The sequence below is a fragment of the Sminthopsis crassicaudata genome, chromosome 1 (genome assembly GCF_048593235.1).
Source record: "Sminthopsis crassicaudata isolate SCR6 chromosome 1, ASM4859323v1, whole genome shotgun sequence".
NCBI classification, from domain to species: Eukaryota; Metazoa; Chordata; class Mammalia; order Dasyuromorphia; family Dasyuridae; genus Sminthopsis; species Sminthopsis crassicaudata.
This window is the reverse complement of record NC_133617.1, coordinates 635,018,256-635,079,203: the sequence shown is the minus strand read 5'-3', so window position 1 is coordinate 635,079,203 and position 60,948 is coordinate 635,018,256. Positions and strand designations below refer to the sequence as shown.

Sequence of the window (60,948 nt, the reverse complement as noted above, 5' to 3'; positions counted from 1 at the left end):
ATTTAAAACTGCCTGTTAAATACTCCAAATGAGTTCAAATGAGTGTAGATATTTCAAACTCAAAATGACTACAATAGAATTCACCCAAACCCATTCTGATGGCAAATTACACATATCTGCCACACATATTTTCAGTTAATATTCAGCATTGGGTGGAAATGAGAATTATCCTTGAAGAAATTACAATCATAAATACATGATTTCAACACTAAGTAATGATAGACCCAAGTTGCTATATGTTTTAAAATTTAACTCAATTTTATTATACAGTTTAGAGAATTATTGCATATTTATATATGTTTTCTTTAGTAAAATACCCATAGAAGGTTCCCAGGTCTGTAATCTCTAAATATACACAATGTCTTTGTATTTATTGGCTTTCTGCCCTAGAGCTCATAATCTGAATTAGATGATTCAAAATTGTTAGATTATGGGGAAGAGACCAAATATCATTTTTTTCTCCAGCAGAGGGAGTCTCTTTGATATTCTGTCCATTTCCATATAAAAGCAAATGCTGTTCTTCTTTGTTCTTGAAATTTCTTCTTTCCAGTTAAAATTAGGGAAAATAGTTCTTTTATTTTAATCCAGTAGTGATGTAAAAGAATGTGAAATACTAAACTAGGACCAGCAGCCACCAGGTCCTACCCTTTTTCAGAAGAGAAGTCAGAAGTGCTTCCAATGGGATTTTCACTAAAAGTACAGAAACCTCAAAAAACATTAACTGCATAAAAAGGGCAATACAGGGAATACCATTGATATTGACTGTCCAACAGTATTTAGCACCTTGCTTTGTTGATAGTTGGTATTGATAAACTTAAGAAACATTGTGACTAGGTTACATTGCAAGAATTTGGAGAGGTTTAGTGGTATGCTTTTTGTGAGTTTAAATTTAAAGTGCTGTGCTATTCAAAATATTTTTTAAAAGTGCAAGCTGCAGGTGTAGAAAACTGAGTCCTTGATCCTTAATTCACTTCTCTTGAATCTGTCAGATGACAAAATTTCCAGCTCTTGAGGTCACAAGTTCACACCTGAAAAATAAAAAATAAAGATAAAAATTTTTGAAAGATCATATGAGATTTATTTACTCATTTATTTGAATAAAACCATAAACTTTGGCAAATAAAAATAAATTCCATTCATTTTAGTATTTGGGGGCAGCATGGTGTAGTGAAAGTACACTAGTATTAGGGAGGCTTTGATTTATGACTTCAAAAGTCCTGTGATCTGTGACAAAGACACTCCTGAGTGAACAGATGAGGTCACAGAAATTGCCAGTCTGAAACAGACATCATTGCACAATTGGATAGTTTTCTGTTTTGATGAAAAACAGCTCATGATATGGCTTAAGAAGTTCACCTTTTCCAGAATGATATACAACAAAGTGTCCAGAGAAAGCCATCCAGGCAGCTATATGAATTAGACTCCTTTAAAGCTAAACTGTTCTGCCACAATCAACTATCATCTGATTCTTTTGCTTTCCATCCTATCAACACAATCAGGTCCAGAGTCACTTTAGGAAGGATATCCAAGAGTTTGAACTTTCACTGCTTTTATTCGCTACCTTCAGGTAGCCTCAGAATGTAAGAGCCATTACTGCTCCCTTTCTACATCCATCTGCAGCTCATGTGTCCTTCACCCCTTTTCTGTTAACAATTAGTTCAGCATTTCGAATATCTGGTGGTTAATTTAATTTCTAATTTGCTTAGTGACCTTGATCAAGTCACTTCATATCTCTAAACCTCAGTTTCCTCACTGGGAAAATTATCTCTAAGTTGCCCTTCATCTCTGACATTCTGTGATTCTAGAAAATAGCTACTCTCAAAAGTTTTGTTTTCCTTTTAATGGAAATAATAAAATAAAAATGATTCCAAAATTTAGACTTTCCTAAGTTGTCAGTGATTTAATAAATGTCAAATCTTCATTCTCATACTTCCTGAAGTTTCTGCAGCATTTTACACTTCCTCCTGGATTCTCTTTACCCTTTCTAGGTTTTCATGACACTGCTCTTTTCTGATTCTCCTCCTACACGTCTGATCTCTCTTCAATCTCCCTTCTGAGGTAAGTTAGTGGAAAAAGAAAAGAAGATGCAGAATAATGCTTTGGTGGAACACTCATTGTTCATATGTGTGACTTCTCTATCCATGTCATATGTATTAATGGTGGGTAATCTCCCCCCCCCAACTTTAATCTGGGTCCTTTTTTTTTTTCCTTTTTCCATTCTCAGTTGGTGATTTTGATAGCTCCCATGGGTCCAGACGATTCCCAGATCTGTCTATCCAGCTTCACCTATGGTCCCACATCACCAACTTTTAATTATTGTAAACTAGATGTCCTGTAGGCATCTCAAACTCTAATGTCTAAAACAGAATTTATTTTCCTTTCCTCTTATAAACTTCTTCATTACTGTTGAAAGTACCAACATCCTTTCAGTCATCCAAGATGGTAGCTTCAAAATCATCTTTGATTTTTCACTCCCACTCAACTAAATCTTGTCATTTCTATGTTCACAATGTCTCTTGTACACATACATTTTTCTATACTCTCACAGCCCCAGGCTCTCAGTGCAATAGATATATTTCCCTACTTCAAATCTCTCCTCACTCTAACCAGTTTTCCACTTACATGTCAAAATGATTTTTTCTAAAGAGAAAGTCTGATCATATAAAACATCCCCCTCAACTTAATAAATTCCAGTGGTTTCTTATTACCTTCAGAATAAAATATAAAGTTCTCTGTCATTTCAAGATCTTCATAGTCTGTTGCCTTATACTTTATTACACTTGCACTTTGTGCAAAATATTCTTCCACTCTCCCTGCCTTTTCACTGATTGTCCTCCATGCCTAAAATGCTTTGCTACTTTTTTTCTATGTCTGTTAGTTTTTCCTGGTTTCCTTTTAGATTCAGCTCAAATTCTATCTTTATCAAGAGGATTTCTTTGAATTTCCCAGTTACTAGTGCAATTCTCTCATCTACTCTCAGCTACTCCATTACATCTTCCTAGTTATGAAATATGTTATTTCATCCTCTTGAATATAAGCTACTTGAGGGCTGAGATAGATTTTACCTTTATTTTGTATCCCCAGTGCTTAGCACTTAGTAAGCACTTAATAGATATTCCTTAACTGGCAATGCTCAAAGGAATGAGGTTAGACACAAGAACAACCTTTTCAAATGAAAATGCTCTTCAGAACCTGGGATGTGCCCTGAAAAAAGATTGTCTTTCCTAGTACGTGTTAGATACAGAATGAATAATTCAGCTTTCTGACTATTAGATACATCACTTTTTCCATACCCTGTTCTTATTTCCCACCTCCCTTATGAAAATCATCCCATTCTATTAGCTTGGTGGTTGTCTTTGCTAACAAAATGATCACTCCCAGGAATATTTGTTCTTTAAAGAAGGACTTCTACAGAGAGAAAGGGCCCCAAAGTCTTCCGACTTATGTCATAGCTATCATTATATCTCCAGTGGCACAACAAAGGGCTTAATAATTATTGCATGTTTGTTAAACATAGACTGTTTGGAAGAAAGTTCATAAAATAAAGCTGGAAAGATATGTTTGAGCTGATGGTGAAGGGCTTTAAAATGATAGTTAAAGGAATTTGTATTTTATTCTAGAGGCAATATAGAGCTGTAGTAATTTTTTCAGCAGAGGAGGAGTATTGGGTGGGGGGGAGGCACCTTACAGGAGGAGATAAAATATGCACAGAGAAGCATCCAAAGAATGGTGTCTAGCTGACCTATGTATGCTGTGAGAGCCTTGCTTAAGAAGAGTGAGCTCCACGTATTATTCATTAACCTTGAGGCAATTCATAAGAGCCATAGAACTGGAAAGGATCAGAGAATTTTAGAGATTTTAAAGATTACTCCAAAGATATAAGCTTAGAAGATTTGTCAGGGGAGGGCTGGGGATGGCAATGATAAGTCAGTACTGTTTTCATGTTTATTCATTACATACAAGTTCCATATATTCTGTCAAACACATCAGGGCCTCATTTAATGACTGTATACAGATAATTAAATCTGCAACCAGGATTAGGTAAATGTATTAATTCAATCATTTATTTCCAGTGAGCTGCAGAGTTTATGACATATAATATTTTGGGGCATTTCCACATCTATTTAAATTTGAAGGTCAAGATCACTGATTAAAATATTTCAATTCCTCATTAGTCAGTGGTGGCCAAGAAAACAGTGTATTATATCAGGGCTTACCAGCCTGGGAACTAATCTTATGATTCTTATAACACTCTTGAGAAGTCATTTCCAGTTCAGTATTTGGATAAAAAGTTTTGATCATTTCAAGTTTCTAGTCATTCTGTTTGTTGGTTCTTTCCTGCTTCACTTAAAAGTTCATGATTTCAGTCTATGTCTAGCAAAATGTTTATCAGGTTATACATGATCTTTGGTTTCAAGCACCTACATTTTTTTCAGGGGAGCAGATACTTTACATACAGCTTGAAATGGGAGGAGGCAGTGAGGTAAGAAAGAACTCTGCAGAAATAAGCAAAAAGCCCCAAATCAGCCTTGCGTGCAAATCTGGAGTCAAGTTCAGAGCCAAGTTGTTTAGGAGAAAGGGTTCTGAATCCCCCAACTGCACCTCACTCCACTCTGCTTGGTGTTCTTTCCCACCTCAATTATATTTCTCTATATATTTAATAATAATAATAGCTAGCATTTAGATAGAACTTTAATGTTTACAAAGAAATTTACATTACAACATGTCATTTGATCCTCACAACAACTTGGTGAAGTAGGTGCTATTATCATCCCCATTTTACAGATAAAGAAACTCCCCATTTTACAGATAAGGAAACTGAGGCACGTTACAGAGCTTGTCCATGATCACAGGATTGAAATTCAGATCTCCTAGATTCCAAATCCACAGCTCTGAGCACTGAACCACATAAAATGCCATTTTTTTTGCTTCTTGGATCCTTCTAATTTCTTGAAGGGACAGAATATTAGTTTTCATTTTGCCTTTGTGTTCCTAGCAGTTAACATAGTCATTACACAAAAGAAGGTGCTTAATAAAAGCCTTGTTGACTTAGAGCAGTGGTCCTCAGACTTTTTAAATAGGGGCCAGTTCACTGTCCCTCAGACTGTGGGAGGGCCAGACTATAGTAAAAACAAAAGCTCACACTCTGTCTCCGCCCTCAGCCCATTTGCCAGCCACATAAACGTCCTCAGCGGCCGCATCTGGCCTACGGGCTGTAGTTTGAGAACCCCTGACTTAGAGCACATGGGATTTTGAGTCAGGGAACATAGACTGAAATCCTGGCCCTGTGAAACTTGCCAAATTGCTGAATTAGTTTCTTCGTCTATACAATAGAGGCATACATGGGGATTCTGGAGATAGTTAGACTAGGTCCTTTCCAGTCCTAATTCTAATGTGATCTCAAGTTATATGGAAATTATGAATGACTTTTAAAATGAATTTTGATTAAATTCTAAACTCATGTATAACACCCAATGACTAGTTCAGAAATGACTGGTAAAGGACATACCACTTTCTCAGAAAGACTAGAGCTACTAGTTTTGTAAGGGGGAAGAGCATCTGAAGAGTCACATTCACATCCTCTCTGATGAATCTGGCCTTTGGCCAGGTTCTCCAGTACCAAAAGACAGTGGAAAGAACACTGGCTCAAGATTCAAAGAACCTGGGTTCAAATTCTGCCTTTCTTACTATCTGTGTGCCTTTGGGCAAGCTTAACTTCCACACTGTCAACCATCAAGCATCTATTAAGCATTTACTATGTAGCAGGTACCATGCTAAGTCCTGCAAATACAAAGGAAGGTAAAACTATACCCTGTACTCAAGGAGCTCACAGACTAAAGGGAAAGATAATATATATATATATATATGTATATATATATATATATATATATATGAATAACTAAGTAAACACAATCTAAATGGGAGTTGATCCCAAAGGGAAAAGTGCTAGCACTCCAGGGAGACCAGAAAGTCTCCTGAAGAAGATGGAACTTGAGCTAAATCTTAAAGTCAAGAAAGCCAGGAGTGGGAGGCTAGGAGGGAGAAAATTCCAAGCATAGTATACTGCCAGAAAATGGAGTGGGGATAGAGTGTCTTGCAAAGGAACAACTAGGAGATCAGTGTCATTACATTGTAAATTTCTTGGAGGACAGTAAAGATAACTGGAAAGCTAAAGATGGGCCAGATTATAAAAGTCAAATGGAGGATTTGTAGTTGGATAGTAGGTTATAGCGAAAAGAATATTGGATTTAAAGTTTCAGGGTCCAATGCCAACTTTGTTACTGATTATCTATAGAACCTGGAGCAAGAACTTTTTGTGCTTCAGTTTCCTTGTCTAAAATATTATGGAGCTAGAGTAAATATTTTTAAAGTCCCTCCAGTTCTATTTCTTGTGATATTACAAAAAAAAAGGGGATACTTAAAATAAAGTAAAAACTATCCACATTGATTTGGGATCACAGATTGAGCCCAACTCTCAAAGTTGTTGTTTGGGGGAGACAATTGGGGTTAAGTGACTTGCCCAGGGTCATACAACTAGTAAATGTCTCAGGCCAGATTTGAACGCAAGTTCTCCTGAAGACTGTGCTACCTGGCTGTACCCAATAATTTGCATTTGTAAAAAGAATTATTTCTAACTCTAAGGAGAGATTTACTAAATCTGAATTTTACAAAAATACAGAAAAAAAACACAATTATAATAATGATTATGATGGAATAATATTAGAATTGGAAAGTATTTTGGAGATTTTCTAGTCCAATACTTCTCCAGATTCTGGTATGCAATATGACAGATAATGTAAAAGGAGATATTTCTAGCCTTTCTGAAATCACACTTGAAAAATAGTCCAATCTATTCTGACTCTTTTGAAGAGTTTAAGGCCCACCCTGTCAATTGAATCCAATAAGCATTTATTACTTGATCACTTTCCTCCAACCACTGTTCAAAGATAAATCAGCAGAACCATGCAAGGGATCTCAGAAGATGTCTAATCCAACCCATGCCTGAAGAAGAATCCCCTCTACAAGTTATTCAACAAGTGGTCATAATGAAACCTTTGCTTGAAGACCTTTAGACAGGGGGGACTTGCCTCTGAAGGCAGCCTTTTCCATTGTAGATAGCTCCATCTGTGAGAAATGAGTTTGGGATCTCTCTCATGGTTGAACTGAGAATGAGCAGAAGACCTCATTCATTTGTATATTTTCAGGCATATTATAATCTGTAGAATTTCTCCAATTTTTTCTTGCTGTTTTTTTAATAAATGAATTTACTTGCTATTTATTATTTCTAAAAGTCTTTGTGTAACCAGATTTTGGTGGGAAGGAACTAAGCTGGTAAATATAAACTTAGATCTATTCTTTCTGCATAAGAAACGAGATTTTTTTTCTGAACCTCTAAACATTGTACCTCTAGAGATATTTGGGTGGTCAGGGAGAGGTATAATTCTAACTTGATTCTACCCTAGAAGATAAGTAAGGGAAGGAACATGCATGCAGTCTTGTTCTTTCTCTTGATTCTCTCAAGGCAGAAATCACAGTTTCCCTTGAAGAAGGATGAGCCAGATTCTAGATATCCATCCACACCTCACATGAACTGCATCTCTATATTTAGACAATTTATGAAGACATAGATACCTCACAAGGATACATATATCATACATATTATGGATAAATAGAGGATAGGTAAGAGGAAAGAGAAGAGAAATACTGCATGGCCATTCTGTGTACATAGAAAGCACTTTGCAAAACTTACAATGCTATATACATGTTAGCTGCTATAGTAATTATTATGAGTTATCATCATTATTATTATATTTCTCAAAGACTGCTGTGCTTGGCTCCTTCCCAAGTTGAAGAGGATGAAATGGTGAGGAGATATCCCTAGAAGGACTTTTTTTGTTGGTGGGAAGTAGAATTTGGGGGATGAGGAGAACTAGTAATAATGGCAATAACTATGACAATAGGAAACAGGTTCTGTATGGTTTCTGCAGGACTGTCCTATAATTCTTGACAAAGGCAAAGATTCTCTTGCCGCTCTCCTTTTTTTGGGCTTCCTCCCCAAACCTGCCACTTCTTTGTACTTCATAAAGTAGTGGAGACTCAAAAATCCCTTCCAGCTCTCAATTCTGGATCTGTAGTGTATTGCCCCAAAGCCTCACGATATAGTCATTAGGAAACTATGGACAAAGTGAGGGTTTTATCTTATGATGAACAAGAAAACATTAAAACAAAAAGAAACCAAAACAAAGACAATTCCCCAAATGGAGCATCATATGGTAGAACATAATGTTTTTCCTCATTAGATTGGAATGGGGAACCAGGATTGTGGCCCTTTTGAGGGACCAGCTTGATTCTGATAAACAGATTGTTTGGGAAAGTACCAGACATACCCTACCAATTCTCCTATTGGTTTGCAAATAGGGACCTCCCATGAAAGTCAGTAGTAAATATGCAGGACTCAAATCTACTAGCCAGGAAATAAAAGATTCCAAGATCTAGAGTTAGAAGGAAATTTTAGACTAACCACTTAGTCTTAGAGATAAGGGTAATGAATTCTAGGGAGGGGAAATGACTTGCCCAGCATCACAAAGGTGATATCAATCAGAGCTGGAATTGGAAATTAGGTTCTCTTGCTCTGCTTCCAACATTGAACACTATTGACATCATGACTGGTTTTCCATTTTGCCAGATTTTTGTCAAAAGAACTTGCATTTTCTTCCTGATCCAACATTTCAAGACAGGGTTAAGTGAGGAGAAAGACCATACAGAATGCCCCTTCATTTTTATTTTTGTCCATGTCCAAACACCTGATCCAAATTATGGTGGGGAGATATCCCTATAAGGATTTTCTAGGAAATCAAACAGTGGTAAGAGTCAGAGATGAATTCTGCAGAAATTCAAATCAAAACTACTGAGTCACTCTGAAGGTTCCATAGGCTGCTTGATTTTTTCTCTGTTGTAAGAACTGGGATTTAGACAAACTAAGTTCTGGCACTTGGAAAAGGGATTTGACTCTTTTTGTTTGGCCTCAGAGCAGCAGAAGTGGAAATAATGTGTGGTCTTTGCACATTAGTAGATTTTGACTCAGAATAAGAAAACATTTCCCAAGAATCAGAGTTGTACATAAATATAAATGGATTGTTACAGGAAATAATGAATTCTTTCTTTGTTACTGGAAAGAGGCTAGTAAGGGTTACAAGAAATGATTCCTTCCTAGCTGAGACTATGTATCTATGCACTCTGAAAGGCTAACTTGACCAATATGGTCCTCAGAATCAGCAGAATTATTCTATTAACATCTGGATCTCATAAACATTAACATATTCTTGGATCAGAAATTGAACAAAATAAGGCAGTTCCTTGAGGAACAAAGCATTACTCCCCTTCCTCTCCTCACCCCTAATTTTTTTTAATTTAAAAAGGGGAAAAACAAAACAGTACCTGCTTACCAAAAATCAGCACCAGCTAGGTTGGGGGAAATACTATGACAATATCAAATCAAACCCAGCAAGTCAGAGTGGAGATTATATTATCATGAAAACATAGAACAGAGAACTAAAAAGGTCCCTACTATATAGTTCAAATTCATTTAATGAGCTTGATGAAGATGCTGAGCCCAAGGAAATAAAATCACTTGCTCAGTTATTAAGGATCAGACCTAAGATTTGAACCCTTGATTTCCTGACTTCTGCACAGTCCAGCCCCTTTCCCACTATGAGTTTTTAAGCTAGCCATAGTAGCAATGGAGCTTACCAGTTCTGTGAGAAACCTTTGAGTTCTGTCGTAGTCCAAGGAAAACCAGGAATACCGCCACAAAAATGATGATGCAGGTAGGAATGAAAACATAAACCAAGGGTAATTCTCTATATGGAATTTTCTCTTGATCTGCAGAAATAAGTTACCCAGATGTTAAAAGACGGCCAGTTTCAACAGGGATGCTGATACACACCATCAATAACTACTTTGGACTGCTTACTCTGTGCCATTTAACCAATCTGCTAAACTATCAGATACTTGGGAATTTCCAATTGAATTAAATTGGGTTAAATAAAGTTGGTTCTTGCCCTCTAGGAACTTAACATCTGTAGAGATTTTTGAGATGCTCAAGTGAAATATACTTTTTAAAGAGGATTCTGGGAAGTTGACAGATTAGGTCAGAAAACTTTGGGTTCTCCATATTTCCTCTACAAGGAAAAAAAAAAAAAAAGATAGAATATTGCCTCAGGGAGAATACTGAGCAGCCTGGGAAAGCTCTGACTTTCAGAGCCTGAGGCTGGCCTGAGGGAAGTGGGAACACCTCCATGCCTTGGGGAATAGTTGGGGTTAGGAAACAGCTTCAGCCTTAGAAACTTTCATCTTATAGAAAGTCTATGGGATCTGACTGCTGAGTAGAAGACTGAAGGAAGGACCAGGTCCTTGACTAGGCTGCCATGCTATAAGGGAGAATGAGCTAGCACACACCTATTGAGTGCAGTAGCAGAATGGCAGACACTGGCTGGCTCTGGGAAATTGTAGGAGAGCAAATTGGTATCAGTTCCAGGACAGAGAGGACAGCTGTAGTTTGCAGCTACCAGAAGCACCACAAGGAGCAAGATTATTTGCAGGTAACATGCCTGGGGGCCATACCAGTGGTTTAGAAATGGAGAGGAGTGCCCAAGGTGAGAGCACAGATCTCACAAACTAACAGTAAGAAAAATGCGCTCCCCTTATCTCAGGAATTGAGTTTGATTACACTAATAGCTGCTAAAAAACAAAATAAAACTAAAATGAAGAAGCAAAGGAGAAAGAACTGAACCATAGATATTATGGGGATAAAAATTTGGGTTCATATTTAGAAGAAGATAAAATAGAACTTAAAAAAAAAGCCACTCTTTTCAATGAGAAACATCAAATCGTCCCAAACCCCAAAAGATTTTTTGGAAGAACTTAAAAAGGATTTAAAAAACCAAATAAGAGAGAGCCAGAAAAGTTAGAGGAAAAATTAAGAGCAATCTAAGAAAATTATGAAAAGAAAATCAATTAGAAATAGAGAATCAAAAACTTAAGGAAGAAAATAATTCCTTGAAAACTAGAATTGGGCAAAGGGAAGTTTATGATATTCTAAGAAGAGATATTAAAAAAAAATCAAAAGAATGAAAAAATAGATAATGTGAAACAACTCATCAGAAAAACCAATCTGGAGAACAGATTAAGGAGAAACAATATAATAGACTATATTAAGATTACAATTAAAAAAGAATCTTGATGTAATATTACAAGAAATTATCAAGGAAAATTTCCCTGAAGTTCTAGAACAAAAAGGCAAATCCCCCTGTCACCACCTGAAAGAGATCCGAGGAGAAAACTCCTAGGAATATCATAGTCAAATGGCATAGCTCCATCAGGGAGAGCATATCATGAAGCTACAATGAGGATTACATGAGACCTAACAGCTACTACATTGAAGGATTGTAGGATTTGGAATGCTATATTTCATAGAGCAAAGAGTGGGTTTAAATCAAGGGTAACTTACCCAACAAAGTTAAATATAATTTTAACTAATAAAAAAGATATTTAATGAACTGAAAGACTTTTATGATAAAAACAGAATTTAAGGAGCAGAACCAGGAGATCATTATATATGGCAAAAAGACTATATAATGATCAATTCTGACTGAAGTGACCCTCTTCAACAATGAATTGATTCAAACCAGTTCCAATTTTTCAGTGATGAAGAGAGCCATCTACACCCAGAAACTGAGTGTGGACCACAACATAGCATTTTCACACTTTCTGTTATTGTTTGCTTGCATTTTTGTTTTCCTTATCCGGTTTCTTGTTTGTTTGTTTTTTTTTCTTTTTCTTTCTAGATCTGATTTTTCTTATGCAGCAAGATAACTGCATGAATATGTATACATATTTTGGATTTAACATATATTTTAACATATTTAACATGTATTGGACTACTTGCCATCTAAGGAAGGAGGAGAAAATTTGGAACAGAAAGTTTTGCAAGGGTCAATGTTGAAAAAATTACCCATGCATATATTTTGTAAATAAAAAGCTATAATAATAATAATAAAGCACAGGAAAAAAATCAACATATAACATCTAGGAAAAATATAAAGTAAACTTTAAAAACCAAATACGAGGGACTCAAAAGGTCAAATTGTTCTTATTTGTGAAAATATTATGAGTACTCTTATGGCTATTATTACTATTTGGGTAGTGTGAAAGAAATACTTGGGCTGAGTTGAGTATTATGGGATGATTCCACAAAAAAAAAAAAAAAAAAAAAACTGTAGGGGAGAGATAAAAAAAGAGTAATTATTTCATACTAATGAGGTGTAAAAGGAAAAATTGAAACAGAAGAGGTTAGTAGTGGGGAGGATGAGTAGTGCTACATATACTGCTAGAATAATATAAAAGTCTTCTAAATTCAGAAAGAAATAAGTCAAGGAAATAGGATTGGGGGAGAGGATAAAGGAAGGAATCTTGCATAAGTTAAGATATGGAAGAGAAAGGTAATGAGTAGAAGTAAAGCAGAGGATTGAGGAAGGGTAGGAATAGGGTGAAAAGGATAGTGAGGAAAAATAGGTAGGAGAAAAATATACATGTAATTCAAGATTAAAATGGGGTGGGATAAATTGACCCATAAAATGAAAATTAATAGATTAAAAATTTGAATTCAGCAATATCTTTTTTTTTCCAGGAAATGCTATAAAAATGAGATATAAAGAAAGATAAAATAAAGATCTGGAGTAGAATTTATTAAGCTAAAAAAAAAAAAAAAAAAAACACCAAGGGTAGCAGCAATCATAATCTCTAAATTAAAGCTAAAATAGATTTAATCAAAAGAGAAAAAAATGGGGAAACTATACTATGTGCCAGCAATATTTTTCAATATTGTTTTTTGGAAATTGTTTAAAATAATTAGACAGGACAAAATATATTTTTATATACTGTACACCAAACCAGACACAGGAGCTATATGACCATAAATATAAAATGCTTTTTATACAAATAATGTCAGATCTAAATAATTGAAGCAATTTTTACTATTCATGAGTAGGTAAAGCCAATATAATTTTTTTTAAAAAGGACAATTTTACCTAACTAATCTGTTTATTCAATGTCATCTCAATTAAATTACTAAAAAATTATCTTACTGATTAGAAAAAAAAGTTACAAAGTTCATTTGGAAGAACAAAAGGTCAGGGCCTTCAAAGAAACCTAGGGGAAAAAGATGTAAAGGAAATAGATTCAACAGTATCAAATTTTAAACTATATTATGAGAGCATTGTTAAAATGTAAGATGAATAATTTCGTTTATTTTAAATAAACTTATGTAGCCAAGAATAGAAGCAATATTGAAAATTGGGTGAAATTTTTCATAGACAATCTTTCAGATAAATTATGATGGTGTTGAAATACTGCTGTGATGTAGGAAATGATGACCTTGATGTAGAGAAAGATTTGAAGGAAGATGCTATCTACCTTCAGAGAAACAGATGATAACAGGAAATAAGCATAGTTCAGTCTTATAAATATATGTATGAATATATATGTGTGTGTGTTTATATATATCTATATATGTGTGTATTTTGTGCTTAATTATAGTCTGGGAGGGGAATAAAATAAAAAGTGAATAACAGAGAACCAAAAAAAATTACAAGGAAGCAAAGAAAAGCTAGGCAGCATTGAAAACAATGTGTAGCATTTATTATAGAATGAAATAGAGGGTTTTTTTGACAAAGAAATGTATTATTTCATATTGAATCCTCTCATGTTTTGCTATGTACATGGGACTTGTTTTCTTGTTTTATATTTGTTTAAAATAAATTTTTAGAATTTCCAAAAAATAAAAAAGAAATAGTTTTAAAAAATGAACTTGCAAGGAAAAATTCTGTTTTAAACAAACAAAAAAATGAACGAACAAAATATAAATAAATAAAGTTTTGAAGGTATATAAATAAATAATAATTTGAAAGACAAGTACATTTGTTCATAATTTTCTCGTCTGTTTGCCTTGATGATGCATTGTGAAGGACCATCCAATTTTAAGAAGAGTGTGGGCCACCCAATGAAGCCAAGAGCAGATGTCTGATGAGGATTTGAATGGTAGAGAAGAGGCAAACAAGCCCAAATGCAGTAGAGTGGAAACATATGAGGCATTTTTGGAAACAGAAATAAAGAGGCTTGTAGATGATGTGATAACAGGAAAGTCATTGATGTTATCAACACCAGGAAACCATAGAACCACAGGAGCACTATCAGCTACCATAGAGTTTTCCGACCCTTACACAGATGTCAACACAAGTCATTAGGGGAGGATGTTGGGGTTGGAATGTTCCAGCACTAGTGGTATTCAACTAATAAATATTAATTGAGCATCTATGATATTCACAGAAGGTAAACTCCTTGAGGGGAAGAATATTTAATTTTTGTCTTTGTATACCATCATATAGTACAATGCCAGGTGTGGGGTAGGTATATAATAATTGCTTTCTGGGTTTAATTGAATTGTTGAAACTTTTGCCTAATTCACAAGAAAAAAGATCAGATAGAAGAGGTAGAATATTAGCATTATATTAGAAAAGATATGAAAATCCATGAACCTGAGAATGAATACACAAAATGGCCTCTGTGTGGGCATAAATGGAGGGGAAAAATACTCTCTTGCCAAAAAGAACATAAACATAAATTTCTCTAAACAAATCAAGAATATAAATGCAAACATATCATTGGGTGTAAGAAATAATGAAAGAAATGAAATAAAAGAAGCCCAAGAAAATTTATATGAATTGATGCTAAGCAGAATGAATAGATTTAGGGGATCAGTTTACATACTGGCCTCTATGTTATAAAGAAAAACAACTTTGAAAGATTTAAGAATTCTGATCTGTGCAACGACCAGCCAAATTTTCAGAAGATCAATGTTGAAACATGTTTCCTATCTCCAAAGAGAGGGGTGATAGTCTAGAGATACAGAATGAGGCACATATTTTTGTCCATAGCCAATGTTTGTGCATTTGTTTTTATTGATTATGCTTATTTGTTACAAAGTAAGGTTTAAAAAAAATATTAAAAATAAACCATTAGCAAAGTCACTGATGTAACCTTGAGGGTATAAAGAAAGAGAAAAATAATCAGAGGCACTCTGAGAAAGAGCCATACCCATTCCTATTGTCATATATGAGAATGGTTGAAGGAATTGGAAAGGTTTATCCTGGAGAAGAGAAGACTTAAAAAGAGACAAAGCTACAGTCTTCACATCTTTGAGGGATGATATCGATTTAGCTTTTTTTTTTTTTTTCCATGTCTTTAGGTATCTGGAGTAAACCCAATGGGTAGAAATAAGGAAAATGATAATAATTGTTATTACTCTCATTTCTATAGGATTCTATGTACATTACTATCCCCATTTTTGTTGCTGTTAAATTGATTTTTAGTCGGGGCAGCTAGGTGTGCAGTGGATAGAGCACCAGCTTTGAATTCAGGAGGACCCAAGTTCAAATCTGGTCTCAGACACTTAACACTTCCTAGCTGTGTGACCCTGGGCAAGTCACTTAACCCCAGCCTCAGGGAAAAAAAAATTGATTTTTAGTCAGGTCCAATTCTTTATGACCCCAGTGAGGTATTCTTGGCAAATATACTGGAGTGTTTTGCCATTTCCTTCTCCATGGTACCCATTTTGCAGTTGAGGCAAATTGGCCTAGGGTCATACAGGTAGTAAGTGTGTGAGACTGGATTTGGGTTCTAGTTACGACTCCAGACCCAGTATTCTATACACTGCACCATTTAACAACCTCCATTTATAGATAAGAAAACAGAGGCTTAGAAAGACTGATTCCTGTAGTCACCCTACTGAAACTGTACAAGGAAGAAAAAAGCATTTAAAGCTGGAAAGGACTTCAGAAATTATCTGACCTACATTCTGAATTTGCAGATCAGGAAACTGAGCCCAGAAGGTTGTCATTTTTCCAAAACCATAGAGCTGAGATTATTGCGGGAAGATACCAGCAGCAAGAGGAAGAGACAAAAGGCAGCATGTGCCAGCTTTGTCAGTAAAAGAGGGAAGACTGAGTCGTCTAGAAAACTTATGAAGGAGTCTCATCAGCTGGTTTTTGAAGGGTGTGTAAGACTTAGGCTAATAGAAAGGAGAGGATGAGGAAAAGTAAAGTTTGTGAACAATAAGCCATTTTGCCTGGAGCCAAAGCTCTTGTAAGGAAAACCAGCCAACTCCACCATGAGGCCCTTTTTTAAGAGCTTGAGAGATGTTATGGAAAGAGCTCTGGCCTCAGGTTCAGGAGACTTGAATTTGAATATGTCAACTTTGATATTTATTTGCTGTGCAATTATGAGTTAGTCTGTTCCCTCATCCATAAAAAAAGGAATAAAAATACTCATAGGGTTAGTGTGAGAATTGGAACTCCTAAGAGACATCAAAATATGGGTTATGACCATTAAATGTCTAGATTTCCCAAGGAAAGGCAAGAAATTAATGATAAAACTTTAGTCTTTGGAAATAAGTTACTGAACTTGCCTGAATTACATGTGATTGTCAAAAAGCATTGATAAACTCCATCTCCCCTGGCAGCCACTGATGTTTGAGAAGGGCGTCAATGGTTACCTGAAATGTTCACGATAGCAGATGTGCTTTCTTGGGTAGCTGCATTCCTGAACTCACAGCTGACGTTGCTATGAGTGTTTGCTTTTAGCCTTAGGACACTGGTGATGTTATAGAGACCTTCAGGGGTCTTCGAGTAGGTAGTATTCACAGATTCACTGATATTTAGCCATGTTACCACTGCCAGAGGGTAGCCCTGAGATTGACAGGTAAGCTCCATTTCATTGTTTCCCGGGACTCTGATGACTTGAGTATTTATTGTCTTGTAGGAAGCTAGGCAATGAAAAAAATGAAAGTGGAGTAAGTTTTCCTTTTCTACTTCATTTATTCCTTGCTTCCTTTCCTTCATAGAGCTTACAATTTCTTGCTAGTTGCCCCTAGGAAAAACTTTAGTTGAAATAGTTGAAAAGGTATTCTGAGGGTTTTAATTAATTTTTATATTCAATTCATTATTAGTCACCTACTGTGCAGGGCTCTGCTAGGTAGAAATATATATATATATATATATATATATATATATATACATATGCATATATGTGTGTGTGTGTGTGTGTATGAAATAAAAATATGAAAAGTCAATTTCTGCCTTCATGTAACTTATGGTCTAGTAGAAGGCAAGATGTTTCCTCTCCTTGCTATTAAAAATAAAGGAAACTGTGGTCATCATAATAGATCTAAATGACATCATTAAGGTTCCTAGAACATTTTAGCTGCATCTTTGCTATCATATAATATCCATATGATATTATATTAATACTGAATCAGGGGGGCAGCTAGGTGGCACAGTGGATAGAGCACCAGCCCTGAAGTCAGGAGGACCTGAGTTCAAATCTAATCTCAGACCTTAACACTTCCTAGCTGTGTTACCCTGGGCAAGTCACTTAACCCCAATTGTCTCAGAAAAAAAAAAAAGAAAGAAAAGAAACAGAAAGAAATGATTCTAACATTCTCTCTCCTTCTGTTTTTCAGACCAGTTATATATATATATATATACATATACACATAATATTTATGCCCAATATTATCCTATATAAAGTAGGTGATTAATAAATATTTATTGAATTGAATTGAAATATTAATTAAAACTCTTAGAATAGGGGCAGCTAGGTGGTACAGTGAATAGAGCACCAGCCCTGAATTTGGGAGGATCTGAGTTTAAATCTGGTCTCAGACACTTAACTCTTCCTAGTTATGTGACTCTGGGCAAGTCATTTAATCCCAATTACCTCAGGTAAAAAAGCAAAAAACAAAAACAAACAAACAACTCCCCCCCCCCCAAAAAAAAAAACCTGGCAGAATACTTTTTTAGCTGTTTCAATTAAGCTTTTTCTGGGGGCTACTAGCAAGAAAATGTGAGCTCTATGAGAACAAGGATTCTTTTATTTCTTCTCCTAGAGGAAAAGCAAGAAACAGGGACTAGACATTTTCAAATAATCATAAACTGATGGTATTTACTTAGCATTCGCATGCTTAATTTTTCTCTGTATTATTACAAAAAAGTTAGACATTGAAGACCTAAAAGAGTCATTGGTAATGTTGTTTGCTCAGTGGATAGAGTCAGGAAAATTTGTGTATAAATCTTGCCTCAGATACTTCTTATGATCCTGGGCAAGCCACTTTGGGTTCCTAATGTGTAAATGGAAATAATAATAGCACTTACCTTCCAGGGTTATCGTGAAGATAAAATTGGAGAATATTTATTTATATGGTGCTATGCAAATCTTACTAAAATACCACAAATGTTAACGATTTTATGTAAAGATAAATAGTATAACATGAGAAAATGATATAGCAAGGGACTAATAATTTAGTAATAGCAAATTTGTGAACATCAATAAGCTGTAGAAAATGTGAGCTGCTTGTTGACATTGGGAGAGAAGTAGAGAAAATCATTACGGGATTTCTAAGTAGGCAGAGAAGATTTTTTTGAAAGAAGTAGAATTTTATGAGATTTGTAACCTGCTAATAGACTTAAATCATGTAATACTGTATATTATGCTTGTCAGCATTGATGTCTTTTCTCCTTATTATTACTGTTATGTAAATTACTATTGTAACTTTACTACTAGGTAAACTTCACAAAGCTGGGGGCCTATCTTGTCTAAACATGATTGCTTCTAGCTCCTACAACAGTGCTCTGTACATCATAGATATGCCTTATTTGTTGAATGCATTAGTGAATTATTAAATGCATAATTTTTGTAGAAGTCTATTCAGATATCAGAATGAATAGAGAAAGTAGAAAGCTGAGAATGGAAGCAATAAACAGTAATGATGATGGGTTTTACGTAGCTGGGTCAGACTGAAAGGCAGCTTGGTTTATTTAATTCTTAGACTACTCACTAGTTAAAGGTGAAATCATTGGGAGATACTACATACTAATAAGAAACACAAATGCAGCATTAAGCAAACATTGCCACCACCATCATCATCACCTTCATTGAAACTTTGGTATCCATTTTAGAGCCAGTGGTCCTCAAACTTTTTAAATAGGGGGCCAGTTTGGTATCCATATGAAACTTTGGTATCCATTTTCAAGGAAGTTGCAATAGAAAGCAGCTATAATGGTCTTTTTGAATTAAAAATAATAACTTAGTCAGAAGGACAATTAGGTAGAGGAGTAGATAAAAACCTAGGCCTGGACTCAATAAGACCTGAATTTAATTCTGGCCTCAGACAATTGGTAAGTTTGTGACTCTTGCCCAGAGTCACTTAATCCCTATTTGCCTCAGTTTCCTCATCTGTAAAAATGAGCTGGAAAAGAAAATAGCAAATTACAGTAATATTTTTGCCTAAAAAATTCCATTTGAGATCATGAAGTGTTGGACATGACAGAAATAACTAAACAACAAACTTAGAAAATAACTAGTGGGTGGATTAGAATTAGAGGCTGAGAGAGGGAAAAAATCATCAGGATTTGGAAAACAACTAACTAGCATTTATTAAAGACCTACCATGAGCCAAGTGTTATACTACTAGATGTAGGAGTTACAAAAACAAAAATGAAGTAATTTCTATCTTCAAGAAGCTTGCATTCTATCCAGGGAAAATCAGCACATACACATCTAAGTATATATGGCATGTTAAAAATCACATCAATTCTTTGAAGAGTGAGATGGAAGTGTTACTCACCCACCTTCCAGAAAATGTGGAAGTTGGGCTGAGGGCAATTTTCTTAAGAAAAGTTGAGCAATTTTCATAGAATCTTAGAAATGGGATGTTAGGAATCATTGGATCTAGCTTTGTGCTCAGGGAGAAATCCCTTCTATATCAATTGTCACAGATGATCACGTAGTCTTTACTAACATGGGGTTCTGAAAGAATGAGAGACTACTATCTTTGGGGGTAGGACAGTTTAAGTAAATCTTGAATATTTTCCTTAGTAGGTGCCAGTCATTATTTTAGGCCCTGAAGACATAAAGACAACAGTTCCTTTCATTAAGAACTTTAAGATCTCTTAGGGGAAGCAAAATATACACAGATAAAAAAATGCAAAACATATATAAGGTAAATTCAATATCATTTGGGGATGAGAGCACTAATAATTGGGAGAATCAGGAAAAGACTTATAATGGATTGGGGAGAGTATATTTTCTCCTCTCTCCTTTGCTCCCTTCCTCCCACAGTAGTTATAGCAGTACATCCATAAGTTGTGAAACTAGGTGCTTCTCCAGCTAAGATGGGACCTCAAATTCTTGGCTGCTTCTTTTGCTTTGTGTTTCTTTTCTTGGATGTGATCAAACAATAATCCCAAGAGATTATTGCTTTCAAGTTTGGTGGCTACTTCATGAGCTCAATCACTGATTTGGACATTACTTGCCCCACAGGAGGATATGTTCCTTATAACTATGTTGCCATCGACAAGAAAAAGATTACCTCTTATAAGAAGATGAAATATTCAAAAAATGACAGTCTAAAACAGAGGTTCTCAAAGTACGGCTGGCAGGCCAGATGCTGCGGGCTGAGGACATTTATGTGACCTGCCGGGTTATGGCAAATGGGCTGAGGGGCGGAGAAAGAGTGTGAGCTTTTATTTTTACTATAGTCCGGCCCTCCAACAGTCTGAGGGACAGTGAACTGGCCCCCTATTTAAAAAGTTTGAGGACCACTGGCTCTAAAAGATATGGACTTTGAGTCACTTTTTAAACAATACATATCAAGATGAATGTAAAATATATGTTCAGTAATCCCATAAATATCTCATATGTCTTTGTCTCCTTGGATGTATTTGAGATTATAGTTTATTTCTTAAGTGTGTATTAATGAGCTTTTTTGCATTTTAAGCATTTCTTTTGTTGTAAAGTAACTGTCCTAAACCTGATATATTTTCTAAAAGGAACTCTACTAATTCCTTTCAAGGGAGATCCATGTGAATTATATGAACTATATCTAAGCTTTCTTACAGAGATTATAGGACCATAGATTTAGGGCTGAAAGGAATCTGGTCCAATCCCTCATTTTATGGATGAGGAACTGAGATCCAAAGAAGCTGGGTGGCTTACCCAAAACCACACAGCTTAAACTGGTCATCCAGTTCTAAATCCATCATTCTTTCCATCATACCATGCCAACTCCTGGACTTCAGGTAAGGGGCAAATGAACCAAAAAAATACAAGAAAATGTCTGCTTCCCTCTATTTGGGGTCTGGCCTCCTCAGGAATGGAACCAAGTCTGTTCAAGTCCAGAGCTGGAGTCCGTTATGTCCAAGATTCAAGGGATCTCATATGTTTTCGAATATACCTTACAATCCCCATATACCCTTACCCACATTCACATATGATCATGTGCTTCTGTACATCCTTACAATATAACCAACCTTTTACTTGTAGAGTGACGTACTTGTAGTCAGCAGCATCCCTATAGAAAAGAAGGCAATGGTACTGGCCAGCATCCGTTATTTGGACATCCCTAATATGAAGCAAGGCCTTCCTGAGGGACAGCTGGTCCTCTAACAACGTCATTCTTCTTCCAGTGGACTCACTGTGAATTTCCAGGTCTTCCTGCTTACTAGGAAAATTCACAATTTTTCTTTCATCCTTTGCCCAAGTGACTCTTAATGCTTCAATGTCCACTTCTCCACCAGTGTCAAAGTTACACTCCATTGTGATATTACTACCATAGTCTGCCATATAAAACTCCTTGGGAACAGTCACTATAAATAAACCTATGGGGAAAACAAAAATACCATGGTATTATTTGACCACAGACCCCAATTTTGGCTAAGTTGAAAGAAAAAAAGGTCAGCTTCATATGGATTGATTGCCTGGTATTGATTACTTGAATAGAAATCAAGAGACTGCCTCTATTGGTGTAAGTTTAATGTGAGTTACTTTCCCTAATCTAGATCTCAGGTTTTTCTGTAAAATGAAAGGTTTGGACTTGATAGTCTCTGAAGACCATTCTAAATATGACAATTTTTGAACTATAATCTCTGGTCCCATAACTTCATCTGAGACCCCTTTCTTTTGCCTCCTCTTATTCAGTGCAGCAGCAATTCTTTGTTTTGCATTATTTCTTGAATACACTGCCACTGTACTTTCTTATGTTCCTAAACATCCTAACCTGGACCATAAATTTAGATTTAGAACTAGAAGGAATCTGGTCCAATTTCCTCATTTTATGGGTGAAGAACTGAGATTCAGAGAAGTTGGTTGGATGACTTGCCCAATACCACAGCTTAAACCCGGTTATAGAGACTAACCTAATCATCCTTATCTCTACTTCCTTTTCAAAACAATCAAAAATCCTCTTCCTCAAACACTGTTTATCAAGCTACCTCTTTTTAAAGATCCTTCAGTGGGGTTCCTTCCTAATTAGGTCTCTTGGCAAATTAAACCTCCTATAGTATGGGGGGGGGAAGAAATGCTGACTCTGAAATGAGAACTGGCTTTCAAATCTTATCTCTGATACTTTCTACCTGTGAGATCTTGGGCAAACTATTTAACCTCCTTTTCTCATCTAAAATGAAGAGTTTGGACTCCATGACTTCTAATATCCCTTACAATTTTAGATGTGTATACTCATGATCTTTATTCAGAACCTTTCCATCTTGATTTCATAACTGAACCCTAATCACTCCAGCAATCCTTAGTCTTCCTCCATTTCTGCAATTATTTATTCATTCAATTAAAAAACACTCTGTGAACACCTGCTAAGGACAAGTACCACCATCCTCTCAGTCATCCAGGTTAGTAAAGTTGTGTCTTTCTAAACTTCCTACTCTCTCATCTGGCTACTCCCCTCACTACTCTCCCCATTTCATATCCAATCAGTTGCTGGGTCCTCTCATTTCTATGTTCATACTTCATATATATACTGCCTTCTCTCCTCTCTGACACTGGCACCAGGACAATGCTAATCTCAGTGCAGGTTCTCATTTCCTAAATTATTGCAATAGCTTGTTGGTTGATTTCCCTGCCTCAAGTTTCCCCTCATTCTAATCCATCTTCCACGCAGCTGTCAAATAGTTCAAGTTTGACTGTCACAATTCCCACCTCTCCCCAATCCATCCAATTAAATCAATACTGGTGGCTTATGTGCATTATCAAATAGTTTATAAAGTTCCCTTCCTTTTCAATCTTACATCTTACATCCCAGCAGGTAAGCTGCAATCCAGTGTCATCGGTTTCTTGGCTGCTCCTCAAACGTGTCACTTTGTCTCCCATGCTTGGGACTCTCCCGCTTCATCTCCAGTTCCTAGCTTTTCTGGCTTCTTTTGAGTCTTAGATAAATTCTCACATTCTTCAATTAGCCCTTCTTGACCACCCCTTAATTCTATTTTTTGCATAGTCCCCCATTAGATGATAAGACTTTCTTTTGCCTTTCTTTGTATCCCCATCATTTAGCACAGCCCCTGACAAATAGTAAGTACTTAATAAATGATAACTGATTAATTGACTTTACCAGATATTGAGCTCCAAGTCTAAAAAAAAAAAAAAAAAAAAAAAAAAAGATGTTTTTTAAACTAAAGCCCTTCCCTTTTTAAGTATGTGTATTTCCCAAAACTTTGTCCTAGGCTCTCTTCTCTTCCTATCTATACTTGTTCCTTCTATTACTGATCTCATCCTGGTCCTGGATTCAATTATTTATTTCAGTGCAGATGACTCCCAAATCCTAATATACTCAGTTCTGATCTCTCCAGTCTTGCATCATCAACTGGTTGGTGAATATCTATATGTCTCATTATCATCTAAAACTCAATATATCCAAAATCTTTATCATTATCCTCTCTTATAAATCTGAACTTTCTCTAAACTTCCCTATTTCTATTTAAGGTACTACAATTCTCCCAGTTACCCCATTTCATAACCTCAGTCTTATCCTTGATTTTCCCTTTTTTTTTATTTTCCCATATCCAGTGCAGTACAAAACATTTCCCACTATTGTCTCCTTTTCTCCATTCACAGAACCAACAATTTTTCAAATTTTCATCTCTTTCTTGGACAATAGCAATAACCCCTCAACCAATCTCTCTGCTTCCAAATTCATCCCTTTCCCAACCATCTTCCATATAACTATCAAAATAATTTTTCTAAGATACCTCTCCACTTCCCAAAATGAATGCTTGAGAGAGAGTGAGGAGTCGGAATGACACCTACCTTGCTAACCTGGGAGGATGTCCTTAGTAATTATTCATTAAGTACTTTTGATTGAATGCAAAGTGATTGGATAAATGGATGAAGGTTAAAGATTTCTGGACTGATTAGGGTTCCATTATTAATTCCCTTTCTCCAAAACCTTCATTGGCTAACTATTACCTTTAAGATAAAATGCAAGCTACTCACCTTGGCATAAAAAATTCACTAAAATCTGGCTATCTTCCCTTTCCAGCCTTATTTCATATTATGTCCCTTCACTGTTCTCTTTCTCTCTTCCCCACTAAGTAATAATCAGACCAGACTACCAGTCTCAGACTTGATCTTTCATCTCTGTTGGGACTGCATTTTCACAAAATATCCTTTCTATGTGGAATATACTTCTTCCTAAGACCTGGTTCTCAGAATCCTCTTCCTTAGGCTCAGCTCAGGTGCTATCTCTTTAATGAAACCTTGCCTAATTTTTCCCATTTTGTTAATGCTCTCTTCCTTCCCAAATTTCCCTGTATTTATTTAAATGAATGCCCTTATATTTCAGCAAAATTTGACCTCATCGAGGGTAATGACTACCAATATTTGTATCTTTTTAACAAAGGAATATATACAGCATCTGTTGACAATACTGGTTCTTTATATATATGTATATATATATATATATATATATATATATGTTTGTTGTTATATATAGCAGCAAAAGTTGTTAGCAAATGAAAGTGATTTGTGAACTTAGCTTTCTAATGTAAACTAAAAATACACCGGGGAACTCCAAACACAGTCAAATGTACTCCTCATAATGCATTAAAGCAAAGAGTCTTGTTCAAACATTTAACCTGGCTAATAGAAGGCTAAGTAGAAATAAAATATTTGAATTTATTTATTTTTAAAATACCTTTATTTGACATTTTGAGTTCCAAATTTTCTTTCCCTTCCTGTGTCCCTTCCCCCCCTCCCTGAGATGGTAAGTAATGAAGGTTATATATGTGCAATTGTATATAACATTTCCATATTTGTCATTTTGTACATGAAGGACCAAATAAAAGATAAAAAAGAGTGAAAAATAGCAGGTTTGTGAATTTATTAACACAAACATAATTATAAACCATATAAACAAATAAAATTATATGTAAACATATACATAACCATAAATACCCATTTTTGGTGTGCCACCTACCTGCTCTCCTATTGGTATGAAAAGCATACACAATTATAGGTATAAATATGCACTTATATATACACACAGAGAGACTTGTGTATATGAATGAGCATCAGAATTCAGGTAGGAAAGTCGTAGGTTCAAATGCTGATACTTACTGTCTGTGCTAGCATAGATCAGTCATTTCAATTTCTTAAGCCTTGGTTTATTTATCTCTATTATGAAAATTATTCAGCTTATTAAATAAAAGGTAAAAATAACCCCTTGGGTCATCTCAATCTAGGGCTCCAAAAATTCTGAGGAACTAGATGTAGCTCAGGATTCAGGCGTCCTGGGACTTGATAGATGAAACAAATGGTCTTTTAGAGAGAGATAACTAGGAGCTACAGAAAATACAATACTGAATCTGGAGCCAAGAAGATTTGAATTTGAATCCAGTTTTTGACAATTACTGTATGACTGAAAGTAACCTTTGCCTACCTTAGTGTTCTCATCTATAAAAATGGAGCAAGATTAATAATAACACCAACTTTCCAGAGTTGTTGTGAGGATAAACTGAGATATTTATAAAATGCTGTATTAATAGTATTTTGCATAATATTAGCTGGATATTATTGTTATTATTATTATCTATTCATTACCCAATACTCTGAAGTGATCCTTAATAGCAATGTGGCAATAAATTCCTTGATTTGCCATGGACCCTTGAGAAGCATGTCAACTGAATCCATACACAATCAAATCTATTTTGAAGAAAGAAAAGGGTAAGGGTTCTGGAGAGAAGGGTGAAACCTTCATATCAAGCAAGTTGATTCAAAGTGGGCATCCCTAAGCCAAAATTATTTCAGGAATGCTCAGGTCACCTAGTTCAAGCTTCTCTTGGAGAGACAGAAGAGACAGCAACCACTTTCTTTTTTTGTGCCTCAGTTTATCATCTATAAAATGAAGTGGTTGTACTAGATCTCCAAGTACTTTGCACCTCTAACATTCTATGAGTTTTTTGAAGAAAGGTTAGGAGGGAACACTAATAATAGTAGCTACCATAACTTTAAGGTTTACAAAGTACATTATCACATTTGATTATCACACAACCCTTGGAAGTATGAGTTAAAATTACCTCTGTTTTATAGAAGGGGAAACTGAGTCAGGCAGTGGCAAGTGACTTAAAGCTAGTAAGTACCTGAGGCTGGATTTGAATCTTTTTGATTTTAGGTTCTGCGCTTGTACTATATCATTGAGCTGCCTAGCTAATAAACCTATTATGACATTAAAACAAAATGTTTTTCTTTAAATGCAAATGTTAGTGAGAAACATTAGCAACTGGAAATGAAAAAAAAATTCCTTTCATGAAAAATTTCACTTGAATTTCAGTATCTAGTCCTAAATGTAAGTCCCTTGATGAAGGAGCAGGAGGAAGAGCAATTCTCTATGGAGGCTTTGAGGACCTCTGTTGAATGGAAGAGTCCCTTATTAATTCACATATTCCTTGATGGCCTAGTGTGACCTCGTCCATGGCCTGGACAATGGAAGTATTCCACAAGAGATGATGTCCTTTAGCTCACTTTCTTCAAGCAAAAAAGCTGGTTTGGGACTTTTGACAAACTTGATGTAACACTTGCTCTACCTGCTTCATAAAGCTGTTATTATTATTATTATTATCATTACCTGTTATCAGGTGGAGCTTCATTTCTACAATCAGAAAGGAGAGAAGGAAGAACATTTTGCTTCCTGGGTCTAAAAGAGAGACAAAGACAGAAAAATCACCATTAATAATATCTATACTTTTTTCTGCAGTGCTCATTCTAACTATGAATCATTATGCCTTGTGATTCAATGATTTCCCCAGTTTCAGAAGAAGATGACTCTTAAATCACTTGTGGAAGGTAAAGGGGTGACTGACAAGAGATATGTTATTGATTCATCGTGGGACGAAAAGGAGGAAGATGATTCTGAAGAATTTTTTTTCCACTCTAAAGGTTTTCCAATCCAAATGGGAAGTCACTATTTCTTAACTAGAATAATTCAATTCCATTTAGGAAGCTTTATTAAGAACTTACTATGGACAAAGCCAGATGCAGTATGATATAATAAATTGAGTGTCAGCCTTGGAGGTGGAAATTCTACCTGAAACATACTGGTTGTAGGATCTTGGTCAAGTCCCACAAATACAAATATGCTAATTTAATAAATCTCTAAGACAATTATCAAATTACAGGGAGTTTGCCAATTTGCATCATCATGGGTTATTCCTTATGCTGATAAAATCAAACATACAATATTCACAAGGCCTTATATTAGGTGCTTAAGATAGAAAGATTAAAACAAATTAGTCTCTACCCCTAAAATGTCTAAACTGAATGGGTGATAGGAGCATGCAAGGAGATTTTGAAGGGAGACCAAATCACAGAGTTATAGAAAACTCCATCTACCAATTTATAAACTTAAAAACTTGTCTGGGGAAATGGGAAGTTAATTTGTGTCACAAAATATTAAATAATGATTTTAAAGAATGAAACAGATTATTCAATCAAATTGCTCTCACTCAAAAATATTATAAATCTTAATGACAACATGAAAGTTTTATGTCCTTAATAAATAAAGCAAAAACACTAATTTCATCCTTTTAAAATTTCTTTTTGTATGTGTTTTGTAATGTACACAATACATTTGTATAGTAGGGGGCAGCTAGGTGGCGCAGTGGATAGAGCACCAGCCCTGAATTCAGGAGGACCGGAGTTCAAATTTGATCTCAGACACTTAACACTTCCTAGCTGTGTGACCCTGGGCAAGTCATTTAACCCCAGCCTCAGGAAAAACAAACAAACAAAAAAACAAAACAAAACATTTGTATAGCAATATACATATATAATTTATAAATAAAAATCAAGGATACATGTTTAAAATTTTTTTCTGATAGAATACATTATCAGAAAATTTTAGTCACTGTTGTTCTAAAGGACCAGAGAAGATTGAGGTTGGAAAGAAGTAGTATTAAATCCTGCTTTTGCTTAAAGATTCCTCTGCCCCCCGATTCTAGTGAAACTGACAAAGATGAGTAAGGAAACTTTCTCTATATCTTCTATTCGTGGGAAAAGACTGTTCTGAGTAATAAATGATGTAGGAGGGCATAATATACATTTTACAAAATTGGGCAAAGGTGTGAAAAAAAAACTTCTGATAAAAGAATGAAGACATACAAGATTTTGTCAAAACAAAACTAAGAAATAAACCCAACTGCATATCATTATCTTTATCCATTCATTTTTTCTGTCATGAGTGATCAAATTGATATGGGGGAGGCACAGTTGGGATCCAAAAAAGTTTTTTTTAATAGATTAAAGCATTGGTCTGAGTTTAATTAAATGAAATTCAATCAGGATAAAAGTAAAATTTTGCCCTTGGGTACAAAAAAAAATTTCACAAGTACAAGACTGGGGAAGCACAGTTAGAGATCAGTTATTCTGAAAAAAAGATCTATTCTAAATTTCATATTTAGTCCTGGGTACCATAGTTTAAGAAAGTCTATGAAGAATGTTCTGAGGAATACAACCAGGATGGTAAAAGGTTTTGAGTGTACGTCCTATAGTGCAGTTGAAAGAACTGTTCAGCCTAGGGAAAAGAAAGCTCAAGGAGGATGTTAGCTGTCTTTAAAGGTTTGAAGGGTTGTCATTTAGAGGAGAGACTGTTCTATTTGGGCAGAACCTCAAGCAGTGAGAGGAAGTTACAAAGAAACAATTTAGGCTTTTTCAGGAAAAAGTTGCTAAATTAAAACTGTCCAAAAGTAAAATGAACTCAGAGTTCAAAGTCTTTCAGTAGATGCTGAATGACTATTTGTGAGATATGTTATGGTGGAGGTTCTTTCATAGGATGGACCTTATAGTTACTGAGTTCTCTTCTACGTTTCAAAATCAATGTTTTATTAAAGAAGCGTATAGGGTTCTTAAGTTCAATGGTATCAATACAATATTATTGGCAAATAGGAGCATTTGGAAGATGTCTCTGTGTGTAAAGGTTTTTTTGTTTTTGTTTTTTTTTTTTGTTTTTTGGCTTCCTTTTGGACTTTAGCCATGATATCCTTTACGACATTGGTGATGGGCACTTTTGACAATGATTTTCCCCTGTTTATTGATGTGGTGCTCAGAGAAGCAATAAACAAAGTTATCTCTGGGGTTGTGCCCACCAAAGAATCTTATATGATCTTAGCATATATATCATTGGGAGGAAAGCCTTTAAGATTTAGTTTTACTCTGTTGTTGTTGCTGTTGAATTGTTCAGTCTTGTCTGAATCTTTGTGATCTCATGGATCATAGTGCACCAGGCCCTCCTAACCTCCACTCTCTCAAAGTCTATCTAAATTAATGTACATTATTTCCATAATACTATCTTTCCATCTAATTTCCCTTTTTCTTTTACCTTCAAGCTTTTCTTACATTAGGGTTTTTTCCTACTAATTCCTGTCTTCTCATTATATGTCTCTGGAGGGGAAAGTGAGGCAAGTGACCTTGTCCAGTCCTCCCTCACTTAAATCCAATTCACTTGCATATCACGGCATCTCCTCTCTGATGTCATGGTCCTCTTCAAGAATGAAGGACAAATAACAGCATATGATATAATAGATGGCACATTTGACATAATAAAGTTTAAATCCTTACTGAGATACTTTCTATTTGTGTGATCCTGGGAAAATCACTTTAACTCTTGGGACCTCAGTTTCCTACTCTATAAAATGAGGGTATTGGATTTGATGGTTTCTAAAGTCCTTTTCAGCTATAAAACTAAGATTCTGTGTAACTAAAGTGATAAAAAAAAATGAACATAAAAGCTTTTAAGGATCATGCCCCTTAATGACTTGGCTATTGCCTTAGAAGAAGATAGGAATTTAAATAACTGAATGCAAATAATAGATAGACAGACAGATGGATAGATAGATAATAAATATATATACATACACATAAATACACACATATGCAAATGAAGAAATGAATACGTTTTTGACAATTGAGAAAACAGCTAGAAATTTCTCTCTAATACATTCTCTTTCTGACCTGTTTCACATATCAGCTAAAATTCACCATCAAAACTTAATAGGCTTCTCAGAAGCAGAGCCAAGATGGCAGAGTAAAGGTAAAGGCTCACCCAATTTCTCCCCCCAAACTCCTCCAAATACCTTTGAATAATGATTTTAAACAAATTTAGAACATCACTCCTACAAAAAGATGGAGTGAAACAATTTTCCAGCCCAGGACAATTTGGAAATTCATCAGGAAGGGTCTTTCTCACCAGAGTAAGAGTGGAGTTCAGTCTGGTATAAGCCAGGTCAACATAGTCCGAGCCCCAGCAAACCAGGGATAGGCTTCAGAGCAATTGAATCAGTAGCAGCAGTGGTGGTTTCCAGATCTTTCAGCCCACAGATGCCAAAGACAACTTTGGTCAACAGCAAAGGTTTGTCATACCTGGGAGTGAAGAACAACCTCAGTAAACCAAAAACAGGCCTTGGGAATCACCAACAGAAGCAGCAACTTCTGGAGCTCTCAGCCCACAGTGAAACAACTGATTAAAAGGAGATTATAGGGTTCTCTTTACTACGATTGATGCAGAACTCTGTTGCTTTGCCATATTCAAATTCATTTCAAAGTCCTGGGTTGCATTCCCAGGGCAGGGAGGAGCACTAACATCCCAGCCATAGGGAAGCATGGATCCTCCTCACAGTTCCACAGCAGAAAAAAGTGTTTGTGGTCACTCCCAGACCAAGAGCACAAACCAGGAGAGTAGTAAATACACTTCTCCTTAGATCATATCACCTTGGAAGAACTGAAAACTTACAGTTCCCTGGAAGTATCTCTGAAAACAGCGATACAAAACCTCTGAATCCTGGAAGCAGAGCCTTACTTTAACAAAGAGTTAAAACTCAAGTAACAACCTTGGAAAATGAGCAAACAAGGGAAAAGGGTTTCAACCATGGAAAGTTACTATGGTGCCAAGGAAGATCAAATCCAAATCCTCCAAGAAAAATATGAAATGGTCTTAGGCCATGGAAGAGCTCAGAAAGAATTTTGAATATCAAGGTATAGAAGTAGAGGAAAAACTAGAAAACAAAACAAATTAGAAATTTCCAATTAAATGCCAAATTGAAAATCCTAAAAATTAAAGGTCAGGTTAATGAAATTCAGTGTAAGAAAATTGTCACATTAATAAGTAAAACTAGGAGCTGTTTTTAAAAACAATAAGATAGTAAGCCATTGGTTAATATGATTTTTTAAAAGAGAGAAGAAAACCTAATCACTAGCATCAAAAATGGAAAAGGTGAATATACCATTGATGAACATGACAGTATTTAGGAATAAGTTTGCCCAATTATATAACTTAGGTGAAATTGAAGAATACTTACAAAAATATAAAATGTTCACATTAATTGAAGAGGAAATAGAATATTTAAATAAATCTATTTTAGGGAAAGAAATTGAATAGTCCAGAAATGAGTTTCTAAGAAAAAAAGCATCAGGATCAGATGGATTTACAAAGGAATTCTATCCAACTTTAAAGATCTACTAATTTAAAAGATCAACAAAATTTAAAAATCAACTAATTCTAATATTAAATAAATTATTTGGAATGATGGGCAAAAAAGGAGTCCTATCAAACTCTTTTTATCAAGCAAATTTGGGCTTGATACTTAAATCAGAAAGAGCAAAAAAAATTATAGACCAGTTTTATTAATAGTGTTGATGCAAAAATCCTAAATAAAACATCAGCTAAGAAACTAGCAATATATCACAAAGATTATGCATTGTGACCAATTTATGCCAGGTATGTATGGATGGTTTAATATAAGGAAAACTATTACCATAATTGATTATATCAATAATAAAAGTAGCAGAAATCACATGATTAGTGAATTCAGAAAAGCCATTTAACAAAATCTATACCCATTCTATTAAAGATACTTGAAAGTATAAGTGGATTTTTCCTTAAAATAAAAAGCATCTGCCTAAAACTATTAGCAAATAATATCTGTATTAAGGATAATAAGATCAGAAGTGAAGCAAGAATGCCCCATATCATTAATAATATTCAATATTGTACTAGAAATTCTAGCAACAGCAAAAAGAGAAAAAAAAAAAAAAGAAATTGAAGGAGTCAGAATGGACACAATGAGAAAATAAAGCTCTCTCTAGTTGTAGTCAATCTAATGGTATACTTGAAACATTCTAATAGAATCAATTAATAATTTAAGCAAAGTTGTGTGATATAAAATTAACCTGTATAAATCATAAATATTTCTATATATCACTAACAAAGTCTTGCAAGAAGAGATAGTGAGAAATAATTTCATTTAAAAGTAACCATAGACAATATAAAATACTTGGGGAGTATACCTACCAAGACAAAACCAGGAATTATTTATACAAATAAAATCAGATTTAAATAATTGGAGAAACACTAATTATTCATGGGTAGGCTGAAATATATATAATAAAAATGGTACTGCTACTTAAACTAATCTATTTATACAGTGCCATCCCAATTGAACAACCAAAAATTTTATTGAGCTAAAAAAAAATCAACAAAAGTTACTTGCAGTACAAACACTTAAGAATATCAAAGGAATTAATGATAAAAATTTAAAAGAAGGAGATCTAGTAGTACCAGATCTAAAAAAATATTGTGAAGTAGTAATTACCAAAAATTCTCTGGTGCTGGCTAAAAGTAGAATTATGCATCAGTGAAATAGTGTAGATATAAGATTACATACAGTAATAAAGGAATAAAATAATCTTGAATTTGATTAATGCAAAAATCTAAACTTTGGGATAACTCACTATTTGGTAAAAATTGTTGGGAAAACTGGAAAGCAGTCTGGCAGAAACTAGGTATAGTTTTATTTAGATTTTACCAAGAGATAAGGCTATAGTAGAGACATGACTTAGGTATAAAGGGAGATATTATAACTAAATTAAAAGAATATAAAACATATTACTTATTAGATTAATGAATAAGGTAAGAATTTAAGAATAAATAAAAGATAGCATTATGAGATATAAAATGGATAATTTTTATTGCATTAAATTAAAAAGGTTCCATACAAATTATAAAATTAAGTGTAGGCAAGATTAGAAAAAAAGCAGAAAATTTAAGGAAAAAATTTATAGCCAGTTTCTTGGATAAAAACCTTATGTTCAAAGATACTAAGATTTATTTTATAAAAATATGAGTTTTTCACCCATTTTTATCAAAGGATACAAATTGGCAGTTTTTAGAAGAAAAAGTCAAAGTTATATATAATCAAATGAAAAAATGCTCAAAATCATGATTGAGTAGAGAAATGCAACGTAAAAAAACTTTTCCTTTTTTTTTTTTTTTTTTTTTGGTTAGGATTCTATTTTTTAATCTGCTCTGCTATTCACTTCCATTTTATGGGAGAGTTCATCCTATTCACATTTACAGTTATGATTATTAACTCAATATTTCCCTCCATCCTATTTTCTCCCCTGTATTTACTTTTGTTCTCTCTTTCCACCCTGTCCTTGGTGGTGTTTTTTTTTTTACCCATACTTCCCATTACCTTATCTCCTGTTACCCCCCCCTTCTCTTAGTATTTTTTAAACCCACTCCACTACCTTATCTTCTATTACTCCTTCTCCCCTTCTCTTACCTTTTCCCCAGTGTTTCTGCCTTCCCTTCTGTCTCTTCCTTTTCTTTTCCTTTTTCTCCTCCTAATTCTTTATGGGGTTATATAAATTTTTATACCCAAATGAATGATTAAGTTTTCCCTATTAGAGCCAAAACTGATGGGATCAAACTTCAGACAGTGCTCATTTCCCTCCCTTCTTTCCCTTGATTGTAATAGGTCTTTTGTGCTTCTTCATGTGAACTAATTATCCCATTACACCTCCCCTTTCCTCTTTTTCCGGTATAGGCCTTTTCCCACCTCTTAAAGTCTTTTTCTTTGATGTCATTACATCAGATTCCATTTACAACCATACTCTCAGTCCATGTGGTGCCCCACTTTGTTTGCCCCAGTGACAGATACAGTTCTCAAGAATTATAGATATGGTTTTCTCATCTAGGGATGTAAACAATTTAACCTTTAAATAATATTATACATATATTCCCTCCTGTATGCTTCTCTATGCTTCTCTTCAGTCCTGTGGTTTACACATTAAATTTTCCATTTAGTTCTAGTTTTTTTTAACAGAAATAATTGGAAAGTCTCTTACCATATCATCTTTCAGGAGAGGCAAAGGATCTTCAATGAAGTAAGAGACTTTCAATCATTTTTGATGAAGAAACCAGTAAACCCAGTTAAAAAAAAAATTGAAGCACCACTTTATACTTATCTGACTGGCTGAAATGATAGAAGGGACAAAATGACAAAATGCTGGAGAGGATGTAGAAAAATTGAGACACTAATACACTACTGATGGAATTATGAGCTGATCCAACCGTTTTGGAGAGCAATCTAGAATTATGCCCAGTTGTAGAATTGTGGACAGTTTTTCACTTCGCAGTACAACTATTAAGTCTGTTTTTCATGGTGATCATGTATATTTTCTACAATATTACAGCAAATGTCTTTGTGGTAGCAAAGAATTGGAAATTGAAAGGATGTGCATCTATTAGAGACTGACTGAATAAACTGTGGTAATGATTGTGCTATAAAAAAGTTATAAATAGGTTGGTTTTAGAAAAACATAAAAAGACTTGCATGAAATGCTAAAATAGTAGAACCAAGAGAACATCATATATAATTATAGCAATAGTGTTAAAAAAATAACTGAGTGACTAAATCATTCTGAGTAATATGAACATTTATATGAACTATGAAGAACTTGTGAAGGAAGATGCTATCCATCCCCAGAGAAAGCAGAGATAGAATTGTGTATTGTATAATTCTTGTCCTCTCTGTCTCTGTCTCTGTCTCTCTATCTATCTGTCTGTCTGTCTCTCTCTCCACACACACACACACACACACACACACACACACACACACACATATATATATATATATATATATATATATATATATATATATATATATATATATATATATATATATATATATATAAATTACTGACTTTCTTTAATGTGGGGTTGGGAGGGAGAGAGACAATTTTTGAAACTCAAAATATAACCAAGAAAACAAATATAGGGGAATGAAATGGAAAGTACCTATCATCTTGCTTATTCTGGGGCATTATTTTGTGCAATAAATTTTAATTATTATCCTGGGCAAGGCCCTGGAACAAAAGTCAAAATTTGGAGAATGTAGATTAGAATTCCAACTTTGCTACTAATAATTTACATGAATTAGGGCAAGTTACTTAAGCCCTCTGAATCTCAATTTTCTTTATTAGTCAAATAAAGGCATTGATCTAAATTACCTTTTTTTTTTTTTTTTTTTTTTTTTTTTTGCTGAGGCAATTGAGGTTAAGTGACTTGCCCAGAGTCATAGGGGATCTAAATTACCTTAAGATTTTTTCCAATTATGAAAAAGGAAATTAATTATTCCTCCTCTTTACAAGAATTATTATATTTTCTTCTCTTTCCCCTGACTTTCTTAATTTTAAAAATATAATTGTTTTGAGTAAATTAGGAAAAATAAAAATAAAAGATAAGAGCTAGCCTCTGTATTTGATGATTTCAGGGTCCATGAAAGGCATCCTGGCCCCTTGAAAATAGTTCCCACAACCTGTTTATTATTACTATCAATTATACAACTAGAGTATCATTCTTTGGCTCAAAAACACTGGGAATTTTGTCCCTTTCAGCTGAATTTGAATCAATATGTCAGATCTATTCCAATGAGCAGATTTTAATAATCATCATAATAACAGTTGACATTTTTACAGCATTTTAAGGTTTACAAAAGATTTCACAACAATACTAATCCTAGGGAAGGAAAAGAGTAAGAAGGCATTGGGATTCTTGAAGGGAGATTGTCATAGGATGAGAAGATTTGGAACAGGAAGGATCATTTAGCCATCTAGTGGTTTTTAACCTTTTTTTGTTTTGTTTTTTATATTGAAATATAGCAATCAAAATATTTTTTAAAAGTTTATAGAACCAGAGCAGTTAGATGGTTCAGTGGATAAAACACTGACCCTGGAGTCAAGTGCACCTAAATTCAAATCTGGCTACAGGCATTTATCAGCTATTCAACCCTAAGCAAATCACTTACAAATTGCCTCCAAAAAACCCTAAAGAACCAAAAAAAAAAAGTTTGTGGAACCCAGATTAAATCCCCCAGATTCTAGTCCAACCTCTTTATTTTATAATTTTATCAAAGAATTTTGGGTAGAATGGGTGGGGAAGGAAATAAAAAGAAGGGGAAGAATAAAAGGAACAAAATAACAGACTTCATTGTAATGTAGTTGACAAATTGCCTAGGGCCAGCACTAAAAAGCAAAGATAAGCAAGCAGGCAGGCAGTCCTTATGGGGCTTACTCAAAACCGGGTTTATTGCAGACCATGCCAGCCTTACCTTTCCAAGGTTTGGTAGCCTTCCCTTTGCAGACTACAGCTGCAATGCTGCAGCTACCCTGGATGTAGACGCGTCTGGTAACTCATCTCACTACCTCTTGAGACTTCCCTTTCTTCTTCATCAGCTGGCCAAGCAGGGGATTTCCACCTGAATTATTTGCTGCTACTGCTATCCTCTTCCTAATTTTTGCTGAGCCTGATTTCTTGAGCACCCTAGCGTCTCTCCTCCACTCCCATGCCCCCATTATTGATACCTAAAGCTTCACTGTCTCCAGAACCAAAAACAAAGATAGGAACCAATTTAGCTATTGGTGAAACCCCTTCCTGCTTCTGAGCTATCGTCATCAGTAAACTACCCACAATGCTTTGTTTTGTAACTTTGTCCATCATTGTTATCTAGGTTCATGTATTAGTACCCTACTAAACTGTAAGCTCAGTGAGTACAGGGGATATGGTGTAAACTTTCCATCTCTTTCTCTATCCTCCCCCCTTCCCATTCTTAACTCCCCTCCCCAGACTACAGCTCAGTGTTCTGCACACTTTCTAGCCATGTGATCCTGAGCACATAAATCTTTGTTTAACTCAGTTTCCTCATCTGTAAAAAAGGGGCGGATAATAATAACTAATACCTACCTCCTAAGATTGTTGTGAAATTAAATGAAATAAAATGTGTAAAATACTTTGCAAACTTTGAAGTCTTATATAAATTCTGGTTATTGTTATTAAACAAGAGATATGCTATACTTGGACATCTGTCAGCACATACTTAGACCTATGTTGAGCTGGATTGGCTCTTAGGGATCATTTAACACAACTGTATCATTTTACATGTGAGGAAAATAAGGTTTAAATAGGGGAAGCTTGAATTCAGTGCTCTTCCTAGGATTTCACCCAGTGATGTAGTCTCCCTAAAATCTTTAGCCTGAGTTGAAGACCTTCTCCTCATTTTTTTCTTTCTGCTGTACAGCGTTTAGTGACCATTCTAGGAAATCTGGCTTGGAATTTAAAAACCTTCCTGGAAAATCAAGGATAGCACAGGCTGCTGGTAGATCCCATATGCATCATAGAAAAACTAACTGAAGTCAGATTTGGGTTCAGTACTGTTTTTAAACTCTCTAACAATTAGAGCTGTTTGTAAGTGAAATGAGTTATTTTATGTGGTAGTGAGAGCTCCCCCGCCATTGGAACGTGAAGCTCAGAAAAAAGCAAACCATTCTCAGTAAACTTTTGAGGGCTCCAAGTATACTTATGAGACTGGGAAATACTTTGTAGGATGTCAACATAATGGATCGATTTTCTCAGAAATGATAAAGTTGGGCTAAATCAGTGATGTCAAATTAGTAAGCCTCATAAGTGCTGTCATAACCAGATTAAAATGCAGTTGGGAATGTTGAATGAAATAAATAAAAATACCACAAAAGAGAGATAATGTTAATTTGTGGTTTTCTAAGTGATTATGTCTACTGAAAAAATCCATTTCTATTTGAATTTGTAGTCCATTAGGCTTGGCTCTATCCACTGTGCCACTGGGCAGTAATTTGATACAGTGAACTGAGCACAGAGCCTAGTCTTCCTGACTTATCTTCCTGAATTCAAATCTGGCCTCAAAGACTTTGTGACCTTGAACAAGTCACTCAACCCTGTTTGCCTCAGTTTCTTTATCTGTAAAATGAGCGGGAGAAGGAAATGGCTAACCACTCCAATATCTTTGCCAAGAAAACCCCAAATGGGGTCATGAAAAGCTGGATATGAATTAACAACAGGCTAGATAACTTCTACTGTTCTTTGTAAGTCTGAATAATAATATCTAATATTTCTATGGTCCTTTAGGGTTTAAAAAGTGATTTACATATTTTCAAAAATGTAATCCTCTTAACAACCTATACTCATAGGGATAATCATATACCCATTTTATGGATAAGGAAATCAAAGTCCCGAGAAAAAACATATTTCTCCCAAAATCATGCAGCTTGTAAATGTACAAAGTAGGATTTGAACACAGAACTCGCTGGCTCCAAGTCTGGTGTGTTATCCATTATGCTACCTGGCTGATTTGAAATGTTGTCCTTATACACACACACACACACACACACACACACACACACACACACATGCGCACACATGAGTACATGCATATATATATATATATGTGAGCATATACATATATGTGTGTATGTATATATATAAATGTGTATGAACCTGCTGTCACTGTCAGAGAGAGACTATTGATTTTTTTACTTTCCTTAAATCCAAGCTTGAAAAGATAAACAAATTTCAGAAATTTGGAGAGCCCAAAGGGCTCTAATTTTCTTTGAACCAAACACAATCTGAGATTGTAATACCAATCAAATTACATAATGTGAAGAATTATTAATAACTACATTGATTAACAAAAATAACAATAATCTTAGAAAGAAAGTGGCCCCCCATGGATGTCCCAGTTCCATTTTCTTTCATCTACTCTACAAATCTTGTATGTACCTAAATATTTACATGCTGTCTTTCCTGTTGTATGAACTCCTTGAGGGTAAAGACTATCTTTCTTTGTGGTGTCAGTATTTAACACAATGGATAATTCATAGAAAGTTCTTACTATTTTCTTTCTTAGCAAGTGGTCTAATCCCATAGTAAAGAAACGAGTTCAAACCCTGGCCCTAACACTGAGTGAACTCTACACAAGTCCCTTCGCCTTTCTAAACCTCAATTTCCCCATCTGTAAAATGGAGATAACATTCACATTGTTTATGTCATAGGGTTATTGGGAGGAAAACTACTTTGTCAGCCTTCATAAGCCACAAATGAGTTCAATTCTTATCAGTTTGTTTTTCTCTCAGACATTTTTGGTGCATGACTTACATGAAATTGTGTATTGGTTATTGTGAGCACTTCTGTACCTTCATCTCAGCATTTATTTCATGTGTTCTCCTTCATGCAGACTGTATGTCTGAGGATTTACCAGATTGCAAGGGAACAGATGATATAGATGGCAAGAAATAGGCCTTTCAGGACACTGATTCTCTCACATAATTTGTTCACGGACAGAACAATTCAAAGGAAGAGAAATTAAATTCAAGCCAAGAGAAAGAAGTGAAATTCTCTAGTTTTTGATGGCATGTGAAACATTGTAGAGCCTGTGGTTTCTCACTGTCCTGGAAAAGTTTTCCTCCCTCTCTCTCTCTCTCTCTCTCTCTCTCTCTCTCTCTCTCTCTCTCTCTCTCTCTCTCTCTCTCTCTCTCTTAATCATTTGCTCAGAAATCTATCTATAGAAATTTCAGAAATTCCTGATTTCTATGGAAATATGCAATTTTTAACCTCAAATTTCATTTAATACTTGCTGAACACTTATAAGCAAACCCTTGTGGTAGGTCCTTCTGGGAACATAAAGATAATTCCATGAGTTTATACTGCATTAAATTGAGTCAGACAGACAACTAATTCCATTTTTTGGTAGGCTAGAATTATCAATCAACAAGCATTTGTGAAACACTTATTCTCTGCAATTGGAAACACTGAAAACAAAAATAAAAATTATAGGTTCCAAGGAGAGGAACTGTAGGTAGGAGAGAAGGGACACATACAATATGTACATATATAAGTAGATACACAATAAATACAATGTATTTATTTACAAATTCCAAAGAGTGTGACAAATCACTCAGTCCATTAATTAATATACCAAAGATAGTGACATGGGATTTGGTGAAAGATCATATCCAATTTGAGGGCAGCAAAGAAAACAACATGAATTAGGCAGAATTTTCAAGCCTCAGAACTGGATGGGACCTGAGAAGTCTAATGCAACCAGGGGTTGTGAAATATAGCTGGAACTGGAGCCCAAGAGCTGATTGTTAAATTTTCATTGTAAGCAATTATATCTTAGATATTAACAAGTATTATAAATAAGGCTTGATGTATTGTTTTGTTGATTATCCAGACTTAAGAAAGTATGGAGAAAATATTAATAATGAAGATTAAACTAAATGAATATCATTTTCCCCTCCAGATTTATCAACACACTATAGGAGTTGCTTCTACAAAATCCCTGATGAATGGTCATCCAGTCCTTTCTTGAAGGTAGAAGATTCATTACCAAAAAATGTGTAAGATTTTGATAGGTGAGGATGAGAGAAGAATAGGAAAGAAGAAATATGGCATCATGTGTATGTAACTGCTACTAGTGTTCAACTCCTAGAGACATCTTTTTTTTCTTTAGAAAAAGAAAACTAAATTTTATTATTTTTTAAAAGCTTTTTATTTTTCAAAACACATGCATGGACAATTCTTTAACATTAGCCCTTGCTAAATTTTGTGTTCCAATTTTCCCTCCCTTCTCCCATGTCCTCCCCTAGATGACAAGTAGTCCAATATATGTTAAACATGGTAGAAATGTATGTTAAATCCAACATATGCATACATATTTATACAATTATTGTGCTGTGCATGAAAAATCAAATCAAAGCAGTGAAGAAGAAGAAGAAGGAGAAGGAGAAGAAGAAGAAGGAGAAGAAGAAGAAGAAGAAGAAGAAGAAGAAGAAGAAGAAGAAGAAGAAGAAGAAGAAGAAGAAGAAGAAGAAGAAGAAGAAGAAGAAGAAGAATAGGAAGAAGGAGGAGGAGGAGGGAGGAGGAGGAGGAGGAGGAGGAGGAGGAGGAGGAGGAGGAGGAGGAGGAGGAGTAGGAGGAGGAAGAGGAGGAGGAGGTGGAGGAGAGGAGGAGGAGGAGGAGGAGGAGGAGGTGGAGGAGAAGGAGGAGGAGAAGGAGAAGGAGAAGGGAGAAGAAGAAGAAGAAGAAGAAGAAGAAGAGAAGAAGAAGAAGAAGAAGAAGAAGAAGAAGAAGAAGAGAAGAAGAAGAAGAAGAAGAAGAAGAAGAAGAAGAAGAAGAAGAAGAAGAAGAAGAAGAAGAAGAAGAAGAAGAAGAAGAAGAAGAAGAAGAAGAAAATGCAAGCAAGCAACAACAAAAGAGTAAAAAATGCTATGTTGTGAACCACACTCAGCTCTCATGGTCCTCTTTCTGGGTGTAGATGGCTCCCTTCATCACTGAACAATTAGAAATGGTTTGAATCATCTCACTGTTGAAGAGAACCAGGTCCATCAGAATTTATCATTGTATAGTTTTGTTGTTGCTGTGTATAATGATCTCCTGGTTCTGCTCATTTCACTTAGCATCAGTTCAGGTAAGTCCTAGAGACATCTTTTAGTTTCTGAAAGACCCTCTCTGTTCCACTTCCATCTGAAAAAGCTCAGGGGTTACCCACCTGACCATTTAGTATCATAGTAATCATCCTTTTTTCTTCCCAGTGAGTGGGACTTACAAACCCTTAAATCTACTTCATTTAAATCCAATTGACTTGCAAGTGAAGACATCACCTTTCTGGTATTATTGGTCCTCTTTGAGAATGAAGGATGAACAATAAATCCTCCTCTTAGAATTCATACTAGACACAGCTATTGCTATTGCAGGGGTCTTGCTCAATTGTGATTAGGAATAGCTTATTTCTATTATTAATACCAACTCTGAGATTCAAAAGTCTGTGATTCTGAGTCTGGTCATTCATAATTACTTCATGACTCTTTAGCCTACAAATTTGCTAAATGTAGTTCTCTAACTCTCTTGCTTTATTTTTGGTTTAATGTTGTCTGGCTCATGGGATGAGAATACAAAATCTTAGAATCAGAAGAGACTTCAGAAGTTTTTTAACCCAACCTTCTCTTCATACTTGCCCTCAGAATAAAACTTCTATTACACTCTCAAGTAGTCATACAACCTTTGCTTGGAGACCTCCTACTGATGAATTTATGACTTTCTGACATAGTTTAGGACAGCTTGAATTACTTGGAAGTTTCCCCCTAGTGGTGAAATAAAATTTGTCTCCCTTTTATTGGTCCCATTTCTGTTCCCCAAAAGAAGTCTAATCCTTCTTCCACATAAAAAAAGAAGTTGGATGAGAGCTCATAACTCATAGTTTGGACACTCTGGCCCTGAGTAATTGAGAGATAGCCATTTTGAATTTTGTTACAGTTGCCAGAACTGTAAGAAATCATAGAGCTCCAACCTCTTTCTCTCATATTTGAGGAAATTTGGGTCCATGTTTAAATATTCATCCTGATCCTGCTTCTGTGATGTTGGACAAGTCCTGGTTTGTAAAATGAAATGATTGAACTATATCAGATTAAGAGATGCTTTGACCAAATTATCACTCTTTGTAGATGATATGATGGTATACTTAGAGAACCCCAGAGATTCTGCTAAAAAGCTATTAGAAATAATTCATAACTTTAGCAAAGTTGCAGGATACAAAATAAATCCACATAAATCCTCAGCATTTTTATATATCACCAACAAAATACAATAGCAAGAGATACAAAGAGAAATTCCATTTAAAATAACTGTCGATAGCATAAAATATTTGGGAATCTATCTGCCAAAGGAAAGTCAGGAACTATATGAGCAAAACTACAAAACACTTTCCACACAAATAAAGTCAGATCTAAACAATTGGAAAAATATTAAGTGCTCTTGGATAGGCCAAGCGAATATAATAAAGATGCTAATACTATCTACATAATCTATTTATTTAATGCTGTACCAATCAGACTCCCAAGAAACTATTTTAATGACCTAGAAAAAAATAACAACAAAATTCACCTAGAAGAACAAAAGGTCAAGGATTTCAAGGGAACTCATGAAAAAAAAAACATCAAATGATGATGGCCTAGCTGTACCAGATCTAAAACTATATTATAAAGCAGCAGTCACCAAAACCATTTGGTATTGGCTAAGAAATAGATTAGTTGATCCACTGATCATAGGTTAGGTTCACAGGACAAAATAGTCAATAACTATTGCAACCTAAAAATCCCAACTTTTGAGATAAGAATTCACAATTTGACAAAAACTGCTGGGAAAATTGGAAATTAGTATGGCAGAAACTAGGCACAGACCCACACTTAATACTGTACACCAATATAAAATCAAAATGGATTCATGACTTAGGTATAAAGAATGAGATTATAAATAAATTAGAAGAACTTAGAATAGTTTACCTCTCAGACCTGTGAAGGAGGAAGGAATTTGTGACCAAAGAAGAACTAGAGATCATTATTGATCACAAAATAGAAAATTTTGATTATATTAAGTTAAAAAGCTTTTGTACAAACAAAACTAATGCAAACAAGATTAGAAGGGAAGCAATAAACTGGGAAAACATTTTTACAGTTAAAGGTTCTGATAAAAGCCTCATTTCCAAAATATATAGAAAATTGACTCTAATTTATAAGAAATCAAGCCATTCTCCAATTGATAAATGGTCAAAGGATATGAACAGACAATTTTCAGAGGATGAAATTGAAACTATTTTTACTCATATGAAAGGGTGTTCCAAATCACTATTAATCAGAGAAATTCAAACAACTCTGAGATACCATTATACACTTGTTAGATTGGCTAAGATGACAGGAAAAGATAGTGAAGCATGTTGGAGGGGATGTGGGAAAGCTGGGACACTAATGCATTGTTGGTGGGATTGTGAACGGATCTGGCCATTCTGGAGAGCAATCTGGAATTATGCCCCAAAAGTTATCAAACTGTGCATACTCTTTGGCCCAGCAGTGTTTCTACTGGGCTTATATCCCAAAGAGATCTTAAAGAAGGGAAAGGGACCTGTATGTGCAAAAATGTTTGTGGCAGCCCTCTTTGTAATGGCCAGAAACTGGAAATTGAATGGATGCCCATCAATTGGAGAATGGCTGAATAAATTGTGGTATATGAATGTTATGGAATATTATTGTTCTGTAAGAAATGACCAGAAAGATGAATACAGAGAGGTTTGGAGAGACTTACATGAACTGATGCTGAGTGAAATGAGCAGAACCAGAAGATCATTATACACTTCACCAACAATACTATATGAGAATATATTCTGATGGAAATAGATATCTTTGACAATGAGAAGATCCAATTCAGTTCCAATTGATCAATGATGGACAAAACCAGCTACCTCCAGTGAAAGAACACTGGGAAATGAATGTGAACTACTTGCATTTTTTTTATTTCTTCCCAGGTTATTTTTACCTTTCTAAATCCAATTTTTCTTGGGCAACAAGAATACTATATGGATGTGTACACATTTGTTATATTTAAGATATACTTTAACATGTTTAACATGTATGAGACTGCCTTCCATCTAGGGGAGGAGGTGAAGGAAAGGAAGGGAAAAGTTGGAATAGAAGTGATTGCAAGGGACAATGTTGAAAAATTACCCATGAATATTTCTGTCAATAAAAGCTATAATAATAATAATAATAATAATAATAATAAAAGATGTTTTGAGTTATAAATCTTGTTAATAGGGAAAACAACAAGACTATGTATAGATCTAGAACTGGAAAGGACCTCAAAAATCTGCTAATTCATTGATCTAACGTGACCATTTTTGTTGGCTATTGTTGTTCAGCCATTTTTTCAGTCTTGTCCTACTCTTTGTGATTTTATTTGGAGTTTCCTTGGCAAAGATAGTGGATCAGTTTGCCATTCTTTTTTCAACTCATTTTACAGATCAGGAAACTGAGGAAAACAAGGTTAAGTGACTTAACCAGAATCACACAGCTCATAAGTGTTTAAGGCCAGATTTGAACCAAGGAAAACTAATCTTTTTTGATTTTAGGTCTTATGTTTTATCCATTGCACCACCTAGCTTTTATACTATTAGAGACTACTAAAATTTTTGTTCCTTTTCTAAAATTCTGATGCTGTTACAGTTATAAAATCAAAGTTATTTAATAAGTAGACTTTTGATTGAAGTATCTAACTGAACAAATCTCTGAGTCAACCCTAGGAGCCTGCCCTTTCCCACCTCTTCAAAGTAGGTCTGTTCAATTTTTTTTTACAGAGAGCAAGGAGTTCACTGTGGTTTTTCATTTTTTCAGAAAACTTTCATTGGTCAACTGAGTGCTAAATACTCAAAACTAAATGGCTAAATACTAAGTGTATCAAGTGTAAATAATACACTTTATTTGATAAATGTATCAAATAAAGATTCCCAAATCTTTGAGAAGAAAAAATAAGGGTTTTTGAGAAAGAATAATAATCCATCTTCCAAGATTTCATGCAAAGTCTTATTATTTCCACCAATAATTTTCATCTTGTGTTTGACGTACCAATGTTTTTGTTAGGTCAAAACATTTTTTCAAATTCCAAAAATAAGGCAACTCATATCTAGAATGAATGTTCTTCCTTATATTAGTTTCGTTACATCGCTGTAAAAACAACTATGTTGTCAATAGTATATTATTGACTGATTCCATTTGGCTTTCATTTCTACCTTTTGGACTTTATTTATCTCAGTAGAATGGCCCTTTAGCTTTTATTAGTTGAACTATTAGAGCAAATTCTGATATTATGCTACTTTCACCTTAATAAAAAGTACTTTACCTGATAGAGAAATATATTCTGCATTTTTGCTCCATAAATTGTTTTGATGAATAGATTACACAAATACAAAAAGGTCTGACTAACAAGAGAAGAAACATTATTAGAAATCCTAATTGGCTCCTGTCTCAGCTAGTGATACAGTGCAGCATTTCCAGTCCAAGGGAGACAAATATTTTCGCCACCAGGGACAAGCTGGCTCTTTAGGTTGAGTAAGCCACTACTTTTTTTTTGTTAGTCATTTGTAATGTCTGGCTCTCCATGACCCCATTTGGAGTTTTCTTGGTAAAGACACTGGAGTGGTTTGCCATTTCCTCCTCCAACTCATCTTATACATGAGGAAACTGAAGTAAACTGGGTTAAGTGATTTGACCAGGATGCCACAGTAAGTATCTGAGGCTAGATTTGAACTCAGGAAGATGTCTTCCTGACTCCAGGTCCCAACTATATTCCTTGTAATACCTAGCTGCTTCAAATCACTACTGCCTTTGACATTTCTCTTCTTCTCTGCCAAGATCACCCCTGTCTTCTAAGTCTTTTCTGTGAAAGGAACTGTTACCAAGTTACACCCAAACACCCACACACGGGTATATATATACATATATATACACACACATACATTCTGTATAGTATTTTTCCCAATTATATGTAATTCATTTTTTCACTCTTTAAAATTTTTAAAATATATTTCCCTCTAGTTACATGCAAAAACAATTTTTAACATTTGTTTTTAAAATTTTTGAGTTCCAAATTCTCTCCCTTCCTTCTTCTCCCCTCCCCCAGCATTGAGAAGAAAAGCAATTATTGTTTATATATCTACATTTATTTTTTATTTGCACTTCAAATTTTTTTCTCCTTCTCTCCTTTCCTCCTTCTTCAAGATGGAAAGCAATTTGATATACGTTTTACATGTGTAATCATGTGAACATATTTCTACATTTCTCATGTTGTGGAAGAAGAAACAGAACAAAAGAGAAGAGCCATAAAAACAAAAGATTGAAAAAAATCAAAAGAATAAAAAAAAGTATACTTTAATATGCACTCAGATAATTCTTTCTCCTGATATGCATAGCATTTTTATAATGATGTTTTTTGGAATTATCTTGGATTATTATACTGCTGAAAAGCGCTAAGTCTACCAAAGTTGATCATCACATATACTTTTACTGTGTACAATGTTCTCTTGATTCTGATCACTTCACTCAGCATCAGTTCATGTAAGTCTTTTCTTGTTTTTCTGAAATTTATCTGTCCATCAGCTGATTTTTAAATGCAAATGCAAAATTTTTCATTTAAAATGTTCTCATGAATGAATAATGAATAAATTTTTTAAATGGTCATTATGCACTTACTATGTGGCAAGTACTTTGCCTTTGGGGATAAAAACACACAAAAAATAAGATAAATCCCTACTGTCAAGGCATTTACCTTTTAAATATGAAGGGGAAGACAATATGTAGGGGAATAATGGCCTTAAAGACCTCTGCCTGGGTAACCACAGGGATGGTAAATGAATTCCTAGGCAATGGATTGACAAACCTTTCTGGAGCAACTAGGTGACACAGTAGATAAAGTGCTGGGTCAGTCATGTCAACCAGTGCTTTCTTATTGCCTCTATGATCAAATACTCTGTTCCTTGAGGGCAAACATTGCCTCTTTTTGTATATCTTCCTTTAAGTCTTTTGGAGCAACTAATCAATCAATATACATTTACAAAGCATCGTGATGATTGATCAATTGATCTAGAATAAGCAAAGGCACTGAGATGTTTGGATGAGGTCAAACATGATTTGGCTAGAATGAAGAATTCTTATAACATTATCCACAGATAATAGTAGAAATCAACCTAAATTGGGACTCATGGGGATTTTGAATAATAACAATAATGATCTATATTAATCTAGCACTTTAAAATTTGTAAGATGCTTTGTGAAATAATGCAAAGTCATGCCCATTTTAGATATGGAAAAAATAAGTTCAGGAGATTTGCCCAGTCATATAACTAATAAATGTTGAGACTGAGATTGGAATTTAGGTTCTAATGCCAACACCCTTTATAAAATTTCATATTGTTTCTTTTGAATGACGGGAGGTTTAAATTTAGATTTTATTCCATAGGAAATGTAGCTATTGAAGGCTCTTTAGTGGGATAGTAACATGATCACAGATTTAGAAATGGAGAATTTTGAGGTTATCTAGTGAAACCATGTAAATGAGGGAATTGAGTCCCAGATCCAAGACTCATTCTACTGCATTAACTTTCCCCCTGGATGAAAGTGGTATTTCAGAAAGATGAGTCTAGTGGAAGGATAAAAAGTGGTTTGAGAAGCATGACCAATGTAGTTAAGAAGCACTTGAATTAGGTTGGGGCATAAGGTACTTGTGATGATAAGAAGAGAAATAACAAGAATAACAATGATGACAATGCTGATAATAGTTCACCTTTATGTAAAACTTGAAGTTTGGCAAAGAGTTTTTCTTGACTGATTCTGAGGAAAAGGCAGTAAAAAGAATTACAGATAAGGAAATTGAATTTCATAGAGGATAAACCACTATCATACAAAAAGTCAAGGGGACATTGAAATCCCAGTCTTCTGTATCTAAATCTAGCATCCTATATCTTGCTATCTGTTCAATGGAAGGAAGACCAGTGTAAGACAGACCACCTTTGCCCCATTCTAGGTCCTTTGGAAGAACATATGTATATATAATTTTTGTTGTTGTTGTTGTTGTTGAGTTTTTTATTTTTGAAACATATGCATGGATAATTCTTTGACATTAACCCTTGAAAAACTTGTGTTCCAGTTTTTTCCACCCCTCCCCTAGACAAGTAGTCTAATATATGCTAAACCTGGTAAAAATAGATTTTAAATCCAATATATGCATATACAATTATACAATTATCTTGTACAAAAAAAAAAAAAAAAACAACAACAACAAATCAAACCAGAAAAAAATGAGAAAGAAAATAAAATGCAAGCAAACAACAACAAAAAGAGTGAAAATGGTGTGTTGTGAATCATACTCAGTTCCCACAGTCCTCTCTCTGGCTCTCTTCATCACAAGATTTTTAGAACTGCAGACCACTAATATTAAAGGTATTCTGTGAGATTCTCTCAATGCCCTTCTTTCCTAAAATCAACATAGAAGCTTCATACAAAACATTTTATTTTTAATATGACATTATCAGTTCATCAAAATACACTAGAAAAACTACTATTTTCCCCCAACATGTACCTTTCCAATTCCTGTCCTCATTTCTCAAATTTTCTTTTACAATCTATGTCCATCAGTTTCTCAAGATTCCTCTTCTCCAGGAAGTATTTTCAAATTAACCTTGCTGAGCTCTGATTGATCTCTCTTTTATTCTGTATTATTGCAACATTTATGTATTCATGGAATTTAGAGCGGGGAGACAATTTAGAGATCATCTAATCTGATGTACAGGGCAGCTAGAGGATAAAATGCTAGTCCTGGAGTCAGGAAGACTCATCTTCCTGAATTTAAATCTGGCCTCAGATCCTTACTAGCTATGTGGCTCAAGGCAAATTCCTTAACTCTGTTTGCCTCAGTTTCCTCATTTGTAAAATAGTCTGGAGGAAGAAATGGCAAAACTATTCCAGTTTCTTTGCCAAGAAAACTCCAAATGGGGTCATAAAGAGTCAAATATGATTGAACAAAAACAATGTGATACACTGTTCTCATTTTATAAATGGGGAAATTAAGTTTTAAATGAGTAGTTTTGTGCATCACTTGGCTAGTAAATACTGCAATCAGTATTTAAACCCAGGCCTTTTTTCTACTCTACATTTAATTCTCATGGGATAACAGGCTTTAGTGCAAGAAGGAAACTTAGAAGTCATTTAGTCCAATTTCAAAATTTTTTTCCTTCCTTTAAAATAAGGAAATTTTACTTATTTAAAATTATAAATGAAACTGAGCTCTCAGAGAGATGACTTACTCAAAAGTGGCAAACTGAGATTGTCTTCTGATTCTAAAGCCAATGTTGTTTTTACTAAAATATGTTAGTTCCTATTCACTGTAAATCCTATTATTTTGTATTTGGAAAACCTGGCATGGAGAGGAAGTGACTGGCTTTTCAAATCTTCTGCCCAAGAAAGGTTTTAACAAGCCTGAAAGACTTTGAGTCTAAGCCCATCTATAACAGTGTTTCTAGTTTGAAGATCAACTTGGATAAAATGACAGAGGTTCATTAGCAACCAATGGCCTACGAAGTTATAAAATATTTTGACCATAGAAACTGGTGAAACTGTCTCCTAAGGTATAGTGGTTAGCCTGGCAAAGTCAAAGATTTTTAAAAGTCTTTTCTTGTCTTTTTAAAAATCTTCCTTTCTTTCTTTTCCCCTGCATCTTTCCTTCTTTTTTTTTTTGTCTTTCTTCCTTTCTCTTTTTCTCTCTTTTTTTCATTCATTCATTCTCTTTCCTTCTTTCCTTCCTTTCCTTTTTTCTTTCTCAAACTAGGCCTGCAATTTTATTAATGTAGGAAATTTCTAGTAAGGAGATGCCTCTATTAATGCAGATAAATATTATCTCTGTGACCTAGAATCTTAGGAAGATTAAGTGGCTTGTCCAGGGTCATACAGCCAGCAAAGGCTCAAAGTATCATTCTGACTCCAAGGCCATCTTTCTATCCACTATACTACACTACTCACTGAAGTGTACTGCTTTGTAATTGTATTTAAAATAAAGCAGGATGGGAGGGGGTAGAAGTATATTTTATGTTCTCTAAGCAGATTGTATATTGTCCCATAATAGGGATAGTGTTGTTTAATTCAATTCTTTCCCCATCACAGTTTCTAGGGAATTGCTGGGCCCAGAGCAATTGCTCAACAAATGTCCATTTATTACTCATTTTTTAGCTTTCTTTTAATCTTGGTAACTTTTCTTTGCACATTTAAACTAGAAGGAAAAGTTCCCTTTCCCCTTTCAGTTAATGCTATTATCATCTAATAACCTTGTGAACATTCCCGTAAAATAACACTTAAATCTAAACAAAAAAAAAAAAACTAAAAAAAAATATTTAAAACTAAAAACTGTTTAAATACTCTGCGAAGAGAAAAAGAGGAGCTGATCCCAGAATCAGTTAAACAAACTACACAATGACAATAACAATGTAAATAAAAGAAAAAGCAAGACTCAAGATATAGAAACTGAATGCCATCTAATTACAAATCAAAGTTGACCTTGAAGGAGAAATAGTAAAATGTACCTCTCCCTTTCTTTGTAGAGGCAGGGGACTGTGGATATGAAACTCTGTATATACTGACTGTCTTAACTGATGTGTTGGTTAGTTTTTCTGACTTCTTTGCTATAGAGAATTTCTGGGAAAGTGAAGAAGGGGGGACAGGTAACCCCAGATCAAAAGATATAATTTTTTTAAGAGGAGTTAGTCCAGAATAACAATACTGCATGCCAAAGAGAAACTAATTCAAAGCAGATACCACTGGGCAGAAAGCTCTCTGACAGGAACTTTAAAACGTGGTTCAAGTTTCCTGAACAGATATTTCCTGAATATATTTTTTGTTGCAGTTAAATTGCTTTATAACCTCCCAAAGGAAACAATGATCTTTAGAAGGAAAAATCCTAAAATCGCAAGGCAAGAAGTTTGTATTATCACCTAAATCCCATTTAAATCATCCCAAATGACTGAAACTTATTCTATTTTCCAAGATCTCCCTTAAGATACAACTTCAGAGCACGTTCTTTTCCATAATCTCAACTTCTTGTTATTTGCATGGTTTCAAAGATCAAGTACTACATGCAACATAATACTCACATCAGAGTCCAGCAAGCCTCCTCTGGAAAGAAAAACACCACCCAGTTCTACTCATCAGATTCTTCTCTGGCTACCATTCAATTTCTTCAAAGACTCGTAACTGAAGAAAGAAAGAAGGGAAAGTTTGAAGCTTAAGGTCTCTCACATAGCAAGCAGGAGGTTTTAGATAAGAAATGACCACAAAAAAATGTAAAACTCATACTGCCCTTTTACTACCAGACCCAACCTACTTTGTTATAATTTCACTTTCATATTTACAACAATTATACTGTATTAGCAAAAAATTAGCAAGAAAGAAGGAAAAAACAAACAACAAAGACGCAGAGAAAGAAAGAAATCAACAGTCCCTGCCCTCAAAGGAGCATGTATTTCACTGGAGGAATACAAGGTATATGAAGAACTAACAGCTGAGGGAATCTGATCAAGAATGACCCTGTGTGTGCTTATCCATTTCTAGGGAGTGGGTATGAGGTCTCTGCTTCTCCCTTGATGGCTATGTCTGACTGCAGTCAGGTGGTAAGAAAAGTAGGACTGTGGATCATGAGATTTAAAGATGAATGGACCCTTTAGAGGTGATTTTCCTCTTTGCCATTAACATATAGAATCATAGATTTCAAGCTGGGAGGAACCTCAGAAGTTATCTAGACCCAACCTTCTCAATAGTTGAGGAAACTGAGACTCTGAAAGGCTAATTGGTTTTCTTGAGGTCAAGAAGTAAGTGACAGTGCTAGGATCTGAATTCAAGTTCTCTGACTGTATGAAGATTCTTTTTACTTTTCTCTGATACCTGTCAGCAGATGAAGAAATTGAAGCTCAGAGAGTTTACTTATTTTTAGTTGGTTAATAAACTCTTATTAAGTACCTACTGTGTGCCAGGCACTGTGTTAAGTGCTGAGGATACAAAGAAAGGTAAAATATGGTTTTTATTTTATTTATCCTCATGAGTAAAAAAAAAAAAATTGGATTTGAGACCTCTACAAAATTGGTACTCAGGAAAATGATACAACTGTGAGCTTTATTTTTATGCAACGTAGTGAATATAGAAAAAAAATACATTCTATAGCAATATAAACCAAGGTTTGTCCAAGAAATTTTACTTATATAGGAGAGATATGCTGAGGAGGGAACACATTCAAAGTTGGGTAGTTAGATAATAAGATTATGGACTTGGTTAAGAACAAGTCAGTCAGTTATCAGATGAGGAGAGGACATTACTAATCAGATGTAAATGTGGTAGAAAATTTCTTGGGGTCCCTTCTTGATACTAGGTGTGAGTGAAGCTCCTAGAGGGGGAATTTCTTTATCAAGATCATAAACTAATCATTAGGAGGATCTAACATCAACCAAAACAGCAGAAAGAAAATGACTCAAGGTCCTTGCAGCAGGTTAAGAGTCCATCCTATCAAAAACTTTACATCTTTGGCTAAGATAATAGGAAAATAGGAAAGATAAAGCTAAGATAATAGGAAAAGATAAAGTTAAATGTTGGAGGGGATGCAATAAAACTGGGACATGAATGAACTGTGAACTGATACAACCATTCTGGAAAACAACTTGTAACTATGTGTATATATAAAACAACGTGTAACTATGTATATATATATATATATATATATAAAATAATGTATATATGTATGTAAATATGTATAGATGTAACTATAAAACTATGTATACCCTTTGATCCTGAAGTATCTCTAACTGAGTCTGTATCTCGAAGAGGTCATAAAAAAAGGGAAAAGAACCCCTATGTGCAAAAATGTTTGTAGCAACCCTTTTTGTAGTAGCAAGAAACTCGAAATTGAATATATGTCCCTCAGTTGGGGGATGGCTGTATAAACTAGGTTATATGAACTTAATGGAATTTTATTGTTCAATAATAATTTTGAGACTGATTTCAGAAAAGCCTGGAAAGAAAAAGTATGAATTGAAGCTAAGGGAGGTGAGCAGAACCAAGAGAACATTGCACATAGCAACAACAAGATTATGTGATGATCAGTCATGATAAACTTGGCTTTTTTTCAGGTGATTCAAGGCAATTCCAATACATTTTGATGGAAAGTGCCATCCACATCTAGAAAGAGAACTATGGAAATTGGATACTGATCAAAACATACAACTTTCACTTTTTTTATTTGTTTCTTATGGTTTTTCCCTTTTATTCTGATTTTTTTCTTCTATAACATGACTAATATGGAAATATGTTTAAAATGTTTAGACCATGTATAATCTATGTCAGATTAATTGATATCTTGGGGATGAGGGAGGGAAGGGAAAGGAGAAAAATTTGGATCTCATAATCTTATTAAATGAATGTTGAAAACTATATTTACATATAACTGGAAAAAATAAAATACCCCTAAGACAAAAAAGGTCACAGTTAAATGTAGAAGATGACACAAAGACAATACAAATCAGATATATGCAAGATAAATTGTAGTAATCATCATTAAGGGGGATTGAAAAAGGCTTCTTGCATCAGTTACAGACTATACAAGTAGTAAGTAGTGAACTCAGATCCTCTAGTTTCAAATCCAGTATCCTTTTCAAAATACCATATTATTTCTCATATTATAGTTTCTCCTTGATGGGATAGAATATAGAAGTTGGACACCAATAAGCAAGTATGCTTCATTTCATCACATTGCCTTTCATCTTACATATTACTCTTTTATAATCTTGTCTCTGGGACTCACTCTCTCTCTCTTCCCTGCTCTTCAGTTTCCTCATTGGAAATTCTTCCTTCCCCAACTTCTACTTAGGTACCTAATCATTTTATCTCCTCTCAGTCCTCTGGTTTTTTTTTTCCCCCTGAGGCAATTGGGGTTAAGTGACTTGCCCAAGGTCACACAGTTAGTAATTGCTAAGTGTCTGAGGCCAGATTTAAACTTGGGTCCTCCTGACTTCAGGGCTGGTACTCTCTCCACGCACCACCTAGCTGCCCCCTAGCCCTCTGTGTTTTTTCATCCTGCTCCCATATTTACCTCACTCCTCCTCTTCCTGAGAAGTAGTGCATTCATTGAAGGCAAAAAATGCTTAGATATAGAGAGAGACAGACAGAGATAGAGAGGCAGAGACAAAGACAGAGAAAGAGAAACAAAGATAGAAACAGACAGAAAGGTAGAGACAGACAGAGACTGACAAACAGAAACACAGAGATGCACAGAAACAGAGACACAGAGGACCTGCGTTTGAATCTCTGATATGCTATTTATAACCTGAGTGACATTAGCTAAGTCACTTCATTTCTTTCCTCTGTTTTCTCATATGTAAATTGTGATATGATATCATGGCTGAGGTACATTTCTGGAAGTTTTTCTTCCTCTCTTGTCTCATAACATCCACTCAGAAATTCTGAATCATTACTCTATGTATGATATCCTTCCTGGTATTGTTTTTTAACCTCATTAATGAAGATCATTGACTTGAAATGGGTTGTTCATAAATAGTATTTAAATAAGGCAGAGTTGCACAAAATCATCAGCCTCATTTGATTCAAGATACTGTGGATGACCTCCACATCTTCAATGTTTAACCAACCTCTAACTGCTCCACAGTGCCTGCATCAGTTGCCTTTATCCCCATTGGAACAAATTGTTCTCCTCTATCCATTATGCTGGAGGAAGTTCCTAATCCATTGATGTGTTTGTGACCTGTCAATTACTTTTAATCTTGTTTAGTCCATCTACTAAAAAAAATTTTACTGGCATGTAGCTGCTGAGCATGCTTCAGCTTCTTGGAGCTACGAGTAAGAGTTAGAAAATAAGTGATACTGCAGGTGGATAAAAAATCCTGAAAGGTGCTCAGTAAACCCTCTCACCAGAGGTGCTCTAAATATCCCATACACCCCATCCCTCCTGGTACACTGAGACTGACTCTACACTTAAGTACACATTAGGAATGTAATAGACTAAGGAGAATAAAAGGGAAGAGTTCAAGGATGCAGGTGAATCCCCTGAGTTTATTGTAATCTGGAAAATTGAGTGCTTTTAGTGGAGATTTCTTCCTCAATAAGTCCTTTTTTTAGACTTGGCAACACCCTGGTGCTCCTTTGGGTAACATTTCTCTATTTGATATACCCATTTGATGAGCACACAGAGACCCCTACCCAGCCTTCCTGCCAATTTTCATGGCTTCAAAGTATGACCAATCCATCCATTTCTCAAGCCAGGTTGGAAATTAATCTTTTAACATACTCCTATCATTCTGTACCCTCCTCAAATTCCATATTGGGGGAAGGGGAAGGGAATCAACAGTTCCAGAGTTCTCTTCTCATTGTTTTTCATCATTGTCTTGCTACACAAGGCCTTTCTCCTTTTCCCATCTTATCTGGTTTCTCCCAATTACTAGTCCCACTCATCAGTATTTATAGTTGTTTGAGCCAACAAACTTAAGTTTTCTGAGCTATTCAAGCAGGAGAGGGAAGGAAAAAGAGTAGACAGTCCATCATTTGCTGGCTTCTCAGAATTCATCTGTATTTTCAGGAGTTCTCTAGACTAGTCAATGTCAAACTCAAATACAAATAAGATAGGTGCTAAACATAAGAATCCTTGCATTTTGTTTTCTTTTTTGTGTGTAGGAGAAGAGGAAAAGATATGGGTAGACCTAACTTTTAGGGAAATCACTTTTACTACTGAGTGGTAGGGGCAAATAGCTAGAGAAAATGGGAAGGATTTAGATCAAGATTGCACATAGAAGGTTGGTATTGGTAAGGAAAATGGACTACCTTCTCATGTGAGTAAGAAGTGAAGGAAGAGCTTGGGAAGAAATCTGAGTAGTGTGAGATGAGAAGGAGGATGGAAGAGAGACCTCTTGGAGAAGATTGAGCTTGCAGTTCATTAAGACCTGTTATTTATTCACATCTACCACATCCTTACATTTATGTCAGTTACATTTTACCTCAATACATCCAAGATCTCATCAATGTGGGCATTCCCTCTAGTCATGCAGATTGTAACTCTTCTTTAAAAAAAAATAAAATAAAAGTTATAGAGCCCTTAATAGCCTTTTTTTCCCCTCATAGGTCAATAACCTTTACTTTTTTTTAAGGATGTCACTCTTATTCTGAGATTTAATGGATATTTTGGACTCTGGTGAAAATATTATTCCTTTGATAATATTGTTTTTAGATCAAGTGAAGGAGCTGCCAGAACCAATCAAAAGCCAAAGTCAAAAGACAGCAAATGATAGAATCACAATGGAAAAAAAGCAAACCACTAGTACTGTGATGTAGTATTTATTGTATATATTTGCAGGGAGTGGAAAGGGATCAATGCTTTAAGAGCTCCAACTGATTTCTCCTTTAGGTGTATAGGCAACCAAGTTAGTTCTATAAGGCTGGGTATCTACAAGTACTATTTCTGTGATTTTGGAGGTTACTTTACTTCTGTTTGTTTCAGTTTTCTCAACTGTAAAATGGGGTTCATAACAACACTTATCCTTCAGGGTTGTTATGTGGCTCAAAAGGGAAACTATTTGTAAGTGCTTAGTTCAGAGTCTAGCACACAGTAGGCACTACATAAATGCTTATTCCACTCTCTTCCTTGTATATGTCTTTAGGAAGATGACCATCACTGTAGTGAAAATGGTCAATCCTCTAGTGATTCTGAGCATTATCTCTCTCATAGGGGCACTCAGCAATTAGGGAAGTGTTATGGGTCCAGAGGACTATAGAGGTCACTAGGAATGGTAAAAAATTATTAGGAGAATTATCTTGACTGTTTATAATCTGTTGTATGAGTTGTCTTTGTCTTTTTTTTTGTCAAATTAAATGAAACCTGTCCTAGATAACATGTATTTTTTGCTTGAGTGTTTTCATAAATATTGAGGATCCCTTCATCCTTTTCTTTAGAGACCTGTACATGGGTTATATCCCCTGATGCTCTCCTGAGAAATCCCAGACAGAGCCACAACCCAAAGAGGATAATTTGTAAGATATTCACAATATTGAATCTAAATTACGTAAAAACACAATTGTGGTTTGGACCTATGGTTTACCCATATATTGTTCCTTATATATGGTTCCTTATTTCTCATGCCAAAAAGGAAACTAACATATAGTTTTCTTATCACTTTCAGTCATTCTGTAAAGCATCAGTACTTCCCAATGAGAACAGAAGATCAGATTTCAAAATATGAGGGATTTCAGAAGTTATCATATTGAAGCCTGTTATTTTTTTATAATTGAGAAAACTAAGGACCATACAAATGAAAGAAATTGCCTGAGGTTGACCTATCTTTTGCTATAGGGATACATGCATCATAAATCTTTGTTTAATAGTCAATTATATTAGAAATAATTCAGAGTTTTAGCAAAGTTGCAGGATACAAAATAAATCCACATAAATCCTCAGCATTTTTATACATTACCAACACAATCCAACAGCAAGAGATACAAAGAGAAATTCCATTCAAAATAACTGTCGATAGTATAAAATATTTGGGAATTCATCTACCAAAGGAGAGTCAGGAATTATATGAGCAAAATTACGAAACACTTGCCACAAAAATAAAGTCAGATTTAAATAATTGGAAAGATATTCAGTGCTGTTGGATAGGCCGAGCGAATATAATTAAGATGATAATACTCCCTAAAGTAATCTATTTATTTAGTGCTATACCAATCAGACTCCCAAGAAACTATTTTAATGACCTAGAAAAAATAATAACAGAATTCATATGGAAGAACAAAAGGTCGAGAATTTCAAGAGAAGTAATGAAAAAAAAATTAAATGAAGGTGGTCTAGCTGTACCTGATCTAAAACTGTATTATAAAGCAACAGTCACCAAAACCATTTGGTATTGGCTAAGAAATAGACCAGTTGATCAGTGGCATAGGTTAGGTTCACAGGGCAAGATAGTGAATAAAAATAGCAATCTAGTGTATGACAAACCCCAAGATCCCAACTTTTGGGATAAGAATTCATTATTTGACAAAAACTTCTGGGAAAACTGGAAATTAGTATAGCAGAAACTAGGCATGGACCCACATTTAACACCACATACTAAGATAAGATCAAAATGGGTCCAAGATTTAGGTATAAAGAACAAAATCATAAATAAGTTGGAGGAACATGGGATGGTTTACCTCTCGGACTTTTGGAGGAGGAAGGAGTTTGTGTCCAAGGGAGAACTAGAGACCATTATTGATCACAAAATAGAAAATTTTGATTATGCCAAATTAAAAAGTTTCTGCACAAACAAAACTAATGCAAACAAGATTAGAAGGGAAGTAACAAATTGGGAAAACATTTTTACAGTTAAAGGTTCTGATAAAGGCCTCATCTCCAAAATATACAGAGAATTGACTTTAATTTATAAGAAATCAAGCCATTCTCCAATTGATAAATGGTCAAAGGATATGAACAGACAATTTTCAGATGATGAAATTAAAACTATTTCCACTCATATGAAAGAGTGTTCCAAATCACTATTGATCAGAGAAATGCAAATTAAGACAACTCTGAGATATCATTACACACCTGTCAGATTGGCTAAGATGACAGGAACAAATAACGATGAATGTTGGAGGGGCCGTGGGAAAACTGAGACACTGATGCATTGTTGGTGGAGTTGTGAAAGAATCCAGCCATTCTGGAGAGCAATCTGGAATTATGCCCAAAAAGTTATCAAACTGTGCATACCCTTTGACCCAGCAGTGCTACTACTGGGCTTATACCCCAAGGAAATACTAAAGAAGGGAAAGGAACCTGTATGTGCCAAAATGTTTATGGCAGCCCTTTTTGTAGTGGCTAGAAGCTGGAAAGTGAATGGATGCCCATCAATTGGAGAATGGTTGGGTAAATTATGGTATATGAATGTTATAATATTATTGTTCAGTAAGAAATGACCAGCAGGAGGAATACAGAGAGGCTTGGAGAGACTTACATCAACTGATGCTGAGTGAAATGAGCAGAACCAGGAGATCATTATACACTTCAACAATGATACTGTATGAGGATGTATTCTGATGGAAGTGGATATCTTCAACATAGAGAAGAGCTAATCCAATTCCAATTGACCAATAATGGACAGAATCAGCTACACCCAGAAAAAGGACACTGGGAAATGAGTGTAAACTGAGAGCATTGTTTTTTGTTTTCTTTTGTTTTGTTTTATTTCTCTTCCCAGATTATTTTTACCTTGCGAATACAATCCTTCCTTTGCAACAACAACAATAAAATTCGGTTCTGCACATATATATTGTACCTAGGATATACTATAAGATATTTAATATGTATGGGAATGCCTGCCATCTAGGGGAGGGGGTGGAGGGAAGGAGGGAAAAATTCAGAACAGAAGGGAGTACAAGAGATAATGTTGTAAAAACAAACAAACAAAAAAAAAAAACAAAAAAAAAAACCTACCTATACATATGTACTGTCAAAGAAAATGTTATAATTATAAAAATTAATAAAAAAAGTTCAAAAAAATAGTCAATTATAAATTTGTACCTCAATTTCATCATATAATTTACTTGGAGCCCTTACAATCAAGTTACTCACTATAGGGGACATCATTACATATATACAGAAGAATACAGAAAAGGAACAGGAGGAGAAGAAAAGAAGGAGGAGGAGATGGAGGGAGAAGGAAGGAAGAGAAGGAAGGAAGGAAGATTTAAACACTTATTAGGTGTCAGGACTGGTTAAATTCAAAGGTTATGAATAGAAAAAGTAAGTCAAACAATCCCTACCTTCCAGGAGCTTATGCTGCACTAGGGAAAGACACATAAAGTGAAACTAGAAAGTGAGGGAGGGTGATGGGGGAGATTTCAGGGCTGAATGACTATTATGTTCTCAGTAACAGAAAGAGGGAAATAAATAATGCCTTCACTCTCTCCCCTTCTGGCAAATCTGTATCTAAGAATAAATCAACCAGTTGTTTCCCCTCAGCA

The 60,948-nt window shown here is 35.0% G+C and overlaps 1 protein-coding gene across 5 annotated transcripts; it reads right to left on the bottom strand.

Moving 5' to 3' along the window:
• Window positions 1–233: 233 nt before the first annotated feature.
• On the bottom strand, window positions 234–52,226 carry PDCD1LG2 (programmed cell death 1 ligand 2). Of its 5 annotated transcripts, none has more exons than XM_074282860.1 (7): window positions 52,056–52,226; window positions 30,635–30,807; window positions 27,020–27,088; window positions 21,423–21,770; window positions 16,610–16,879; window positions 9,751–9,882; window positions 234–1,028 (listed from the first exon to the last, which is right to left on the bottom strand). In XM_074282860.1, the coding sequence occupies exons 3-7, from the start codon at window positions 27,072–27,074 to the stop codon at window positions 1,015–1,017; spliced, it is 819 nt and encodes a 272-aa protein (XP_074138961.1). In that variant the 5' UTR covers window positions 27,075–27,088; window positions 30,635–30,807; window positions 52,056–52,226; the 3' UTR covers window positions 234–1,014. The 5 variants fall into 5 exon arrangements, with proteins under 5 accessions (XP_074138961.1, XP_074138964.1, XP_074138962.1 ...); XM_074282863.1 differs by lacking the exon at window positions 52,056–52,226 and adding an exon at window positions 49,496–49,568; XM_074282861.1 differs by lacking the exon at window positions 52,056–52,226 and adding an exon at window positions 36,837–37,091.
• Window positions 52,227–60,948: the final 8,722 nt, after the last annotated feature.

Excerpts from the sequence above, each read along its gene's own strand:
- PDCD1LG2 (XM_074282860.1), bottom strand. The coding sequence starts at position 27,074 with ATGTTCTTCCTTCTCTCCTTTCTGATTGTAGAAATGAAGCTCCACCTG. Across the intron at positions 16,880-21,422 it reads CGTCACTCTACAAGTAAAAG|CTTCCTACAAGACAATAAAT; the intron begins GTTGGTTATATT and ends TTCATTGCCTAG. Across the intron at positions 9,883-16,609 it reads TGCTATCGTGAACATTTCAG|ATCAAGAGAAAATTCCATAT; the intron begins GTAACCATTGAC and ends TTATTTCTGCAG.